The sequence below is a fragment of the Bidens hawaiensis genome, unplaced genomic scaffold (genome assembly GCF_021521415.1).
Source record: "Bidens hawaiensis isolate Kalapana, Puna unplaced genomic scaffold, B.hawaiensis_p1.1 tig00001685_1, whole genome shotgun sequence".
Taxonomy (NCBI): domain Eukaryota; kingdom Viridiplantae; phylum Streptophyta; class Magnoliopsida; order Asterales; family Asteraceae; genus Bidens; species Bidens hawaiensis.
Window position 1 is genome coordinate 717,384 of NW_027491095.1, and position 72,089 is coordinate 789,472.

General features: G+C 37.1%; 7 protein-coding genes across 7 annotated transcripts in view; 4 read left to right on the forward strand and 3 right to left on the reverse strand.

Annotated features, from left to right (window-relative positions):
• LOC143590839 (light-harvesting complex-like protein 3 isotype 1, chloroplastic) overlaps positions 1-674 on the forward strand; it is a 1,302-nt gene extending 628 nt beyond the window's left edge. The window contains exons 2-3 of the mRNA XM_077071199.1: positions 1-109; positions 213-674. The exon at positions 1-109 is cut by the window's left edge and continues 29 nt beyond it. Of these exons, the coding sequence (XP_076927314.1) occupies positions 1-109; positions 213-514 (411 nt within the window). The 3' untranslated portion in view covers positions 515-674. The remainder of the gene's footprint in view (positions 110-212) is intronic.
• A 5,168-nt stretch (positions 675-5,842) lies between these two features.
• Positions 5,843-7,543, forward strand: LOC143591887 (receptor-like protein EIX1). Its single transcript, XM_077071956.1, has one exon. The coding sequence runs from the start codon at positions 5,843-5,845 to the stop codon at positions 7,541-7,543; it is 1,701 nt and encodes a 566-aa protein (XP_076928071.1).
• A 13,874-nt stretch (positions 7,544-21,417) lies between these two features.
• Positions 21,418-23,764, forward strand: LOC143591896 (receptor-like protein EIX2). Its single transcript, XM_077071961.1, has 2 exons — positions 21,418-21,859; positions 21,924-23,764. The coding sequence occupies exons 1-2, from the start codon at positions 21,418-21,420 to the stop codon at positions 23,762-23,764; spliced, it is 2,283 nt and encodes a 760-aa protein (XP_076928076.1).
• A 3,625-nt stretch (positions 23,765-27,389) lies between these two features.
• LOC143590850 (cyclin-U4-1-like) lies at positions 27,390-28,848 on the forward strand. The gene is made up of 2 exons (XM_077071203.1): positions 27,390-28,009; positions 28,490-28,848. Exons 1-2 carry the CDS (start codon positions 27,702-27,704, stop codon positions 28,764-28,766), a joined length of 585 nt encoding a protein of 194 aa, XP_076927318.1. The 5' UTR covers positions 27,390-27,701; the 3' UTR covers positions 28,767-28,848.
• A 1,654-nt stretch (positions 28,849-30,502) lies between these two features.
• Positions 30,503-31,162, reverse strand: LOC143590860 (stellacyanin-like). The gene is made up of 2 exons (XM_077071214.1): positions 30,997-31,162; positions 30,503-30,894 (listed from the first exon to the last, which is right to left on the reverse strand). The coding sequence occupies exons 1-2, from the start codon at positions 31,160-31,162 to the stop codon at positions 30,503-30,505; spliced, it is 558 nt and encodes a 185-aa protein (XP_076927329.1).
• A 1,366-nt stretch (positions 31,163-32,528) lies between these two features.
• Positions 32,529-33,352, reverse strand: LOC143590870 (oleosin Cor a 13-like). Its single transcript, XM_077071221.1, has one exon. The coding sequence runs from the start codon at positions 33,319-33,321 to the stop codon at positions 32,752-32,754; it is 570 nt and encodes a 189-aa protein (XP_076927336.1). The 5' UTR covers positions 33,322-33,352; the 3' UTR covers positions 32,529-32,751.
• Positions 33,353-36,946: 3,594 nt separating this feature from the next.
• Positions 36,947-38,662, reverse strand: LOC143592685 (ethylene-responsive transcription factor 2-like). The gene is made up of 2 exons (XM_077072553.1): positions 38,363-38,662; positions 36,947-37,848 (listed from the first exon to the last, which is right to left on the reverse strand). The coding sequence occupies exons 1-2, from the start codon at positions 38,498-38,500 to the stop codon at positions 37,237-37,239; spliced, it is 750 nt and encodes a 249-aa protein (XP_076928668.1). The 5' UTR covers positions 38,501-38,662; the 3' UTR covers positions 36,947-37,236.
• Between the last annotated feature and the right edge of the window lie 33,427 nt (positions 38,663-72,089).

The following is a 72,089-nucleotide window of genomic DNA, read 5'->3' on the forward strand; positions in this document are numbered from 1 at the left end:
TATCCAGAGGCAGCAACGAATCAAGAACCGGTGCTGTTTAGAAGCTCCATTATACCTTGGTGGGCTTGGATTACACATTCTCACCTACCTGAGGCTGAGTTGCTCAATGGTTAGTCTTCATTCTAATATGCACTTACATATTTGTACTTGGCCTAATCCCAGTTCGGGTTTTCAGATCACTCTAGATTGATAACATATTTGTCATAACGCAGGTCAAGCTGCGATGATTGGGTTCTTTATGGCTTATCTTGTGGATGTTTTGACTGGGTTGGACGTCGTGGGGCAAAGTGGTAATTTCATATGCAAGATTGGTTTGTTCCTGGCGGTCATCGGTGTAGTTGTTTTTAGGCAAACCGAGTCTCTGAAGGATTTAAGGAATCTAGCAGACGAAGCTACGTTTTATGATAAACAGTGGCAAGCATCATGGCAAGATCAAGATTCTGCAGGCAGTGGAGCTTTAGGAGAAAAAATGAAACAAATGTATCAAGAACTATTGAAACTGTTTGATCTCTAAAGAGAAATTTGATTTATAGATTATATGTATGAAACTAGTTAGAATTCCTGGCCAACATATGATCGTACGTATACCACGAAAGTGCTTGTATGTGTAATCGATGAAGTTTTGTCATGAGCATTATTGATGGTCATATAAGTTTCTATAAACAAGAAGCTAGTCTAATTCAAGTATATGTGACACTTCAATATTTTTCTAATTCATATTCAATCATTTTCATATTTGGTGATTATTTAATATTTTCTGCATACAATTCACTAACTTTAATATTTTTCTTCACCCTGGAATTCTTTCCCACGGATAAGGCCACCTTGATAAATAAATAAAAAATATCACGTGACTTTGTTTGTTTGTTTTCTCAGCTTTTGCTTTGCAGTTCACATTGTTATTTTCTTTTGTAACGAAGAATTGAAAATAAACACAATTGGTATTAATATAATGATGTTTGACTAAAATAATTAGCATAAAGGAAATAAGTCATACTTTCTCATAATCCGGATAGGAGATTGAGTTTACACCCAACAAACACTCTCATAAAACATACTTTTTACAAAATATTTTTATTTTTTGTTTTATAATTTGTATCATCTAATAAAAGTAACTATATATAAATCTGAATATTAAAGCAATTGTGCAAGTTGTTGCTCAGTGAAAAGACACAAATACCCTTTATGTCTTGTTTGATGGATCAAGAGCGATTATAACAATTGTATTCTGCCGTCAAGTTATCAATTCATTAATCAAAAGAGGCTTTAAATAGCCAAACAAATTACAACCAACTCAAGACTCAAAACCCTAAAAAGACTGAACAACCTGGACTACGTGGACTACATGACCACGACTTCTAGACTTATTCAAAATACCAACTACCCACTAACTTAACAAACTGAAAATAAACAAACGTGCATTCTAGATAACTTGGACAATACGGCGACCCTTTTCAATAAAGACTGACCCGACCCATGATCCATGACACCAATTTGAATTATAAACTCTAACACCCCCTCTTAATTCAAATTGTTGTTACTCCCAACTTCAACCTCAGCTTACTGAATTGTTCCACCCCCAAAGCTTTGGTCATAATATCTGCCACTTGATCTTCTGTGTAACATGACTTAATTTCCACCTGTTTTTCTTCAACCAAATCTTTGATATAATGATAACGAACATCAATATGCTTACTTCGATTGTGTAGAGCTGAGTTCTTTGTGAGAAACACTGCTGAGATGTTATCACAATGTATCACTGTTGCTTCTGTTTGTTCCTGCCCAATATCCTTCATTAACTTCCTCAACCAAACTGCTTGACAAGCAGCAGCATTGACAGCAATATGTTCTGCCTCGGTTGTGGATAAGGCCACAACCCGTTGCTTCTTCGAACTCCATGAGATTGCCCCCGTTCCTGATGAGAACACACTTGCTGAAATGCTTTTTCGATCATCAAGTGATCCGGCCCAGTCACTATCCGAGTACCCTTCAAGTTTCACATTACTTGTTTTGCCATACCACAAACCATGACCAATAGTTCCTGCTACATACCTTAGAATTTTCTTGGCCGCACCATAATGAAACAAAGATGGATTTTGCATAAACCTTGAAACTGAACTTACTGAAAAAGCTAGATAGGTCTAGTGTGTGTGAGGTAAATTAAACCACCAATTAAGCTTCTGAACTTGTATGTATCAGCTTGAGGACCTTCATCATTGTTACTAAGCTTTGCCCCAAACTTCATAGGTACTGCAGTTGCTGTGCAATTCCACATACCAAACCTTTTTAGAAGATCTGTTGCATACTTCTTTTGGGATATAAAGATGCCATTACTCTTTTGGATTACCTCTAATCCAAGAAAGTAATGAAGAGAGCCAAGGTCAGACATATCAAACTCACTCACCATCTTCTTTTTAAACTCATCTATCAAATCTGCACATGAACTCATGTAGATAATATCATCTACATATAAGCATACAATAATAATATCACCTTTGCTTGTTCTCTTGATATACACGGTAGGCTCACTTATGCTTCTTTTGTATTCATTTTGTTGTAGATAAGTGTCTATTCTTTCATACAGGCTCTTGGAGCCTGTTTCAACACATACAGTGCTTTATGAAGTTTGTAGACTTTATCTTCTTGTTCTGCATTCTCGAACCCAGGAGGTTGTGTAACAAAGACTTCTTCTTTCAATGGCCCGTTAAGAAAGGCCGATTTCACATCGAACTGTTGTACTTCCCACCCCTTTTGTGCAGCAAGTGACAAAACTGTTCTTATTGTTTCGAACCTTGCCACCGGTGAGAAGGTGTCTTCATAATCTATTCCGTATTTTTGTGCGTACCCCTTTGCAACAAGGCGTGCTTTGTACTTGTGAACTTTCCCTTCTGCTGTTGTCTTTACTCTATATACCCATTTGAGCCCAATTGCTTTCTTCCCTTGAGGAAGAGTTGTGAGTGTCCAAGTTTGATGCTTATGTAAAGAAGCCAACTCCTCCTCCATTGCTTTTCTCCATTCTTTAAACTTGGCTGCTTCAACATGAGATTCTGGTTCAACTAATGATAGTGCGAATTGACAAGAACCATAGGCATCATCTTCAATGGCATGTGTATTATCATACACATCATTAAGTGAACGCATCCTCAGAATTCGGTTTTCTGAGTCTGAGCTTGACTCAGCATTGTTACAGTTGGTTGGAGGAATGCATGGAGAACCTTCACGAGAAGTTCTTTGGTTGGATGACCTTTCTTCTTCAGGAGCATTTGAATGACTAACTGGTGAATCATTTTGAGAAGTTCCATTTGATTCACTTTCTTCATTGACAACATCAGCAACATTTTCATCTTCGGCCAACAATTCACCCCCTTCATATCCAACCCCGTTTGAGGTACCACAATCTTCACTTTTCCACTTTGCCCCCTCATCAAAAATGACATCCCTACTTGTTATAATTCTTTTTGTACCAAAATCATAAAGCCTATATGCTTTTGAATTTGAGCAATAACCAACAAATATGCACTTCCTAGATTTGGAATCCAACTTTTTTCTAAGTTGAGCTGGTACCAAACCATAGGCAATGCACCCGAACACTTTTAAATGACTCACCGAGGGTTTTTCACCATACCATGCTTCATACGGTGTCATGTCTTGAACAGCCTTTGTTGGAGACAAACTTAGAATATATGCAGCCGTTGCAATAGCTTCACCCCAGAAACATTTGCTTAAATCTTTCCCTTTTAGCAAGCATGTAGCCATATCGACTACCGTTCGATTTTTACGTTCAGCCACCCCAGTTTGTTGGGGAGTATAAGGAGCTGTAAGTTCCCTATGGATACCATGCTCTTCACAAAAACTTGTGAATGCTCTAGAACAGAATTCTCCTCCACGATCTTTTCTTAAAGTTACAATTTTCTTTCCTGTTTCATTTTCCACACGTACTTTGAAAATTTTAAATTTTCCAAAGCTATCAGACTTCTTAACCATAAAATACACCCATGACATTCTTGTATAATCATCAGTGAACATTATAAAATAATAGTTACCCCCTAGAGACATGGTTTGCATGGGTCCAACTAGATCAGCATGAACTAGTTGTAGTGTTTTGGTTGCTCGCCATGCACCTAGAGGAAACGCCTTTCTTGTCTGTTTGCCAAAAATGCAGCCTTCACATACACCCACTGCATTCAGCCTTGGCAGTCCTTTTACCATTGCCTTGTAGACTAGCACCTTTAACCCTCTTTCATACAAATGCCCATACCTTTGATGCCACAACACATCGTCATTGTTGTTCACAGTTGCTAGTGTCTTTTGCTTTTGCCCTTTCTTAACATGTAGAGGGAATACATTGTTTTCAGCCATTTCTATTCGGCTAACATGTTTGCCACTTCTAGAACGAGTAATAGTACATGCACCATTATCAAAAAGTAAGGCATACCCGGCTCTCATAAGTTGCCCTACACTTATAAGATTATAACCAAGTGCTTGTGCATATTGTCACGTGCCCAAACTTGTTACAGTTGTAGCACTGAACACCCCCTCTTCCTCTTGCAGAGAATCTGCCACGCCCTCTGCCTCTTCCTCTTGGGAAGCATCTTCCCCGTCCTCTATAAACGGGTTGTTCATCTTCTCTAGCCTGGAATGCTTGTTCTTCAACAGCAACATCTGTACCTCGGTTAACTCGACATTCATGAGCCTGCAATGAGCCCATAAGCTGATCAAAAGTCAGCGTTGTGAGATCTTTTGATTCCTCAATTGCAGTCACCACATGATCCCACTTGGGTGGGAGACTTCTTAAAACCTTCTTCACAATTGTTTGATCTGACACATCTTCTCCAAGAGATCTTTTCTGGTTTACATTCTTCATGACCTTTGACAAGAAATCACCCACCGTTTCATTTTCCTTCATCTGAATAGTTTCAAATTCACGTCGTAAAGTTTGCAACTTCACAGTCTTCACCTTTGAATCTCCTTGGTACTCCGTTTTCAGAAGAGCCCAGGCTTGTGCAGCCGTCGTTGCTGCTGCTATTCGTGAAAAAACTTCATCATGCACTGCTTGTTGAATTAAGCTAAGAGCCCTAGCATCTTTCTGCCTGTTGTTACGAAGGCGAGTCCTGTCAGCATCTTCTTCATTGTAGCCCGTAACCACAAAATCCCAGAGATCATGAGAGAGGAGAAGGGTTTTCATTCTGATATTCCAGAATTCATAACCCTCACCTTTGAAGATTGGGAGTGGGGTTGTTGGGTTGGATGAATTAGGGTTTGCCATGAGAAAGAGATGATTGTTGAGATTTGGAGAGATTGATTATGTAGCGGATTCAGAACCTAATGCTCTGATACCATATGATGGATCAAGAGCGATTATAACAATTGTATTCTGCCGTCAAGTTATCAATTCATTAATCAAAAGAGGCTTTAAATAGCCAAACAAATTACAACCAACTCAAGACTCAAAACCCTAAAAAGACTGAACAACCTGGACTACGTGGACTACATGACCACGACTTCTAGACTTATTCAAAATACCAACTACCCACTAACTTAACAAACTGAAAATAAACAAACGTGCATTCTAGATAACTTGGACAATACGGCGACCCTTTTCAATAAGACTGACCCGACCCATGATCTATGACACCAATTTGAATTATAAACTCTAACATTGTTGCGTGACAGAACAGAAGAATGATTTGCTAGCAACTTGCAGTATATTTATCAGCCCATACATTACTCTCTATAATGGGAATGAAAGACAACTTGGTTCTTCCTTTGTTGACTACTGGAATCATTCAGTTGACTTGTTTCAAATGTCAAACCTGGTGTCCTAATATCTACTCTTTAAACTATGACCCCAATAAAAACCCAATCTTTATCAAGATTGCAGATTCTTGGTTATCAAAAAATGACTTCCCACCCATCTTTTTTCTCATACCTTTGGACTCTCACAATCTTTACATTCTTTCATTATTCGTTCTCTAAACAAAACTCCACCACTATTCAATGCATCGGATACGAGAAAACCACACTTTTGGAGTTCAAAAACGACCTCATCGAAGGCGCAAACCGACTCGTTTCCTGGAACAGAAGCAATGCAGATTGCTGCAAGTGGTACGGAATCACCTGCAATAATCGAACCGGCCACGTCACCGAGATCCGCCTTCGTGGGCCTGATGATGTCATGGCAGCTGTCTGGGACACTCAAGAAACATCAATACAAAGATTAGGAGGGAAAGTCAACCCTTCTTTACAAAATTTGACTTCACTCGAGTATCTAGACTTAAGCTGCAACGATTTTGGAGGGAACCCGATCCCAGTCTACATTGGGTCCATTCGAAGCTTGACATATCTGAATCTTTCCGAGTCAAGATTCTCCGGAGAGGTCCCGAGTGAACTCGGGAATCTTTCCAAGTTACAAGTACTCAGTATTCGATATCTTTATAGCGGTGATCAGTACGTGCCACGGGTTAAGAGTTTGCAATGGTTATCGGGTCTTTCTTTCTTGCGCCACCTGGACATGAGCGCGGTTCAACTCGGTGATGCATTTGATTGGCCACAGGTGACTCAAACTCTCCTACCTTCTACTCTTGTAGAGCTGCATTTATCAAATTGTGGGTTACCTCCTATTACACCTAGTTTAACCATGATTAATTTTACTTCACTTTCAGTCCTTGATCTTTCTAATAATAACTTCAGTACTAACTCGATACCGAGTTGGATAGCTGGTTTCCAGAGTCTAGTTTCTTTAAACCTTGCTTTCTGTGATTTCAACGGGCCGGTTCCTGCTGGTATAATGAACATGAATTCCCTTACTTACCTTGATTTGTCACGTAATCAACTCACGGATATTCAGGCAATGCGTAATTCGTCTACAAATGGTATCTGTAATTTAAGAGAAATAGATCTTAGTTGGAATAAATTTGATGGGAAAAGTCTATTAGACGTCCTCACAAGTTTGTTCAAATGTGAATCATCTAAACTCGAGTCTTTAAGGTTTGCAGAAAGCGGGCTTTCTGGTAATTTACCACAACAGCTCGGGAATATAAAGAATCTGGTTCTTATTAATCTATACGACAATGCCATTTCTGGGTTAATACCGGATTCTTTAGGGAACTTATCCTCCTTAGAAACTCTAGAACTCGGGTTTAATTCAATTTTGGGCCCGATTCCTGACTCAATTGGAAGATTGTCATCCTTGCGATCGATAAATTTGCGTTCCAATTACGTTTCCGGCCCGTTACCAGATACCTTAGGGGGCTTGTTAGCTTTGGAGGAGTTAGATCTTTCATACAATGAAATCAATGGAACTCTTCCCCGAAGCGTTGGCCAACTTTCGAAGCTCACGATTCTAAACATCGGGCACAATTTGTTAACAGGTGTTGTGACAGAAGACCACTTTGCTAACCTCACGAGTTTATTCAGTTTATGTGGAGATTCAAACATGTTAAGGCTTGAGCTATCTACTGACAACTGGGAACCGCCTTTCCAACTTGGGATATTGAGCTTGGATTCTTGGAGTTTAGGTCCAAAATTCCCTTCGTGGCTTTGAAATCAGACCGGTTTATCCATCTTGTATCTAGGCAGCACGGGGATTTCAGATAACATTCCAAGTTGGTTCTGGAGTACGTTTTCGGGTTTGCAGTATCTGAATATCTCAGATAATAATCTCTCGTCGGTTTCTTTGAACGATTTCATTTGCTCTGAAACGGATGTGGAGCCGAAACAGGTTATATATATGAATCTTGGGAGAACTAATCTTTCGGGTGTTCTTCCTGATTGCTGGAAAAACTGGGAATTCTTAAATATTTTGAACTTTCAAAATAATAATCTAACCGATGAATTCCCAAGATCATTGGCAAATTTATCCTCGTTAAAGTCGTTACACATGAACAACAACAACCTCTCAGGAGAACCACCTGTAGAGCTACTGAACTCAAAGAGCTTAAAAATCGTTGATCTTTCTGAAAACAATTTCATCGGAGGCATACCGATATCAATCGGTGGAGAAGGTACGACATTGAAGGTTCTCAGCCTTCGTTCAAACAAACTCAACGGCCGAATCCCGGATGAATTACGCAGACTTGATTCTATCCAGATTCTTGATCTTGCTGGCAACAATCTTTCAGGAAGGATACCAAATTGCTTCAACAATTTTAGCGTCATGACTGGGAAAGTTGATCCGGATCAGACTGTCGATTTAGCCCAGAATGAATTTATGGGCAGCGCTTGGTTGTTGATGAGGGGGAGGGTGAATGGGTATGGAAGCATTCTTGGTCTAGTAACGTTTATGGATTTTTCGGGTAATGATTTACACGGGGCGATTCCAAGTGAGATTACGCAACTTGTGGAATTAAGATTCCTGAACTTTTCTCATAATCGGTTAACAGGGAGGATCCCTGAGAAGATCGGTGACATGAAGCTGTTAGAAATATTTGATGTGTCAAGGAATCAGCTTTATGGGATGATTCCTTCAAGCATGTCAAAATTGAGTTTCTTGAATTTGTTAAATGTGTCATATAATAATTTGACAGGAAGAATTCCGTCGAGTACTCGGTTTCAGAGTTTCGAGGGTGGAGCTCCGGTTAGCTTAAGGTGTGAGAGGCAGGGCGGTGGACGGGCGGGCGATGATGGTGAAGGGGGAGGAAGTGACGAGTCTGATGGGCCGGACTGGGGACTTATTACAAGCTTAGTGGTCGGGTTTGTGGTGGGATTTTGGGCTTTAGTTGGTCCTCTGGTGGGTAGCAAGGCATGGAGAACTAAATATTATGAATTTCTGTATGATATTTGGTGCAAGTTTTGTGGGTCATAAATAATAAAAATACCTTTATAATGTATGAGTTCATAAATACCAGAAATGCATCATCAATGAAGTGTAATCGAGTTCCAGTCCATTACCGGTCAGTCTCTTTGGTGAAGCACAGCCCATTCTTACCGATTTAATCAAGTTCCAGTCTATTACCAACAAGCCATTGCCAGGCCCAACTAAAAGCTCTAATTCCATGACTACGTAGAGACCATTTCTAAAATAAGTTGTAGGACTTGTAGGGATACGTCATTTAAGTTTAAAGGTCGTGTTGGTTCATTAAACCAGTTGTCTAGTATATGTACGAAATCAAGGCATCAATCAAAGAGTCAAGATATACGAAACTGTTCATTTAATCTTCAATACAAGATTTCATTCTATATCTCCGATGAGTAATTCGTGATTGATTGGTCTTGGTTACCAACAAAAAGTATTATTATTAATAAAAAAAAAGACTTGTATACAAAATTAGAACGGATACCATTCTATCCAGTTTAACCTGATTTGATTACGAGTTATCTGGACTAGTATCCAGATCATGTGTGTATGGGCTCATCTTAATCTCTTCCAGTAATTTGCGTAGTTTCAATTCACTATGAACAGGCCTCCGCCAGGCCCGACTGTAAGCTAGTCTATAAAAATAGAATTCAGTGACTATTTTAGAGATTTTCTTGGTGACTAATTTAGAAAATTTCCTTTGTTTTCCATAAGTGAGTATAAGATCAGCCAAAATCAATGGGAATATTTTTGTTAAAGATTTAACCGAGATTTCCAATAAAATAGGCCCTAATTAATAATAATAAAAATTAATGATGCGACCGCGCAAGAATAAATATGTTCTATTAATTTAACCATTTTAATAAAAATCTTAAAAGCTCGCAACATACTAGCCGGGAGATATAGACATTCCCAAACACCACCACAACATATTATACAATTTAAAATGTTACAAAATGGTAAACTGCATAGAAGTATATAAATAACGCCTAAAAAGACACACACACACAAAGGCAATAGCGCTTTGAATGAACTTAGTCTCGTTCCATGAATGAATTTTATATTTAGTTTATTTTGTTTTTTGGAAGGCAGTTTATTTTGTTATGAATCTGAATTATTGAAAGGAAATACTAATTTACAAGACAATAATTTTTGGTGGACATGAAGCTTTGACTAGTCACTTGGGTTATCGTGTTCGGGACCGTCCCTACCCCCACCCCCACCCGCCTCTGCGCTCATTATTTCATAGTCATGTAAATTATATTTTCATTTAAATTAAAGAAATCAGCTATCAGAAAATAACATATGATGCACAAATAACTTAATTAGCCTTAATTTGTTCACAGGATAATAGTATAACTTATTTCCACCATATATTGGTATTTCTATCTAGATTCCACACGTCTCCCTAGATTTTTCAGAACAATGAAAGCTACTCATGACAAGTAAACGAATGAGTTTAAACTGAACTCCCGCGTCCTCTTGTAAACTACAAATCGAGAAACTGTTATTCCCTTCTCAATCAACCAGAATGAGTGCTCGATGTTCAATTTATTATTTCTCATCTTGTCACTTGTGTTTTCTCATATTATTGGTCTTGTTACCGTTGTGTTTATCGGATCAAAAGTCTGATGATGTCTTATGCATAGACGGTGAGAGACAGGCACTTATCCGGTTCAAGGACAACCTCGTAGATGAAGCAGGCCGCCTTGCTTCTTGGGTTGGTGAGAAGACAGACTGTTGCAGATGGGCTGGAATTGTTTGTGATAACATCACCGGCCATGTCCATGAGATTAATCTTCGTGGACTTGATGGTCATTGTGATACACTATTTTTGAGATCCAACAAAGAACAAACAGAAGGCTCAAAGCAGATGTTAAGGGGGAATTTAAGTCCTTCCTTGTTGGAGTTGAAGCAACTCACGCATCTTGATTTGAGCTGCAATGATTTTGAAGAGATCCAAATTCCGAGCTTCGTAGGTTCTCTTAGAAACTTGAGGTATCTTAACCTCTCTGAATCATTATTTGGTGGGATTATCCCACCTCAAATTGGGAATCTTTCAGAGTTACATGTCCTTTCTCTTGGAAGTCCGTATAGAAATTATCCTGATACTGAAAGGACATTAACAAGCACGAAAATGACGTGGTTGTCAAGTCTTCGTTGGTTGCAGCATCTAGATATGAGAAGCATAAACCTCAGCAAAGCTACTGACTGGTTTCACGTGATTAACACTCTCCCTTCCTTGTTGCAACTAGAAATGTCTAGATGTGGACTCACAGACGCACACCCCCATGCCCCAATTCTTAATGTAACATCCCTTTCCATGCTTGATCTTTCCTCTAACTATTTTGATAAAGCTTCTGTTCCCGGGTGGATTTTTAGCCTAACAAATCTAGTTTCATTGGATTTAAGTTTCTGTGATTTTGATGACCCTCTTCCTAGTATTTATAGCTTCGGTAATTTGACTTTCCTCAAGTCGCTTCATGTCAGTGGGAATGATTTCATGAATTCTCCTTTAGTAATAAAAGGGATTTCTAGCAATCTGATTTCATTACATATGAATTCATGTGGTCTTTCAAGTTCAATACTCGATTCGCTGGGTAACCTTTTTAATCTCAGAGAGATTGATTTGTCTTTCAATGATTTTAGTAACATTAGTTTAACTTACCTTCATCAAAGTCTTTTCAAGTGCAAATCACCAAGTTTGGAATCATTATCCATAAGTGGCTCTGAGCTTTCTGGTCCAATCCCTTACTCAATTGGACAATTATCATCATTGAAAAGCTTACAACTTTATGATAATAAACTGAATGGTAGTATTCCTGACTCGATCGGACGATTATCATCTTTAGAGGAGTTCTATATTTTTGAGAACCAGCTCAGTGGCAACATTCCTAATAGCATTGGTCAACTTTCAAAGTTGGAAAGCTTTTGGTTTTCTAACAATTTGCTAACGGGTGTTGTGACAGAAGCTCACTTTGCCAATCTAAAGAGATTGACATATCTAGATGGAGCAGGCAACAACTTAACCATAAGACCTCAAGTTGCAGATTGGATTCCCCCTTTCCAGTTACATTACTTGTGTTTGAACTCTTGGAATTTGGGACCTCAATTTCCAATATGGCTTCAATCGCAGAGGGATTTAATACAGCTAGACATAAGAAACACTAGCATTTCTTCACTCATGCCTCCTGAGTCCTTTTGGAGATCATTCCCAAATCAAACAGATTTAGATATGTCACGAAATCATATCAAAGGCACATTAATTTTGGGTATCCCTGCATCACTTGCAGTACTTGACTTAAGCTCAAATGAGTTCAGTGGGGAATTGCCTTCTGTTTCTAATGGTTCATTATTTCCTGGGTTTTTAGATTTGTCGAATAACTATTTTGTGGGATCACATCATTTTTTGTGTTCCAATGGGGTAGAAAAGGTGAAAATACTTAATTTGGGAAACAATAGTTTGTCAGGTGTCATTCCTGAGTGTTGGGAGTAATGGAGAAGTTTGATGGTCTTAAACATGGAGAATAATAATTTGTCTGGTGAGATTCCAAGAACAATGGGTTCTATACCTAATCTTGTATTATTGAACATGCATGGAAACAAGATATCTGGAATATTACCAGCTTCTCTAATGAACTTGACAAGATTACAGATTCTTCAACTTTGCAGAAATAAACTTGTTGGAAGCATTCCATCATGGGTTGGAACTAAACTCACTTTGTTGATAATTATCAACCTTAGGTCCAACAATTTGAGCGGAAATATTCCTCACGAGTTATGTCATCTTTCAAGTACCCAAATTTTGGATCTTGCTGAGAATTACCTATCTGGAAATATTCCAAGATGCTTTTACAACTTTAGTGTGCTTTCAGAAAAAGAAACTAACTCATTCTATGAGATTTTTTCTGATCTGGGAAGGTGGGGATATACTGAACCAAGTGAAAATTTGGTAATGAAGGGACGAGTGTACACCTACGAAGCCACTCTTAACCTAGTAATGTTGATGGACCTCTCGAGCAACAATTTATCTGGGCACATTCCCAATGAGCTTACAACCCTCCGAGGGTTAAAATCACTGGATTTATCAAGAAATCAGTTAACAGGAAGGATTCCTGAACAAATTGGTGACATGAAAGCACTTGAATCTTTTGATTTATCATTTAATAAGCTTTCCGGTGAACTTCCCATGAGCTTGTCATTGTTGACTTTCTTGAGTAGCTTCAATGTGTCCTACAACAAATATTTGACAGGAATAATTCCAATTGGTACTCAGCTCCAAAGCTTTGACAAGTCAAGCTTTTTTGGCAACAAACTTTGTGGAGCACCACTAGGTGATTGCCGTGTACCTGTTGATGCGCCCACTAATACAAAAGGAGACAAAAAGAAAGACGATGGATCGGCCTGGGGGTTGATTATTAGCATTGTGCTTGGATTTGTTACAGGATTTTGGATCATTGTGGCTCCATTGACAGTGAGCACATCATGGAGGATTGCATATTTTAGTCTCATGAGTAAATTGATCAAGGTATAAGGTTTATATTGTTATGCCTGTACATATTGTCGCAATTAAGTGATGTTGTAATAATTTTTATATTTTACTTTGAATGTGATGTTGTAGTATGATTTTAAATGTGTAACTGCCATATTAAAGATGAACAAATAAACTTCTCGATGTGATGGATTGGTGCAATGGTGCAGCAACCATACAACATATTAGTTTATTGTATTATATACACTCATGCAACTGTCAAATATGAACCAAATCCCACGTGCATGCATGAAGTTCAAGTATGTTGATTGGATCAAAGGATGAGAATAAGTCTAAGCCACACGTTTCTTTTGTTAGTTACTTTATTATGTGTTTTGTGAGAAAATAAAGGGTGTACCGGTTTCCCCAGTCACCCACGTACTTTGTTAGGTAGTTGAGCTTTTCAAGGCTCCCTTTGCTATTTATTTTCATGTACTCTCGTTCCTCTGTATCACTTTAAAAAAATCAACTAAAAGTTCTTGAGTTCTTTGATCATTCTTGTGTTATTGTTATCAAAATACCAACAATCTTGGTATCAGAGCCAAGGTTCTCCATTGTCATTCACGTTTTTTTTAACCCATCTTCATGGCAGATGATCGTAATTCCACTACCATTTTTGCAACAGTTACTATTCCAGTATTCAATGGTGAAGGGTATGAACACTGGAACATAAGAATGAAAACCATCTTGAAGTCAAAGGAGCTATGGGACGTGGTTTTCCTTAGTGTTACTGCTACCGAGGATGATCAGCTCCGTGAAGCAAAGAGGAAAGATGCCCTAGCCATGGCCTTCATCCAACAAGGGGTTCACGACCTATTGTTCTCACGTTTTGCTGCGTGTGATTCTGCAAAGGAGACATGGGAAACTTTACAAGGTGAATTTCAAGGTGATACACAAGTTCTTTCGGTGAAGCTTCACGGTTTGAGACGAGATTTTGAAAATCTTGTTATGAAAGGTGATGAAACAATTGGAAACTACTTCTCCAGAGTCATGGATAATGTAGGAAGACAGAGGTCTTATGGGGAGGAATTACCTGATCAGAAAGTGGTTGAGAAGGTCCTTCGTAGCCTTACACCAAAATATGATCACGTGATCCCTTCCATTGAACTAGCCCATGATTCTGCGTCGGTGACTCCAGTAAAACTTATGGGCCTTGCAGTCTCAAGAAGCGAGAATTAACAGTCGGATTCATCCCGACCATGCATGAAGAAAACTGACCATCCGGATGAACATGCACTTCAAGTGTTCCAAGATCACACCAAAACCTTCCGCGGTAGAGGTCGTGGTCGAGGATCATCAAGAGGTCGAACTCCTGGTAGAGGTCGAGGGACCACTCTAGACAAAAGCAAGGTCCCACAGTGTGACATATGCAAGAAATATGGTCACATGAAAAAAGATTGCTTGTATAATGAGGAACACCAAGTCAATGTCGCTGAGAATGAAGAACTTAATGAAGGTGCAGAAGACGAGCCTCAACAAAAACAAAAGCTTCTACTTGCATTTCAAGATCAGTTTGCCTTAATGGCTTACAACAATGAATCTGCAAACTCTCACTAATGGTTTGTCGATTCTGGGTGCTCAAACCATATGACTGGATCAAGATCAAGTTTCACTAGCTTGGATGACAACTACAAGCTAGGAGTTAAACTTGGTGACAAAAAGACAATTGATGTAGAAGGAAAGGACACTGTTAAGATACAAACTAGTCACAATGACTACAAATTTCTGGATGATGTCTACTATGCTCCAAGGTTGGAGTATAATCTCCTAAGTGTTGCGCAACTCATGCAAAATGGCTACTCCTTGTTATTTGATGAAGGGAAGTGCATAGTGACAAATAAAGCCACAAATCATATTGTTATGGAGATCTTTGTAGCATCAAACAACATGTTTGTTCTCAACACCAAGTGCCTTATCACTGCTGATGAATCATCAGCACAAAAAAAAATGAAGAAGAAGCTCGTGTCTGGCACAACAGGTGTGGTCACCTTCACTTTGAAAGCTTAAAAAAACTTTATGGAAAAGATATGGTTAAAGGGCTTCCCAAATTTATATCCCTAGATCACTGTGAAGCATGTATTCATGGCAAGCAATCCAGAAAGCCCTTCAAATCATCCTCTTGGCGAGCTAGGACTCGGTTGGGCCTGGTACACACTGATTTGTGTGGACCGATGCAAACCCCCAGTCTTGGAAACAGCCTGTACTACTTGCTATTTGTGGATGATTACACACGTATGTGCTGGGTTTATTTTCTAACCCACAAGAATGAAGCATTCTCAAAGTTCAAACACTTTAAAACTATGATTAAAAATGAATGCAGTTGCTCCATCAAGGTTCTTCGTTCAGATCGTGGTGGAGAATTTTGCTCCAACGAATTCAATGCCTATTGCGCTCATTACGGAATTAAAAGAGAAGTTACGGTTCCATACACCCCTCAACATAATGGGGTGGTGGAACGCAAAAACCGAACTGTGATGAACTTTGCTCGAAGTATGCTATGCGAGAAAGAATTGCCAAACTCATTTCGGGCCGAAGCAGTCTCAACTGCGGTTTATAGATATAAACCGCTCACCTACAAAGGCTCTTGTAGATCAAACGCCTCTTCATGCTTGGTTTGGATTAAAGCCACGAGTGGATAACTTGAGAACTTTTGGGTGTATCGCTCATGGAATTATACCCTCACAACACAGGCGCAAATTTGATAACAGGTCTGAACGTGCCATTCTCATTGGTCATGCAGAACCTAATGGTGTTTATAAACTCTACAATCCAGAAACAAAAAAGTTTTGTATTAAAAGGGATGTTAACTTCTTCGAAGAAGGGAAATGGGATTGGTCTGCATGTGAACCAAACCATAAAGTAGATCATTTCCCAACTCTTGACAATGATGTAGACAACACATGTGTACCTTTGTCTTCCACCAATGAGCCAAACCAATCACAATTAAACAACACACCTACCACTACTCCTAATTTATCAACTCCTACAACCTCTCACGTAAATGAGGGTGATGTGACCTCAACTCATCAACCAATACCTTGTCCTTTTCCTTCAATACCCACTAACACCTCAAACTCCACACAAACATCATCAAATTCGGGCCCCACAAAAAGAAATCCAAAGGCTCCTTTATGGATGCAAGATTATTATACAGGTGAGGGTTTGTCTGAGAGTGACCAGGAGGCTTTCACATGTCACTTTGCTTTAAGTGTTGAAGACCCTCTCACCTTTTCAGAAGCTGTCAAGTCACCTGAGTGGATAAAAGCCATGGAACAAGAAATAAAAGCCATTGAAAAAAATAATACATGGCAACTTGTTCCACCACCAGAAGATAAGCAAACTGTTGGTGTAAAATGGTTGTTTAAAAAGAAAATTGGTGCTGATGGAGTCTCCATTAAACACAAAGCAAGGTTGGTAGCAAGGGGGTACACACAACAACCAGGAGTTGATTTTCACGAAACATTTGCACCAGTAGCGCGTTTTGAAACCATACGCTTACTGATTTCTGTAGCAGCTCAAAAGGGATGGAGAGTTCATCAGTTAGATGTAAAATCTGCATTCTTGAATGGTGAACTCTCTGAAGAAATTTACATTAACCAACCTGAAGGCTTTCTGTCAAAGAAGCATCCTGAGATGGTTTACAAACTAAACAAGGCTTTATACGGGCTCAAACATGCACCCAGAGCCTGGTATTCGAAGATTGACACATACTTTGGTGATAATGGTTACAAAAGGAGTCCAAGTGAACCCACCTTATATGTGAAGCACTCATCTTCAGGTAATGTCATTTATGTTTGTATTTATGTAGATGACATTATCTATGCTTCCTCTAGTGATGTTTTGTTACAAGAATTCAAAGATGGGATGATGAAAACCTTTGAGATGATAGACCTTGGATTATTGAAATTGTTTCTTGGTCGTGAAGTCATTCAAGCCGATGGTGGGATTTTCATGTATCAAAGTAAGCTCAAAGTCTTGTTAAAAAGTTTGGTGTTGCAACAGGAAAACCTGAGCTTACTCCTATGAATTGTAATGAAAAATTCTCAAATCAAGATGAAGCTGAGAAGGCCGACGGTGAACTATTTCGAAGTCTGGTGGGTGGGTTAATTTATCTGACCCACACCAGACCTGATTTGGCATATGCCGTTAGTGTGATTTCCAGATTTATGCAGAATCCTTCAAAAACACACATGGGTGCTGCTAAACGAATTCTCAAATATGTTGCTGGGAGTATTGACGAAGGAATCTGGTATGAACAAGGAGCAGAAGTTAAGTTGGTTGGATATACTGATAGTGATTGGGCCAGTTGTGTAGATGATCGAAAAAGTGTCTCAGCTTATCTTTTCACCGTGGGTAGTGGTGCAGTTTCTTGGTGCTCTAAGAAACAACCAACGGTTGCATTGTCAAGTACGGAAGCAGAGTATATAGCAGCAACAAGTGCAACATGTCAGGCGATTTGGTTAAGAAGGGTACTTGCTGATATGGGTCTAACACAGGATAGTCCTACAACTGTGTATTGTGATAGTAAGTCTGCTATCAGTTTGTCCAAAAACCCAATTCATCATAGCAGATCAAAGCATATAGAACTGAGGTATCACTTCTTGAGAGAAATGGTTTCAAAACCGGTTGTGATTCTTAAGTTTTGTCCTACTTATGAAGAGGTGGCAGATGTGTTCACAAAATCGTTAAGTCAAGAGAAGTTTTCCTACTTTAAGTGGAAGTTGGGCATGTGTGAGTTTGGTTCAAGAGGGGGTGTCAAAATACGAACCAAATCCCACGTGCATGCATGAAGTTCAAGTATGTTGATTGGATCAGAGGATGAGAATAAGTCTAAGCCACACGTTTCTTTTGTTAGTTACTTTATTATGTGTTTTGTGAGAAAATAAAGGGTGTACCGGTTTCCCCAGTCACCCACGTACTTTGTTAGGTAGTTGGGCTTTTCAAGGCTCCCTTTGCTATTTATTTTCATGTACTCTCATTCCTCTGTATCACTTTAAAAAAATCAACTAAAAGTTCTTGAGTTCTTTGATCTTTCTTGTGTTATTGCTATCAAAATACCAACAGCAACATTATATTAAGAATTGTGAGCAGGTTTGTTGTGCAGTCCAAACTGACCAGATGTAGCATATGGCACAAGGTAAAATTGAGGAAGAAAGATTTGTCGTACCTCTATGTTAATTAATCAAAGGGGCTGAAGCGCGGATCATGCTCGCTTGCCATAGGCGTTCCAATACCAAGACAAGTTGGGCACATAAACTACAAAAGAAAAAAAATGCATACCAGTTAGACCTGGCCAAACGTGTGGTTGGGTCGGGCAGTATAACAGGTCAGGTCGGGTGCAATCTGTGCATTTCTTGTATATGACACTCATTTGCTACATAAATATATAAATTATAAAGACAAGATATAATATGTGAATTCAGAGGTTTCTATAATATTCAAGCCCAGACCCATTATTATTCTCTAAAACCTTTCTGAACACATAACTAAAACTTGATGGATGCATCGAAGAATCAACTGACATACAATAAAGCTTTTCAGTTAAAAAGTACTGAAATACAATATTCGAATGTGCATAACCCCAAAACCTTTTTCTTGAATGTTTGCTGAGAGCGCAGCCATAGCAGATTTGTTCTGCTTTATGAATTCTGGGTAGAACTTTCACTGCTTCCCAAATATATTAGTCTCATAATTTAGGTATCCATATGTGTGATGCCATAATGTGGATGTATCTTTGGTTATAGACTTACAGTGTACGTTAAGAGGCAAAAGATAAGTCTCTATTCGATTTTAGATGAAACATTTTATTTCTTGTCATTTCTACTATATATTGCCATTGATCTTTGATGGCGCAAGATTTAGTTTGAAAGTACACATCATATCGTATTCTTTAGTAGGTTGTGCTTTAAGCCTTGCACATATACGACATTAGGGATTCTCTTATTTTGGTTTTTAAGTTTAACTAATGTTCATCATTACTTTTGGATAACTACTATCCAAAAGAATAAATAAACATATTTCTTGTTAGGTTATCTCAAAACAATGCCATATTGCCATGTATATCTTATAAGCGTGTTTCTAGTGCACACGTGTTTCTAATCTAAAATTTATTTATTTATTTATATATAGAATGACCAATTTCTTGTATAATTAGTATCTCGCACTCTCAAATTTGAAGGGTGCGATAGTCTATTTAAAATTCATTTAAGAGTTAACAATTTACATTTTCAATTTTTATAATTTGAAAACAATGTCTTTAATTACTAGATAAAATAATTTAATTATAATAAAAAGACATATAAAGTATTATAAACGAGCAAGAGGATACGTCGTCATAATAATAAAATATGTTAGTACTTAGTACTTTAGAGTCAATTTTATAGTTAGAAAAAAATTATATAATAATATATCTTATAACAATAAAGCATGTTAGTACTTTGTACTTTAGAGTCATTTTAATAGTTAGAAATAAAACTAATTAAAGTAATGTAATTAAATAAAACTTCACTGTGTATCCAGTGTTACTTAATTGTTCGTTTAAGAAAATAAAAAAAATAAACAATAAATTGAAATACTTACTGTATATACTATCACGTACTGTCAACTAACTAAACAAGACACAAATTAATTAGTTATATTTTTAACCTTTTACCAGGGCTGGCCCTTGGAGATGACGGGGTGGTCGACGGCCACAGACCCGACACCCCGTTAGGCTCAAAAAAAAATTAAAAAAAGTTATATTTATTTATATTAAAAACAATATGTATATTTAATGTTTAAATTCAATTACATAACCACTAGTTTGGTCTAGTGACAAATGAGTATTACTCCCAAACAAAAGGTTATGGGTTCTAGTCTCATTTGAGACATTTCTAACTACTTTTATACAAAAAATATTTACATAACCCAAATTATAATTAACCAAGTTACCCGTATAAAAATTTAATTGTTTAAACCAACAAAATACTCCTTTTAGTTAAGGCCAAAAAAAAATTATCGGCTTCGGCCTAAAATTTTTTATACTTTCTTGGAGCTGGCCCTGCCTTCTATCTAACCGTATACATTTTCCATTATAACTATTTATATATTCTAAAACACTCTTTTTTGAAGAGTGACAAACGGCGTGATTTTTGGAGCAAATTAACTATGATATCTTTTGTTTTCATATTCCAAACTTCAAAAATACAAAATTTTAAAACTAAAAAAGAAATATATTAAAAAAAACAAGAGAAATCAAGCTAAGGCTTACCTGTAGATCGAGGACCTCATGAATTCTTCCAAAAAAAGTGTCACCAGCTCACTCCAACGCGTTCTCTATTCTCTCATCTTATTTGTATATAACCAACCACACACACTTCCACGCTGTTCTGTGTGTTTCTCAACCTTCTTCACCAATGGCCAACCTCATAAACTTATTAGCATCTCTTCTTCAGAGAGTAGCGGAATCCAACGATCTCAACCATTCATTGCACACTCAGAAGTTGTCAATCTTTAATGGGTTGATTAGTCCCGGTATTAGCGTCCAACAATATCTAGAGCGTATCTTTACGTATGCTAATTGCAGCCAGTCTTGTTATGTCATCGCGTATGTTTATCTTGATCGGTTTGTGAAGAAACAACCATTGTTACCGATTGATTTGATTAATGTATCGGGTTGGAGAACCCCCCCCCCCCCCCCACACACACACACACCCGCCTCTATGCTCATTATTTCATAATCATGTTGTTTTTATTAATTTAAAGAAATCAGCTGTCAAAAAATAACATATGACGGTTGATATGGAAAATGCACAAATAACTTAAAACTGATATCATTTTCTTGTAATAACGTGTTATTATTAAACGGAAATACTAAGCAATATAAATTATAAACCTTGACTATTGACTTGGCCTTTATTTGTTCACAGGATAATAGTATAACTTATTTCCACCATATATTGGTATTTCTATCTAGATTCCACACGTCTCCCTAGATTTTTCAGAACAATGAAAGCTACTCATGACAAGTAAACGAATGAGTTTAAATTGAACTACCTCGTCCTCTTGTAAACTACAAGTCGACCAACTGTTATTCCCTTCCCAATCAACCAAAATGAGTGCTCGATGTTCAATTTCTTATTTCTCATCTTGTCACTTGTGTTTGCTTATATTATTGGTCCTGTTACCCTTGTGTTTATCGGATCAAAAGTCTGATGATGTCTTATGCATTGATGGTGAGAGACAAGCACTTATCCGGTTCAAGGACAACCTCGTAGATGAAGCAGGTCGCCTTGCTTCTTGGGTTGGTGAGAAGAGCGACTGTTGCAGATGGGCTGGAATTGTTTGTGATAACATCACTGGCCATGTCCATGAGATTAATCTTCGTGGACTTGATGGTCATTGTGATAAAGTACGTTTTAGCTTCTACAAAGTACGCATGGAAGGCTTCAAGCAGTTGATAAGGGGGGATTTAAGTCCATCCTTGTTGGAGTTGAAACAACTTGAGCATCTTGATTTGAGCTGCAATGATTTTGAAGAGATCCAAATTCCATTTGGTGAGATTATCCCTCCTCGTAGGGTGTTTTGATTTGAGCTGCAATGATTTGAGCTGCATCGTAGGTTCTCTTAGAAACCTGAGGTATCTTAACCTCTCTGAATCATCATTTGGTGGGATTATCCCTCCTCAAATTGGGAATCTTTCAGAGTTACGTGTCCTTTCTCTTGGAAGTCTGTTTGATTATAATCCTATTACTAAAAGGACATTAACAAGCACGAATATGCAGTGGTTGTCAAGCCTTCGTTGGTTGCAGCATCTAGATATGAGTGGCACAAACCTCAGCAAAGCTACTGACTGGTTTCACGTGATTAACGCTCTCCCTTCCTTGTTGCAACTAGAAATGTCTGGATGTAGACTCACAGACGCACACCTCAATGTTCCTATTCTTAATGTAACATCGCTTTCCATGCTTGATCTTTCCTATAACGTTTTTGATAAACCTTCCATTCCCGGGTGGATTTTTAGCCTAACAAATCTAGTTTCATTGGATTTAAGTGGCTGTGATTTTGGTGACCCTCTTCCTAGTATTTATAGCTTCGGTAATTTGACTTTCCTCAAGTCGCTTCATGTCAGTTGGAATCATTTCATGAATTCTCCTTTACTAATAAAAGGGATTTCTAGTAATCTGATTTCATTAGATATGAGTTCATGTGGTCTTTCAACTCCAATACTCGATTCACTGGGTAACCTTTGTAATCTGAGAGAGATTGATTTGTCTTCAAATGATTTTAGTAACATTAGTTTAACTTACCTTCTTCAAAGTCTTTTCAAGTGCAAATCACCAAGTTTGGAATCACTATCCATAATTGACTCTGAGCTTTCTGGTCCAATCCCTTACTCAATTGGACAATTATCATCATTGAAAAGCCTATTTCTTTACAGTAATAAACTGAATGGTAGTATTCCTGACTCGATCGGACGATTATCATCTTTGGAGATTTTGGATATTCCGTATAACCAACTCAGTGGAAACATTCCTAGTAGCATTGGTCAACTTTCAAAGTTGGAAAGCTTTTGGTTTTCTGACAATTTGCTAGCGGGTGTTGTGACAGAAGCTCACTTTGCCAATCTAACGAGCTTGACATCTCTAGATGGAAGATGCAACAACTTAACCATAAGACCACAAGCCGCAGATTGGATTCCCCCTTTCAAGTTACAATACTTGTATTTGAACTCTTTGAATTTGGGACCACAATTTCCATTATGGCTTCAATCGCAGAGGGATTTAATACAGCTAGACATAAGCAACACTAGCATTTCTTCACTCATGCCTCCTGAGTCCTTTTGGAGATCATTCCCAAATCTAATAGTTTTAGATATGTCACAAAATCATATCAAAGGCACATTAACTTTGGGTATCCCTGCATCACTTGCAGCACTTGACTTAAGTTCAAATGAGTTCAGTGGGGAATTACCTTCTGTTTCAAATGGTTCATTAGTTCCTGGGGTTGTAAATCTGTCAAATAATTATTTTGTTGGATCACATCAGCTTTTGTGTTCCAATGGTGTGGAAGAGGCGACAATGCTTAATTTGGGAAACAATAGTTTGTCAGGTGTCATTCCTGAGTGTTGGGAGAAATGGAGAAGTTTGATGGTCTTAAACATGGAGAATAATAATTTGTCTGGTGAAATTCCAAGAACAATGGGTTCTATACCAAACCTTGTAATATTGAGCATGCGTGAAAACAAGATCTCTGGAAGATTACCCGCTTCTCTACTGAACTTGACAAGATTACAGATTCTTCAACTTGGCAGAAATAAACTTGTTGGATGCATTCCATCATGGGTTGGAACAAAACTCAATTTGTTGAGAATTCTCAACCTTAGATCAAACAATTTGAACGAAAATATTCCTCACGAGTTATGTCATCTTTCAAGAATCCAAATTTTTGGATCTTGCTGAAAATTACCTATCTGGAAATATTCCAAGATGCTTTTACAACTTTAGTGTGCTTTCAGAAAAAGAAACTAACTCATTCTATGAGATTTTTTCTGATCTGGGAAGGTGGGGATATACTGAACCAAGTGAAAATTTGGTAATGAAGGGACGAGTGTACACCTACGAAGCCACTCTTAACCTAGTAATGTTGATGGACCTCTCAAGCAACAATTTATCTGGACACGTTCCCAATGAGCTTACAACCCTCCGAGGGTTAAAATCACTGAATTTATCAAGAAATCAGTTAATAGGAAGGATTCCAGAACAAATTGGTGACATGAAAGCACTTGAATCTTTTGATTTTTCATTTAATAAGCTTTCCGGTGAACTTCCCATGAGCTTGGCATTGTTGAATTTCTTGAGTAGCTTCAATGTGTCCTACAACAAATATCTGACAGGTAGAATTCCAACCAGTACTCAGCTCCAAAGCTTTGACAAGTCAAGCTTTATTGGCAACAAACATTGTGGAGCACCACTAGATGATTGCCGTGTACCTGTCGATGCGCCCACTAATTCAAAAGGAGACAAAAAGAAAGACGATGGATCGGACTGGGGGTTGATTATTAGCATTGTGCTAGGACTTCTTACTGGATTTTGGATCATTGTGGCTCCATTGACAGTGAGCACATCATGGAGGATTGCATATTTTAGTCTCATGCGTAAATTGATCAAGGTATCTGGTTTATGATGCTATGCCTATACGTATTGTCGCAATATAAGTGATGATGTAATAAGTTTTGTATTTTACTTTGAAATTGATGTTGTAATACGATTTTAAACTGTAACTTCCAATCTTCCGTATTAAAGATGAACAAAAGAACCTGTCAATGTGATGGCAATGTTCATCAGCATATAACAGACTAGATTATTGTATTAAAAACTCATGCAACATGGTATTAAGAAAATTGTGAACAAGTTAGACGTAGCATTTGGCAGAAGGTAAATTAAGTTGAGGAAGAAGGATTGGACATACTTCTATGTTAATTAATCATGAGGACTGATGTGTGGATCATCCTCATTTGGCATAGCCGTTCGAGTACCGTGACAAATTGGGCACGCAACCTGCAAGAGCGTGCATACCATTTAGGGCGGGCCAAACGGGGGGTCGGGTCGGGCAGTATAAAAGCTCAGGACTCGGGACCGGTTCTGGGTCATTTTCTATAACAAAAAACAGACACAAGTTGTATAATTTGTGCATTAATTTTGTAATGGACTCTCATTTGCTATTTGCTATTTGCTAAACCAAAAAATAGACAAGATTGTATAATATGTTCATTAATAATTACAGTTTGTATAAAATTCAAGCCCAGACCCATTTTAATTCTCTAAAAACCTTTCTGGTCACCTAACAAGTAAAACTCGATGGGTGCATTAAAGAATCAATTAACATACAATTTCTCAGTAATTGGATAAAATCAAATGAGGCAGTCAGGATACAATTTTCTTCAAGTACCTTGAATTGATCCCATCTTCTTCAACCTCTTCTCCATATTCTCTAAATCCTAAATCAAGAAAGCTAGATAAAAAAAGGGGCAATTTCATATAATAGTAACCAAGTTTTAAAAGTGTTTCAATTAGATCACTCAACTTTAAAAAGTGTTCCAATTAGGTCACTCATTTTCATATTTTATTAAATTAAAGGTTTTAACATGTTTTTAAACGCTTTTAATTTTTGTTTCACACAGAAAATCTTTTTATCTTCTTTTTTATGTTGACGTTGAGTGGTGGCGTGAATTTTATTTTTTATTTTTAAATTTTAATATAATTAACGTTTTTTAATTTTTTTAAAAATATAACTACCTATATTGCAAATTCCGACTCCCACATCTTATCCTCCATTTTTTTCTTAACAACCAAAAAAATCGGTGAGACTCGATTTGAAGATTTAGTAACCCGATTTGAGAAAAATATGCATAAGTGACCTAATTGAAACACTTTTAAAAGTTAGTTACTATTCTATCAGATATTCTCTAAAACCTTAAAGTTAAACATCACCTAAATGTGTATGCATTTAGACATTAACTAAGAGTTGTTATTTGCATGTGTGTTATATGAATCAACTATGATTGGGCTTAAAGCCCAAAAATACTTCAAACTTATAAACACTTATAATACAAACTAAAAGCAACCTTAAAGAAAACCAGTGACCCATAATAGAATCACAAAAACAAATTGTCGATTTAAAAAAAAAAACTTTTTGTAGTTGTGTATTCGAGTGCACATAATCCCAAATTGTTAATTGTGTTTTTTAACGGTCAACGAATCTTTTAAATGGGCTACTGGCAAAATCGTCACATCCGAATACACTCGTCTTTCGATCCGGGGAAAATTCTCACCTAAGACCAACGCCCGAAGGCAAGATTGTCGTACGGTGAATTAAAACCTCGTTTAGTTCAAGAAAATCCAACTATTGAATGTCACTTACCGGCATAGTCTCCCATCATCACTAGTTGTCGTCAAAACTAAATGATGTGTAGAAAATTAGTTTGAAAGTGCACATTGTATCCTTTTTTGTGTTAATTGCAAAACACTACGTAGGTTGTGCTTTAGGCTTTGCACATGTAAGAGCATTCTCATCCCATCCATCAACTTCACCTCAATCTTTAAATTTTAAAAAATTATGCTAAAAACTAACTCCATCCTATACACCATTTGTTTACCCCAACCCTAAATTATGAAAATTGATACACCAACTCTTTATATATAAAGAGTTACTATTCATCATTCTTTAAATTTTTGTGAGGGTGTGAAAACGAGAAATATAATAAAATAATTGTTTGTGAGTAAGATAAAGATGGTGGATGGGATGAGAATGCTCTAAGAGATTAGGAATTCTCTTATTTTGGTTTTTTAAGTTTAAATAATATTTATTTCTTTTGTATAACAACTATCCAAAAGAATAAATAAACACATTTCTTGTTACGTTATCTCATAAAATGCCATGTGTATCTTCAAAGCGTGTCTAATGCAACACTTCACCAGTTTCCTATTTAAAATTTATTTAATAAACAATTTTCATTTTTAAATTATTTTTTATCATTTTAAAAGAAATCGATAATATTTATATCTATATCTATCTATGCTCTCTAATAAAAAGATGCATGTATTGCCACACCCACGTAATCATGCCAAAATTTTAGAAAATAAATATTATTATTCATTTATTGAAGATACATGGGTTTGTATTAACTGTATATGATAAATGTATTGTTAAATTGTATTTTGATTATTTATTAAATATTTTATTTTAATTGATAATATATCCGTGTAGTATGTTGGTCTCAAACGAGAACATGTATAAAATCCTTAATAAGTAACATATTTATTTCATTTATGTTATATAATTTAGTATCTATAATATATCTATAACGTTAAAACTTGTGTAGTCATTTTTATAGATAGAACAAAAATTAAGTAACGTAATTAAATAGAACTTGATTAATTGTTATAAAATGAAATACTTCCTATATATACAATATACTGCCACTTTCAACTAACTTAACAAGAAACAGATTAATTAGTTATATTATTAACCTTTTACCCTTCTCATTTACCCGTATTCAGAATCCATTATAACTATTTATTTATAATACCCGAAGACACTCTTTTCTGAAGAGTGACAAACGGCATGATTTTTGGAGCAAAATAACTATGATTATATTTGTTTTTATATTCCAAACTTCAAAAATACAAATTTATTTAAAACTAAAAAAGAAATATATTAAAAAAACAAGAGAAATCAAGCTAAGGCTTACCTGTAGATTGAGGACATGCATGTCATGAATTCTTCCAAAAAAGTGTCACCAGCTCACTCCAACGCGTTCTCTATTCTCTCATCTTATTTGTATATAACCACACACACTTCCACGGTGTTCTGTGTGTTTCTCAACAATCTTTATCAATGGCCAACCTCATAAACATATTATCATCTCTTCTTCAAAGAGTAGCGGAATCAAACGATCTCAACCGTTCGTTGCACACTCAGAAGTTGTCAATCTTTAATGGGTTGATCCGTCCCGGTATTAGCATCCAACAATATCTAGAGCGTATCTTTAGGTACGCTAATTGCAGCCCGTCTTGTTATGTCATCGCGTATGTTTATCTTGATCGGTTCGTGAAGAAACAACCGTTGATACCGATTGATTCATTCAATGTTCATCGGTTGCTTATTACTAGTGTCCTTGTTTCCATCAAATTCATGGACGACATGTAAGTGTTAATTAATTTGATAATTTCTTTTCTTTTTCAGAAAATTGCACAAATAGTCCTTGTTGTTTAACCATATTGCAAGTTTAGTACACGGATTTTAAAAATTGCAAACGTAGCTCATACACTTGTGAGTGAATGTTAGCGTTCGCCGTCAATCGAGGTTACTTTCTAACGAATAAGTGATGCAATGTACATTCTTGTGATTGTAATTGCGTGTTTTCAATTTGAAAAGACGCAATTACACTAAAAAATGGCACCCTACATCACTTTTTGTTAGAAATAAACCATGGATTAATGATGAGGACTAAACGTATAACCTTCTCGCAATTGTTTGAATTAAGTTTGCAAATTTTTAAAATCTAGAGACTAAACTTGTAATATGGTTAAACTGCAAGGATTATTTATGCAATTTTCTCCTCTTCTTTTTTTCAATTCTTTACCTTTTCTATGGTTATAATTAAATGAGTTTTGGTATTTCAGATGTTATAATAATGCTTACTATGCTAAAGTTGGAGGGATATCAACTATTGAGATGAACTTGCTTGAAGTTGATTTCTTATTCGGATTGGGGTTTCAGTTAAACGTGACACCAAACACATTTTGTGATTATTGTATCTATCTCCAAACAGAGATGGTGATGGAGTTTCCTCCTGTGTTCTCGTCTCCATCGGTCCCTACCATAGGCGCGGATCATTGTTCCGTCAAGGAAGATGATTGTCAATCTCAACATCATCATCATCCACAACTAGCTGTTTAATGAGCAATGGTGATTGTTAATCAATCAGTGATTTTTGAAGATCAAAATGTGGATTGACTTTACAACAGAAAATCAAATTTCTCATTGTTTGACTTGTCTTGCTGTGGAAAACAAGTCTTTCACATTGTATGGTTACATGTTTAGATATACAATGTGTTTTGGAATCTAATAGAATGTCTTTGTATATGTAATCTTTGATTACAAAGATTATAAACATGCAAGCACAATATTTCCGACTTTGGAATATTTTCAACCCATTTGACTCATTTAGTTTTTAGCTCGTTCATTTAACTAATAGACAACATAAAAACATTACCAAAACTGTTCTATTAGTTTATAAAAAAGATGTCAAAAGGCTACAACCTCTAGCAAGGGAACGACCACCCACATTATTTTTTTAGTGTTATTCGTATGTCAAAATTCCAATTGCCTCCTTAAATTAGTTTTAAGCCTTCTTATAAAAATAAATTCTGAGTCCGTCACCAGGTATGTTTTTCATTTCCACACCTTGTGCCTTATGTAACGTTTTTTCACTTTTTCTGTTGGAAAGTAGGGGAAGGGAGATTGCATGTGAAAGGGTGAAGGTTGCTTTCATGACTTTTCATGGTCTCTTGTGAGTACATCACATTATGGCCATGTTAGTGGAATCATTTCACATTCTTATTCTTAGTACAATATAATGATGGAAGAATTCTTAACATCACATGAAAACTATAAGAAATTGGGTTCATATCTAACCAGTTAATTTGTTAAACATGTTGTGTTCAAATTAACTTGTTTAATCAGTTTAATTAAACGTTTCGTGTTTGTGTCGATTTGTTTAACCTATTAAGTCTAAACATATGGCGATCTATAAACCCGTTCAATTAAAAATTTACAAAGCGCTAACTTGTTTACGGCCCATTTAACCATTTTATTACTACCTAACGACCCATGCATTTAACATGTGTACACCCATTTCTAAGTGGGTTGACATGTTAATTTAAATAAAATTTACGGGACTTGTTTGGAGTTCATGATTTTGAAATAGTCGTGTTAGGTTTAATGTTTTTGGCATAACCAAATTTATGAGTCATTTTGGGGTGAATGATTTAGCCCGCCAGCCCTATTGTAACTACAAAGCAATATGTAACATACACATATGAGAAGTGTATAAAAATCATGACAAAATTTGCTACAACTAGAATCGAATAGTGGAGATTGACGCGAATGAACGTGGACAGATGTGACATGGGACTCAATGAGATCCGTATCCCAGACATTAACCTAACAAGGAGATGCTTCAATTGGTGTAACCCGTTCTTGTAGTCACAAGTAGGCCACTAGCCTAGTTTCATCTACTAAACCGCCCATGAATGGGCTGGCCAGTTATGCTTAAACCGGGTTGAATCGGAAGTCTTTTGATCCATGTATAACAAGTAGACATGCATCAACCAGTCGGAAAATGATATATAACTCAAAAAAAAAATACATCAACTCAGAATGCACTTTTAAATTATACCATTAAGCAACCTAACAACATAAAGTTTCAAAAAGCAGTACTTAATATAAGACCTACTAAAGAGTAAACCAATAAGAACCGGTCTGATTTTCAAAACATACATCATAAGTTGTTTGATATGAATTTTTTAACTTTTTTGATGTTTGGAGAAGATTAAGATGATATACCGAAAACATAAGCCTTTACTCAACGGACAAAACGTACCAACAGAAAATTTCTAGACTACGCAAAGTTCTTAAATAATCCAAGATAGGAGACATGTAAAACACACAAAAAGTAATGACTTGAATCTGATAGTAGGCATGACAGAATTAGGGATAATTGACGGAGGCTTTTTATTCTTTGGAGGAGTATTAGTGGTGGTGGTAGTAGAATCACCACCAGCCTCTGCCTCGGGGGCTGCTGAAGGTCCATCTGCCCCCGCCTTGTCGTCAACAACCACGTGAAGCTTCATTCCAGCATAGCAATGTAGTCTGTTACCACATACGAAGTACCTATCACCGGGCGTGGTTAAAGCAAATGTTGTGTTCCCATTACTACTAGCTTGTAGTACATTGGTCGTGTTACACCCCTCGTAACTGTCACGACTCACTTCACCAACACTATGACTTGATGAATATTGAAATACTACAAAAGGTACAAAGATATTAATTCAAAATACAAACAAAAGTTGATACAATTGTATCAACGTGGTAAAGTGTTTTTGAGATATAATAATAAGATACTAACAAAGAACATCACTGACGACAAAATGTTTGTTTTGAGCCCATGAATCGACATCAGTGCTTATGTCCCAACCAGACGAGTCGCCAACCGTGTAAGTTGTGGCTAGACATCTTGATGCAAAGCCAGTGATGGCTAGAAGAGAGAATAATAAAGACACCAGCCTTGCCATAGAAGATGATATATGATTTTGGTGTTATATTAATATATCAACTATGAAGTGATGGCTCGATAATTAGATTACCTAATTTCTTGGAAAATGATATATTTTAAGTTAACTTTAGTCTTGGGTTGATGATCCATTGGGAAAACAATGTGTGAGTGTGTAGGTAAGAATAAGATGGTCCAAATTCACTTAGTAATTGTTTATGTTGCTTCTTTTAGACCGAACTTCTACATCTTCGTGTTTGTCATTTCAGGTCGATCGGCTGGCTTTTGGTTTTGGGCCTTTGGCTAACAAAAGTTGACACAAACATCTAATCCATTGGATTTGCAGCCCAGTTCTGTTAGAATTCATCACATTTACTTGCTATTTACTTGCTGCCAGGTACGGTCAAAGATGGTCAAAATCGGTTCCCGAAATTAATTAAAGTAGTAGATCTTTTAGCCACTTATCGCCGTTAAGGAAATATCAGACTATTCAGGGAAGCTGGCTTGGATAAAACAGTACTCATTATGGAATTGATTAACAATATTGCCAAAGCTCAAGAAGGCGTATATATAGTTAGCGAAGTTGGTGAACGGACTCGTGAAGGGGAGAGCCCAAACCAATAGAACCACGTTTAGTTGAATTCATTGAACCGATTTTGGTAAAAGAAAAAATGATTTTATATATATTTACAAATTATAAACTAAAATAATTTTTTTGTTACAAATTAAAAAGAAAAACATAAAAATGCAATACGTTTTTTTTTTTTTGGTTTTTGATTATCACGTCGTTATTGGTGTTTAATCGTTATCGTTGAAAATGAAATATAAGCCCTTGATCGCAACTTAAGATTCATCTTCGTATATCAAATAAGCCCTTGGTCAGAACTTAAGATTCCATTTTATATATCGTAGGCAAACCATGTTCATAAATACCACCATATATAAACACCTGTCATAAAGGAGACGTCTCAACAAAAAGCATCTTACTTAGTTACCATAATACCATCTCCTTTAGCCACTCTAAAGTTATACGTTAAAACGGTTAGCGCCTGCTAATTTATACACTTTAGGCATGCATTTGACTTTAAATTTTAAGTACTACGTCTACATTCGGGTGAGTTATGTGTGCACTGTTGACACTGGTGGGTTATGTTACTTATGTGTGCACTGTTATCAAGTGATACTTGATGGTACCGGCACTGATTATGTGGTGATACTTGATGGTATCGACACTGATTATGTGGTTAATGTCAGCCCACTCCACCACCACTCCGCCACGCCACTCGGGCACCCAATTAGTTTTACTAATATATAAAAAGGTCTACTCTACATAACATATAAATATATAAACTATTTTGGTTGTTTGAACAAGCCCTTTTGGAAAAAAAAATGCAATTACAGGTTAGAACATAACACATGATGCTCTTTATTCATCACTAGAAAACACCTTAACATGAAATCACAACATGAAGATTCATTATTACATGATTCACATGATAATTAAACTTACCATAATTTAAAACAAACAAATTTAACCTCTAATACACATTACTAAGCCTCAAGGCAGAGACATCATGCAAGATCATACACACCACAAACTCGATTTCTCGATTAAGTGTCGATACCGCCTCCCACACGGATTCCGGCTCCACCGGTATGATGACCGGTTCCGGTTCCATAGCTCATACCCCCTCCGGTTCCATAACTCATACCCCCACGGACCGCATGCTCTCCCCGGTCCTTAAAATCACGCGCTTTCGACCCGAACTTGTGCGAAGCCTCGTCTAAGGTGTCCGCACCAGTCGGACGCTCACCCGACACGTACCTATACATCCACGCGAAGACGGTAGCGGCCGCGACACCGAACCCTCCGGTTGTTAAAAACCCGGTTACCAAAAGGAACACGGTGATCAAAGCCGGCACTAGGACCGGGCTAAATATGACCAGAACCGGTGTAGCGACGGTCAGTGCGATCACCGTGCCTGCGAGAACCAAACCGGATAAGACGAGAAGGGAGCCGCCGACTGCGGCTGCGGGTAGGGCTTTGACCACTTGGTGTGCCTTCTGTCCACTCCATTGCTGGTTTTGGGTTTGGTGTTGGTGTTGTTGGTTCCAGTATTGAGGCTGGTTGTGGTGTTGCATTCCGAAGCCTGATGATTCTTTGTTGTAGAGGTCTGTCATTGTGATGATGTGTTGTGTTGAGGTGATGAGTAGTGTGGTGTGTGGGTTTATAAAGAGAGAGGGAGTGACACGTGTGTGAAGGGTGATGTCACGTGTACAAGAGTCGATTGTTATTTGACGGTTGAATGCGTTATCTTGAAGCCACCTGGCTTTTGTCGTTTAACTAGTTGTTGTATGACTGTATCTAGTGGTGTTCATCAAATATCGCACGGTACCACTCGCGGCTTCGATCCCTCAAACCTAGTTTAGTAAGAACTTTTTTGAAATTGACTCGATAGTAATGTATGAGTCGAGCCGGATTGGCCTGGTTTGTAAATGAGTGAGTGTCAGATCAAGATAAAATTGCTTGGGAGTTGGCTCGCTTGTGGTGCCGAAGCTTGGATGGAAACACAGACAATAAAATTAAAACCGGATTTAAAAATCTGGTTACAAAATGGTAAAACCCGATCCTCTCCCTTTTAACTACTGGGTTGAAACCCGCACTGATATCAAAAACGAACAACCAAACATATTTGACAAGGTTTAATCCAAAGTTTTAAACAGACCCACTTTTCAATTAGAACTGGTTTTTGTTCACTAAAAAAGAAACAATTTGTGCCATTGTTTATTTTTATTAATAACAACAATCATACCCGGTAATAATATCACCAATAGCAATGATATTGTTTTTATTGAATAATTTGTTTTATTAGTTGAACCGTGGAACTTTTTTATGTACTTTACCTTTAAAAAATTTAATATTAATAGCATAAAAGACATGACTCAAAGATAAAAACTTGTTTTTTTATAATTAAAAAATAACTCAGAATCAATTAAAATAACTCTTAATTTATACACCCCCTACATCTACCTTTAAATCTAAGCATTCATCCACAATAATATTGAACCATAAACTACTTGTAGAGAACACACTGATACCGTTAGATTACAAGTCATTTGGTTATTAATACTTAAATTATATATATTTACATAATTATTTCCACCCTAAATGAATTTTCATTCTCCGAATGGATGTATTATAGTTTTAGAGTAGTTAAACACTTAAACAAATACGAAAACAAATTCGGTATACGTGTGCTCTCATCGAAAACAATTGAAAACAATCGGTGACACGACAAGGAAATAATGAACATTATAAACGTACATTAATTATAACATGTGATTATAAACATTATACATCAGGAATCCTACGACAATATGTATGAAGTTATAACTTGAACTTGAACCTAGTCGTGTATGAGGGACATATGATGGAATGAGAATATAAAGACTCCTCAAATACATGGTCCTCACCATGACTTCTTACTTTTAAGAATATGTACCCAACTATTAGAGACACAATGTTAACCAAGTTCAAGCTAATAATGCATCTAGGTCTATCGATCCAACAGCTCCGCAAATTTTCTTTCTATATATACCTATAACTCGAGTGTGCTTATTCACCAAACATATTGAACAAGGTCAAGTGTCTCTTAGAGGTTCTCCAAACACTTCATTGGGATGCAATGCTTTAGAATTCCTACTAAAGTGTTCGGAGGAACTCCAAACGCCACTTTGACATCTACAAATCACTAGTATTTCCATATTGCTTGTCATACTTCGTAAGTAATCATGTTATATAGCACATCTTACAATACTAATAAAAGAAAATGTTGAATCTTAGATGTCAAGCCTACATTTCTTTTAATTTCTAATCTCTCATCTCATTCATTCTAGATATTCATGGGTCATGGGTCAAAAATCATTTTGTCAATTGGGTTATAACATAGTGTGGATTTTATTCAACATTGAGTTAAGTGCATTTCATACCCGGGGTTTGACCAACTATGCAACTTTGGTATCTTTTTTAAATTTCATGCAAATAAACACCTAACGTTTCCAAAATCATGATATTTTAGTGCTTTTCGTAAACTTTTTTTGTTTTTTTTCCATTAGGGATAAAATAGTTTTTTTTTCCCTCTCATTTACTTAACCCTTTAGGTTGGTGGTTGTTTCTCAACATTGTAGAAAATATATATTTTTATGTATGCATTTATATTGTTTAATACATTATGATTTAGATTATTGTCTATACACATCAATTATTATCTTTTAATATTATTACACAAGAAATTAATTAATTTATATTTTTTCTATCAGGTGTACTACACGGGGTGAAATATGAAAAAGATACATTTTATAAGTCATGATTCGAAAAAAATATATATAATTCATAAGTTTTACTTTATACATTAAATTAATTTATAAGTGTTTCAACTGAAATAAGGACCTTATTTATTTTTATCATTTGATAAATCCCGTGTAATACACAGGTTTAAAAGCTAGTATATAATTATATAATATATAAAATTCGTTTGTGTTTATCCATTAGCCATTAATACTTGAAAAAAAAACAATTATGAAAGAGATTTCATAGCCCGAAAGTTAATACATGTTCGTCATTAGAAAAAGCTCGTTTAATGATTTTTGTTTCTGTTTCTCATATGTGATTCAATTACTATAAATAAAATTCTAAAAATGTTTTGTCACATGGATACATTTGTACATATTTAAGATCAAATACATGACCCTATATAGTATAAAACTCGACTTATTATAGCCGTTTGGGGACCAGGTGTGTCGGCGGTTCACTCCAATGCTGATGATGATGGAGCTGTTGCGGTGGTGATCTTCTTTTTGTTGAGGGAAAGAGAGCCATGCATGGTGGTTTATAAAGAGAAAGGGAGGTGATGGTTGAATGCCAGTTGCTTTATTCCTGGCTTTTTTTTGTCTGATTATGTTATCGGATATTGACTTATTGGATCTTAATTTATATTTGGGCTCAGATGCATTAATGGGCTTCCGTAATTACTAATTACTTTATTTTATTTGCTTCACAACTTCAATTGAAATATGTTTGTATACACTGATAATTGACTCAGTAAGGTTGATTTTATATATTAAACTAAACTGTTGTTGTCGCTTTCCATGTCGATCTGGCTACATCGCAAAAGGAGAAGCGTGCTGAAGCAAGCTTTTGGCTCTCGTTCGACTGGATTGCAAAGGCCAGAACTGACTTCTAGGTTTTTGCCTTGTGTGGTGTTTTTGTGTTCCGGAACTAGCAATTGAGTTGTTACCTCAAAGTAATTCAGTTTGGTACAATTTTGTACAACCCAAAAGGGCCCGACATGCATCTAATTAATGGGCATCGCCCTTTGAAATGGGAATCAATTCATCGAACAAACCTCCTCATCATAGTCCCATAGATGAGCGTGTACACCTCACCTCAACCACGTGACAGGGTACATACATCGCAATGTCGGTAGCCTAAACTTCATTCGTGAATGAATTATTATTTAGTAAAGGTGTATAACATATTATTATAATTGACTTTTAAAAAATCGTGATTGAAACCTCTTAAAGAAAAACTACCTCACGCCGTTTAAAAATAAATAAAACATGAAAGAAAAACAAAACTGATATTTAACATCGTACATATTTGAAAATGCGTCCAAAAAAATATATCATTATTGATAACTAATTAGTTTGTCTTTAACTATGAATAATAACCGTATTCGTCTAGTGGTATTATTAAAATTATAAACAATAGTACATAAACTGTGCTTTAATATTAACGTCATGATCAAACTTTAAATCATCTTTTGTTTAAAATAAAATTGAAAATATTATAATAAAAAAAAACTTTCACCCATCCAAAGATCACACATTGTACTTAAATATACCCCAAAAGGCCTCAGGCAGTATGGCTGCAAATGTCCATTTATGCCCTCAAATCTTTTTACATGACCCAATATGAAAGCAGGGTAGTTTTGACTTTTGGCATTTGATCAACCCAAATCCGCTAGCAACCGGGTCGGCCCATGGCCAATGGGCCTCATGAAGAGGCAGTTTGGCACAAATATCTACGTAACAGTTTTAACTAGTAACGGCTTCAATCACATTTGATGATCGGCTTTGCACTTCCGGCTCAATTAGCTCAGCCGTCAACACTTTAATATTTCTCCTTTTAGGCGAGCCACTAACCGAAGCCGACGAGCCCGAAGTTGAGGGCTCGGGTGATCTCCTTTTGGACGTCACTCTAACCGGCTTGGGCTCATTCAAGCCAATCCTATGTGGAAAGTTCAACAAAGCCTTTGAGCCACGCATCCTAAACGCAGCTATATCATAAGCCGTTGCGGCTTCCACAGCCGTCTCATACGTCCCAAGCCACACTCTGACGCCATTTTTAGCCGGGTCTCTTATCTCGGCCGCGAACTTGCCCCATGGCCGCTGCCTCACTCCTCGGTAGTGTTTTCCCTTTGCCGGCAACGATGACGAGATGGATGTTGATACTACTTGTTCTACTTTCGCCGAAGCTACAGGAAAATTAGTCGGCTCGGCTTTAACTTGTATTAGTCGGCTCGGCTCCGTCGCTAGTTCACTCGGCTCGGCTTTTATTTCTTTTCCACTAATATTAAACGGATTCCATCCAACGCTAACGGCGTCACTTAAAATGCCATAAATCACCATATCCTCCGAATCATCAACCTTTATTAGAAAAAATGTAACTTAATAAAAGTTAGAGGTAGTTGTATGTAATACAGACCAAATTAACGTGTTAACTCTGAAAATCAAAGTAATGTAATTATATGTGGTGTAATTATGTCATAGTTAATTACATTATCATATAATTACATAATTACACCACTTGTAAATATACTTACACTACTAGATTTTCACAGTTAATTAACTGATCAATAATTATTACTCCATTCGTCCCATTATAAGTGTCCTAGTTTGATTTTTCAAGTCTTTCTTTTGCAACCTTGACCGTAAATATTTTTGTTCGTGTCATATAATACTTGATGAAAGTTATATCAATGTAAAATACATTTAAAACCCAATCCAATCATATATTTTACGTCAAGTATTATTATATAAAACAAACAAAAATATTGTCGGTCAAAGTTAAACAAGAAAGACCGAAAATGTCAAACTAAGACAATTAAATTGGGACAGAGGGAGTATACAACTATTTACATATGCTAAAGAGTTTAACTACCTTTAACGGCAAGTCACCCCAATTTTCGGTCAAGCATGGCATGAGACTGCTGAAGCTCGTGCTTCGGCAAAAGACCGGAACATCGCCCGTATTGGTCGTAGTAAAAGGCTCCAAGCCGTAGGACGGAATTTGCATCATTTTGTAGTTTGGATGAAAATGAAATGGAAAGAATTGATCAAAAAGATTTTGGAAAGAAGGATGAGGATGGTGGATATATATATGCAATGGATTGTGAGGGGTGATTTATATATTTAGAAAAGTGGGAGGGTGAAATGGAAGTTCATGATGAGTGTGGTGGACAAGTGGGCAAGTTGTAACGACAATTGCAAAAGAAAAATATTAATATGAATTCACGTGGTTAATGTATTGGACCATTAGGGTGATAACGTCATGGCTTGACGCATCAATCCATCATTGAGGTTTTGGTAACCACATAAGTTAATGTATTTGTTTAGTATAAAGTATAAACAATTATGAAGTATTATTTAGGCGTGATATATTATAAAATGAAATGAGTGTTTTATTCAGGTAGTATGATGATCGCCTGGCAAATGTCACTTATTGTATATTTAAAGATCAAATTGCTTGTGGTGTTTGAATTGCTTGGGTTTATTGATTAGTCTTAAACTTCAACGTTATGGCTTCAGCGTGATAATTGACGCGTACATGCCTAATTATGTACTTGTGATTGTACGACAAACGCATTGTTGGTCACGAGTTGTTGATGCTCGTCTGATGAGTCCAAGGCAGAGTGTAACCATCAGACCCTTAAGCGGGACAGATTGGTTGGTTTTCGGGTGTCACTCGAAGTTAGGAAGTTTGACCCGTGACATAAAGCTCAAAAAAAAGTACGCAAAGGGCATCAACACATCGATGTAGAGATTTGAAGCGTATATTTTGACTAGTCAATTTCAAAAATGTGATATAAATTTAAACTAGTAAAAATGTAGTGAACTAGTAAGTAGTAAATCATGAGATTGGTTTAAGTAACCTAGTGATTTAACCTAAAGTGATTAAATTGCCACATGTGATATCTGATGTTAAAGGGATTAATAATGTGATATATGTGACTTAAGATTGGATGGGAATTAGATGTGATATAAATCTATAAAGAAAGGTTTGTAAAAGAAGGGTGGCATTAAACAAGATATATAGCTCATAACATGACATTTGCATGTGTTTTGGACAATGTTGTAAAACTCGTTAGGCGTTCCCTAGACGGCCGACCCCCTTGTAAGGAGTACTCGGGGAGTACTCGGATATAATATATATAATATAAATTAATTATTGGATATTATATATATGTTAAGATAAGCATAATTCACATCAAAATAAGCATAATTCATATCAAAATAAACATAATTCAAAAAATTCATGTTTTGTTGTTATTTTTAATTTTTTACTAAAAAATAACCAAAAAAAATTAAAAATAAAATAAAAAATGGTGGCCGAGTTGACCTTGGAGACCGAGTAATTCCGAGTATTCCGACTTTTGACCGAGTTGAACCTTGGCGAGTAATGGTGGCCGAGTTGGAAAAAGGCGGCTAGGTTGATGCCCGAGGACCTTGGAATCGCCGATTCCAAGGCTTTGGAATCCGACTTCTACAACACTGGTTTTGGACTACCTAGCTACATTTATATTCTGACAGTACGTAATGAACATGTTTGGGACAATGATTTAGTGTGTGACTTGGAATAATAAAATTCCTAGACTTAATTAAGCTAAAAATGAGATTAAAGGTTCGAAATCTAATGAGCATAGGGGTTAATTATCATTTGGAATCATGGAGACCATCCACTTGAGTTGGAGTTTTCCGCCAATAGTACAAAGGATGGAAACTTTCTTGTGTTGCATAGTCGAGATAAAGGATGAAGAAAGACAGAGGGAGTGAAGTTACATTAGGTGAAGAAAAAAAGGGACAAAGGGGGGCTCGACCGAGGAAAGGAAAAAGGGTCGACAAGAAGGCTGGTTGATTGGGTTAAGGGGTTGTGATGAACGTTTAGACCATCCTCATTCACAAACTAACCCAAACCAATCTTTTATTATAATACCAATTTTTCTCTCTTCCACATACCCAACCAAACCAAACCAAACTTCCATCACTCATTAGCAACCCAACCACACTATTTTTTATTTAATAAATATAATTTATAATTGTTGTCTTTTATATAAAGTGACTAGAAATAAAAAATAATAACTTTATTTAAAAGTTAAAGATATATATTATTTTTTAAAATATTTAAAAAAAGTTAAAAATATATGTGTACTCATCAAACATACTTAATATTTATTTTATATTGAAAAATATTTTTTTGACGAGCTTTGTTTTTAATAAAATTTATACCGCCGTGTTCACAAAAAAAAACACATAACAAGGCTATGTTTTCAAGTTTTTTAAAAAACTTAATTATCAAAAGTTATTAGAAGAAAACAATATTATAGTTAAAACTAATTAGTGTGAAATAAAAAGGGAAAATAAATGAAAAAAAAAAGATCTATAGAAAAGTTGACATGTGGCCATGTAAGGGTTTGCAAACCAGTTTGTTGACACAAACTAGTTTGCTTCGATCTTTTGATTATTTTTTTTTTCAAATAGTGTAACAAACCATAGATGGTTCGCTAATGGGAGTGGTCTTAGAGGTTGTTGAAGTGTCGGGCAAGGGCATATAAAGGTTGAGACGCGGTTGAGATGCAAGTGGCTAACCATAAATTGAAGCAAAGCCGACTTGGTGGTTAGCAACGAATAATAGGAAGATCTATGTGGGTATGCACGTTAATTTGAGAGTTTCTAGGCCCATTTATACGTGTATTTTATGGGGTTGATTACGCTTTTTTACTTTAAAGCACTGAAAATAGATATAAAATTGTATTTTAAACAACTATGTATGATCTTGTTATCACGAATAAAGTGTTGGGTAGATGATGTGCTAAGGTGGAAACATACACACACAGGTGTACGTGTGTGTGTGTGACTCGGCTATTTGATTTCCAAGAATTTTAGATAAGGTGGTCCTATAACTTATTATATATTGTCCTGGGTCGACTAGATGAGTACTCACGAAAATTTAACGATGCAAAAAAATAAACAATAGGATCTTTTGTGATGTGTAAGCATATGGCAATAGCCGCAATATGCATGGGGTTGTGTACAAGTTGGACATGCTTCATAATAATGAATATTAGTTATAAAATACGAGTTAGTTGTACGTCCAAATGTTATACTATAAGAACATGTACGGAATAGTTACATAAAGGAGCTTATAAGAATGACGCTGAAATAGATGACTGATCTATTTGTTGAGGCTATCGGGCAAAGTTGGTACTGAAAAGTTCAATTGTACATTTGGACAAGAAAGTCAGACCTAATTTGCGTGCCTGAAAGTTTAACAAAGCACATATGGACCTTTAGACATGAAAGTTGGATTTGATATGTGTGCCTGAAGGTTTGTCAAAGCACTCATGTTATGTTTATGTTTTCAAAACTTTCTATTCTATGAAAATTTACATAATGCTATATAGAAATTGTATTTCATTGATTTTTCTTTAAGTAACTTCAACTATTCAACTGAATTTGACCTAAAACAAGAGTAATGCCTTATATTCATTGAACTTTTTTTTTATTTCTTTTAATTCGTCGCTATAACTAATTAATAATTATCAACTATTGGTTGATCAATTCTTTTAATTATTTTAACCAACTAAAATATCCTAGATTCCCTGCTAACTTTTGCAGCCTTTTGATAAAGATATCGTGTGGCTGATTAAATTATGACTAAATCCTCATTAATTTCAAGATAAAGATTTGAGGATATTAATTAATCAGATATTAACAGTTGTTTGGCGCAATTATTAGTTAATCCTTTGTCGTTTTCAACTTAATAAACAAACAATCAAGGACGTTAACTTGAGTTTTTTACCAAAATGAGGGAGATGGGAAAAATATTAATCAATATGGGTGATTTGTAAACTATTTACCAAAATAAGTTTTTCCTTAATAAATTTATCTTTTCTCCCACTCATTCTTATTAAATAAATTAATTTCTATTGAAAACTTATATATAAAATCATAGATAAAAAAATGATATAAATAAAATACAACTTTTTTTTCCATTTCGTTTAAAACTAAACTATTCAAAAAAAATGTTTCTGGAATTTTCCAACATTTACGTTTTGTTGTATCAAAATCGATTTAAAAGAAAAACTATTTTTTTATTCTGTTTGCTTTTAATTTCTTTATTATTGTTATTTTTATGGTTTTCTTTAAGTTATTTTATATAGGAGTCTTTAATAACTAATTTGAACATAATATCGATATTGGTAATGATGTTTATTCGGAATCGGTTTGGTTCGATTTGTCATCGTACAAATAGATTACTAACACTCGTGTAGCTTATGATACAAAAAATGCTCTGGTTTGAATACATTTTTTCATTCAACAAAATTTAAATAGAGATGTAAGTTATTTTTTCATGTATGTTATTTATAGAAAAAGATGAAAATGAAATTTCAAAAGCAAAAAATAAAACATAAAAAACTGAAACATCGGTCTAGGCCATAAAACAACTCCAAACTCATTTTTTTTAAAACTCATTTGATAATAAATATATATATATATGAATATAAGAAACAATTTGCAAGAACATTTTTTCAACAAAATGAAAAAAAAAACTCATTTGATAAGAAATAAATAAATAAAATATGAATATATGAAACATTTTACAAGAATATTTCTTAATCGAAATGAAAAACAAAAAAATACAAGTTTAATTTTATTTTAACCCATGTTTTTTAACACTTTCCAAAGTCATTCATATATATTCTTTTTATATAGAAATTTTTAATAGAAATTAATTATTCAATAAGAATGGAAGTGAGAAAACATAAATTTACAAAGGAAAACCTATTTTAGTAAATAGTTTTCAAATTACCCATATTAATAAATACTGAAGAAACACTAAATGACCCCGACAGATTAAAGATAATCCTAGGGTTAAGTAGATGTTTCCCACGAGGGTTAGGTCCGACAAAGATGGCTATTCTTCTCAACCTGCAAAACAGACACCGTAAGCTCGTCACTGAGAAGGGGGGGTTCCTCCTTGTGACCACCCTCTGGCGTGAGAATCAGACTAGGTTGCTCTAAATATAAGTGTATATAGAGAGAAATAGCTAGAGAGAAGATGATGATACCGTTCCAGGGTGTTGGAGTATTTATAGCCGAAGGTAGGTTTCCAAGCAGGTACGGCCAGCTGTATATAATATTCCTTTTCCACCAACTATGGGCTACGTTCGTGCCATGATGGGAGTTGGTGGGTAGGCAGCGGCTGATAGTGACATTTTGTACTGGAGCGTGCTCCTCCTCGTACTATTGTCAGTGAGCTGTCACCCTGTGATTGGTTCATGGGTTGCTTTTGTCAGATCTTGTCTATTTGTCCATACCTTGGTAGGTATAGTACAAAAGATCTTCTAGAAACGTACGGACTGGCTCTTTTGGGCGGGAATATTCCCGCCCTGCTCATTCCTTCTTCAGGTGACATTACTGAAGTATAAGAGTTAGTGCCTTATACGTGTAGCCTTACTGTTAGTGCGGGTAGCATTCCTTCTTGGCTTGTACCCACAGCTGCGGGGACAGGCAGGGTACTGTACCAAGGGAGGCTTTCCTGCGGGGACAGCTGGCTTACTGCGTGTAAGGTCTTCATCTCTCTGAGCATGGTGGGTCCTGCGGATCCAATTGGTCTTTGCGTAGACGTACCTCTTCAAGGTGAGTCTTGTGGGTCCAACTGGGCTTTGCGGGAACCTACCTCTTCAAATACTTTTCCCATTTCCCCCATTTTGGTAAAAAAAACTCAACCCCTCCGTTAACTTCAGGGAACCTAGCTGGAAACACCGCAACATATTTGTCAAGAAAAAAAATATATAAGCATGCGTGACCAATTTGTATTTGTCATTGTCGTTATCCTAATTAATTTGTTTGTCAACAAAAGTCATTATTTCATTTCACTGTATATGCTTTGTAAAGATCACGTACGTCACCAAAAAACTTAGCAAAAGCCAAAAGGTACCCAACTTGCAATCTCTAAGTGATCACAGGAACTTTGAGATATCATTTGAGCATTGCGGCAACCACGTACAAGCTGAAACACCTGCTACCACGTACAAGTGCCATCGCGGCAACCACTATGGTCGGTCCCAGACTATGGCCATCTCATCCACCGTTGACAATACCACCCTCTCTATGACAAAATTACCGACACCATCATTGGGATCACCACTGCCGTTTTCGTTGTCCCTATCTGTCAAATCCGTCACTGGCCAGGCATAAATATAAATAAAACGTATGAAAGTTCTATTTTAATTTAATGCTTATTTCTAAAACGATTCATTTCAACCAAACTACCAAACTAAATTTAGTCCAAAAAATTTTCGACTCAAAACAAATTGCAACTTTCTAAAACTAATTTGTTTTTTACCCGGGCTCAACCTCCCTCAAACCCATTTTTGTCAGGCTTAATTATGCTCTTTACATACTTGTGCCTTAGAATGACGACTACGCTTTCTTTCCAGCTCGAACCAATCATAAACAACAACCAAAATGAAAAAGAAAAAAAGACATGCAACCATGATAGGTGAGTTAACTATATTAAAATGTGATTAACTTAGTTAACAAACTTACTATATATGTATACGCTATAAATTAATGTTCTATGTTTTATTCTACTAATTTTGGCAGCCAAATCTGTTGGCACATCATATATATAATACGGCATCTCTAGGACCACGAAAGAAATTGCGGCTTTGTAGAGTCGATTGAGCTCAAGCTTTGGATTTGTTGGTATGTATAGGGGTTTTCAAGTTTGATTAATTAGAAGTATTCAAGAATATTGGTTCAATTTGCAGGCTTGACTTGCTGTTGTGGAAGGTGACTTGAGTAATTTCTAAAACTTATATTAGTTAATGAAAATTTGAGAATTTACTTGCTATAATCAATAACTAAAATTATGATTATCAACCATAATCAATAATTAAGAGTAATATTAATATCATATAATTCCAACATACTTCTGCATATATTTAAAAAAAGTCTTAACCCAATGTTGACGTATAAAACACACTCATAAAAAAAACCCGATAAAGTCATTCAACCAGATTTTATGCTAACACTTGTATATAGTACCTGTTACCTTTTAAATTCTTCAAAAATAAAACCATACAACTTTTTTTTTCAAAATATAGAATTTCAGTTCAACGAATTTTTATAAATGTTAAAAGGTAACATATCATTTCTTAGATATTTTTCAAAAGTAGATTTTTTTTAGACAAGTGTAAAATTTTAATTTAATATAGCAAATTTTTGGTTAACAGATTTCGTACGTAACTTTTTTTTCACACACGCGGGAATTTTTATATCAAAATTATGTTAACGAATTTTTTGAGAAAAATGAGAAAGTTAATTATTATTTTTTTATTATAGTATTAGTCCTAACATTAAATCTATAAGTCTAGTCATATGGTGTTCCCTCTATGCAACATATTTAGAAGGGTGAGTTTACGTACAATAATTGTTTAACATATATTTAGGTACGCGAATCACGTTCAAGGTTAAAAAACAAATACGCTCAAATCCAATTCCAAACCCCTAAAACATTCAAGGTTGAAACCTAAAACGTTCAAGCTTAAAACCTAATACTTTCATGGTTAAAATTTTTTACATTCGATGTTAAAACCTAAAACGTTCAAACTTAAACCATGATATACTAAAGTCAAAATTTGATTCGATTGAAGATCCATATGTGTTTACTTAGATATATTGATGATTAACTGGATATAGATTGATTATTTCAAGATCATATGATGTGATTTCATGTATCAGTTTCAAAAAGGTTAACACATTCTGATGATTGAGGCACGAATCAATCATTGTAGAAACATGAATTGATATGGAAAGATATCGATTATCCGGAGAATTAGTTCAAAGATTGAATGACGATGATGAATTTCAACCCTAGGTGAGGAGACAACGAAGTATTCTCGCGTTCAGGGCTCACGTGTTTTTTTGAAATCAAAGGATGTATAAAGTTGTGTACCTAATGTATGATAAGGAATTGTTGTATTGGATCATCACCTATATTTAAATTCTTACAAGTAGAAGGTTAAAAAGATTTTAAGTAATTAAAAAATTTGTTAAAAGAAATAGAGATTTTAAGTAATTAAAAAATTTGTTAAAAGAAATAGGTTATAATGATAATAAGATTCGACGGGCACTAGTGGACGAAAAGCTGATCCTAAACTTCCACATTTTGGAATGCTTTTGAACTTAGAAATTTCATAGTTGAATACTAGGTTTTCACTTTTGAGCGTCATAATCACATGTTATACCTCTGAAGAAACACTAGGTGATCCCGAGTAGATTATGGATAATCTGGGGGTTAAGTAATGTTTCCCACGAGGGTTAGGTCCGGCAAAGAAGGATGTTCTTCAGATGACCTGCAAAACAGACACCGTGAGCTCGTCACTGAGAAGGGGGGGTTCCTCCTTGTGACCACCCTCCGGCGTGAGAATCAGACTAGATTGCTCTGAATATAAGTGTATATTGAGAGAAATAGCTAGTGAAGGTAAGATACAAGATGATGATACCGTTCCAAGGTGTTGGAGTATTTATAGCCGAAGGTAGGTTTCCAAGCAGGTACAGCCAGCTGTATAATATTCTTGTTCTACCAACTATGGGCTACGCACGTGCCATGCTGGTTGGTGGGTAGGCAGCGGCTGATAGTGACAAGGCCGGCTGTGTATTGTTCCCTTTCCACCAACTGCAGGCTATGTGCGTGCCACGACAGGGGTTGGTGAGTAGGCAGCGGCTAATAGTGAAACAGTACTAGAGCATGCTCCTCCTCGTACTGTTGTCGGTGAGCTGTCACCCTGTGATTGGTTCATGGGCTGCTTTGGTCATATCTTGTCTATTTTGTCCATACCTTGGCAGGTATAGTACAAAAGATCTTCCAGAAGCATACGGACTGGCTCATTTGGGCGGGAGTATTCCCGCATTGCTCATTCCTTCAGGTGACACTGAATTATTGAGAGTTAGTGCCTTGTGCGTGTAGCCTTGCTATTCGTGCGGGTAGCCTTCCCTGATGGCTTGTATCCGCAGCTGCGGGAACAGGCGGGGTACTTCACCATTGGGAGGCTTTTCCTGCGGGAACAGCTGGCGTACTGCGCGTAAGGTCTTCATCTCTGAGCATGGTGGGTCCTGCGGAACCAGCTGGTCCTTGCGCAGACGTCCCTCTTCAAGGTGAGTCTTGCGGGTCCAACTGGGCTCTGCTGGGGCCTACCTCTTCAAGTCCCCCCAGTCCAATGTTCTTCTCATGAATTGTTAATAAGTGAGGTGAACTTTGGACTTAAGCAAGGGGTTTTGAAAAGGATTTAGTTTTAAGGTTGTCCGTGGGGATTCTTCCCGCGGTTTCCCTAATGTCACGTGCAGAAATTCTCGACTTTTCTGCTTGATCTTTGGGTATGATGCGGGTAGGTGTGTAACCTCCTCGCAAGTCAGGAACGTTGAGTTTCACGTGTGTAGATTCTCCACGAGGTTTTGGTAGTTTTAAACATAGTGATAATTATGTTAAAGAACCAATTCCATCCAGGAGCTTCAAACAATCTAGTTCTCAACGTTCCCGCTATGCGCGGATGTTATTTCCCTTTCCGCAAGCATGGCCCAGAAGATCCTTCTTGGTTTCAATTCCCTGCGAGTGCTAAGTATGTGAAGGGTTTCGCCTTGACACTGTACCCGCACTCGTCTTATAGTTATCTTACTTCCAAGGTATTCTTGGCGTCCATTCCCTGCGGGTGCTAAGTATGTGAAGGGTTTTGCCTTGACACTGTACTCGCACCTGTCTTATAGTTACTTGGTTGCCAAGGTAAGGGGTATAGTCCCGCTTACTTTTGAATCTTTTTGAAATTCAAAGAGTTGGTGAAAGGATAAGAACAGTCCAAACTGTTGAAACGTCGTCCGACTGTTTCTTCTGACTGTCAGGACGTGCAGGAAGTTATGGCGACGTGACAGTATACGGTCATTCCAGACGCTTTTTCAGGCGCGTGGGCGCGATTTTTCGGGCGCGTGAGTGCGGATTTTACGGCGCGCGTCCCGTCAACAGCTGTTGCCAGCTTGCTTTTTCCACGTGTCATAGTTTCATTGCACCAGCTCTTTTCTCTCTCCTCCGCATTAAATTCATCGCATTCATTGCGATATGTATATAAAGGGGGAGAGGGTTCCTGGTAATCCACACTTTCACTTCTTTCTTCTTCTTCTAAGCGATTTCCGGCGAATACTCTAACTTTCTGTCGAGCATTCTCCTGAAATCGTTCTTTACCTCCAAAACATGTCGTCTACTCATGATCCAGAAGCTACCGTCGAGGAGTCTGACTTGTATGTCGAGAACCCGACGTCTACGTCCGATAAGGACGATAAGAGCACTGCTGGCGAATGCCAGTGTGCTCTTCCCATCGAGCTTTACCGGTACATCGTCCGGAAGTTCATGCTCGAGCCGTTCGAGCCTGAGTTTCCGGAGCCACACCAGACGGTGTACGATGCCCCCAAGGGCAAAATAAGGGTATATGCGGCCTTCTTCGTCTATGGGAATCTTAGGTTCCCATTGACGAAGTTTGTATACCGTGTTCTGGATAGACACGGTGTGCACCTGACGGAGGTACACCCAATGGCGATCGCCAAGATCCGCCATTTTGAGTGGGTGTGCCTCATTCTTGGCGTGGATCCCCACGTCGACCGCCTGATGACCTTCTACTCCTGGAGGTGCATCCAAGGCTGGTACACCCTGGTCACCCGGATCAAGGGTTTGAAGATCTGCGCTACCGAGCGCAGTCTTCGGTCTTGGAAGCGGGAGTTCTTTTACATCTCTGCCTGTGTCGTCCCTATAGCGATGACATTTAAGAACGGGAGAGCTCTCCCCAGCCATCACGCCTCCAACTACCAGGAGGCGGAATGGTTCTCCAAGATTTCCCGGATCCAGACTCCGGTTTACCGCTTTCCGTAGTCCGGGATGGTGATGCTCGGTAAGAGCAGGGTGTGGAAGGATGCTGGGGCGGATGTACAACAGATTCCCATCGTACTTGAATACGGTTTGAACTTTATCCCTTACGGTATGCTCCGTCTTCTTTGTTGATTTAAGGTTTTTTCTAACTATTTTTCTTTTTATTTCAGAGGGAAATGACTTGCAGTCCCTCCTGCATCCGCGGAAAGCTGATGGTCCCGCTCGGTTGGGTACTCGTGCTCTTGACGAGAACGAGTTGCCCATCCTTGCGCAGACTGCGGATCGGTTTGTGGAGGCCTACCCGCCAGGCCACGAAATCTTGAGCGCCACGCGGCCAGGTAAAAGACTATTTAACCCTCGCCCTCTGAATGCTGAAACCTCTGCTGGAATTCCTCTAATCTTGTCATCTTCTGATGAGGAATCCGCAGATGGTCCTTTTCTTGCGCGGAAGAAGAAGGCTGCTGGCGGGAAGGGCAAGGCGAAGGTAGCCTCCACTGCCGACCAGGTGAACCGGTCTGAGTCGGAGACCGAGAGTGAAGAGGCGGCGGGGAACCCGGGTGGTGTTGAGACCACTGCTCTGGAGGTTGAAACGGCTGTCACCTCCGAGCAGCCCAGGACAACGACGGTGACCGGTACGAAGAGGCCGGCTCCATCGGGTTCGTCCCCGCCCGTTCGCACCTTCAAGCTCAAAAGGACCCGTAAGTATACTTCCTTTATCTTAACTGCATAACTTTCCGCCATTATACTTATATATCTTCTTTGTGCAGGCGTGGATGCTACCGCATTCCAGGGTGGAGCGGGGAGGAGCACCTCCGGACCCATGACGGTAGGTTTGGTCAACCTACCTGAGGTGATGACCCAGACGATTGCTCCTGCTTCAGTTGTTGGTTCAGTTGCTCACCCGGTTGAGCCAACTGTTCCAACTGTGACGACTTCTCCGCCGGCTGTCAGTGCCATATTCACTGATTCCTTCACTGAGCCGGCGGTGAGTGTTTCTGTGGATTCTTCCACAGCCGCGGCCGCGGTTGTGAGTTCACCTCCGGTGAGTTCACCTCCGTTGGTTTCTACCACGGCGGCCTCCGCTATGCCTCCTCCGGCGCCGGCGACTACGGCCGGTCCTTCAGGTATGTCCGAGGTTGGGGCGTCAAGCCAATCTCTGCCTCCTTCCCATCTGCCTGACCTCTTGGATGGATATCCGTTAGGTTCGGGTGATGGGTTTGGCGGCTACAGGCCTGTCGTCGACCCTACAGGTGCGTAGGGTTATTTTGGCCTTTTATTATTTTATTTTATATTTTTTTTTATCATCTTTTCCTAACTGCTTTTTGCTTTTGCAGTGTCGGATTCCAATGAAGTGTATGTTCCACGATGGAACATCCGCCGAGGAACAACCCTTCGGACGCCTGTGGAATGCGTCGAGTGGGCGCGCCACGCCGCCCCAAGTGGGGCGCTGGGGGAAGCAATGTCAAGCTACCAGGAGGGTAGGTTGACAAATGAGCTCCGCATTCTCGTAGCCCGGATGCAGCCGCGCGTCGAGCTGCTTTGTCGTGAAAACGACAAGTTAAAGGCAGCTCGTATCCAAGAAGTAGCTCAGGCGCGGGCTGTCCGGGAGGAGAACAGGAGGCTCTCCGCCGTTGCTGCGGAGAAGGAGAAGGCCTTCAAGGCCCTTGAGGTTGAAGTTCAGGCTCGTCTCGAGGCCCGTTCCAAGGCCGCCCAAGCTGTTAATGAACAGCTTCGGTTGGCTAAGGAAACTGCACGGAACGCAACCGAGAGGGCCACCAAGGCTGAAGCTGCTGCTGAGCCTCTACGCATCGAGAATGAGGAACTTAAAGCCAAATTAGAGAGGCTCCAGCAGGCTCATGATGCCTTGGCCATGGAAGATGCCAAGAAGCTCCAAGAGATCTTGGACCAGAGGGGGGTGCTTGACCACACTGAGCGTAAGCTAAAGGGCGTCGAAGAGGCTGCAGCCAAAGATGTGTTGCTTGCCAACCTTACAAAGAACAAAGCCGAACGCGCCCGTAATGAAGCTCAAGCTGCCCTCCAGGAGGCTCTGGTTACCAAGGAATGGCTTCTCCGATAAGCGTTGTCTCAGGTATGTGTAGTTTCACAATTTCTTTACGCTTTTACTTAGAAGAGTTTTTGATATACTTCTGTTTTTTAGGTTGTGCATCGGGTGTTCACGAACACATCATATGACGATGCGATGAGCGCAGCCCTCAAAGCTTCTCATGAGGATGGGGAAAAGGCTGGCTTCTTGCTTGGTCTAGGGTTTGTTGAACAAGGCATTCCGCCTTCCAACTTCCCTCTTTACAATGTGGATACTGAAGCTGCGTATGACCAAGCAGTGAATCAGTATGCCGCCTTCCCGCATCCGGTGGTGGAGAAGGTAAACGAGATTGCTGCTGCTGATGATGGGCTAGCTATCCTCAAAGCTTTCCTTGAACCGCCACACTCTACTGATGGTGCGGGTCCAAGTGGGAGTGGTCTTGAAGCTTGATACTTTAGATCCCTTTCCACCATTAGAGTAGATTTTTATGTTTGTATAGACTTCTAATCTTGTATGCGGGTATGTACCCAGCAATTCTTGTAATGTTTGAATGTTGATGGAATAAAGATTATTTGTTAATGTCTTGCCTTGTTTATTTCGCGCATATTTTGTTTTACTTAGCAATTTCTTGAGTACTTAGATAAGTTAACTTTTCAACGTGGCGGATAATAAGTTAAAGTTTTGCTTCCTCTTTCGTGATTGTGCGGATAAGACCGTCACTTTCACTTAGTAGGATGGCTAAACTTTACCTATATCTGACCTGCGTGGAAGTTTTCCTCATCTTTTCCTTTGAAATTTCCTAAGTGTTTTGAATAAGTTAACCTTTCGACGCGCGGTTACCAATAGGTTAATGTTCAGTTCCTCTATCATGATTGTGCGGGTAGGACCGTCACTTTAATTTATTGGGATAATCAAACTTCACCTATAGCTGACATGCGTGAAGGTTTTCCTTATCTTTTCCTTAGAAATTTTTACCGTTTTATGTGTTTATGCGGGTTTTGCCGCCTTCCACACGCAACGACTTACTTCTTTCCATATTTATGCGGTGAATACCGGCATCAGTGTGGGAAGTTCATAAGTATAAAGGTAAGGCTATCAACACAATGTGATAAAGGAGAATCATTTCCATTAGAAGTGGCTCTAGGCCTTTTCTTTACAAGTTTGGAATTGATCTACATGTAACATTTGCGTAATTGAGCTCCGTTCCATGTTCTTGGGATAGGAGTGCCATCGAGCCTTTCGAGCCGGTATGCGCCTTTTCCCAAAACTTCTTTGATAATGTACGTTCCTTCTCAGACCGGTGCCAGTTTTCCTGGGCGCTCTTGGTTTGAAGCCTCGTTGTTACGCAATATGTAGTCTCCTACATTGAAGTTGCAGAGTTTTACCCGCGTGTTGTAGTACTTTTGCATTTGTCGCTTGTAGTTTTCTTCACGCGCTGCGGCTAAGTCTCTGCGTTCCTCGGTTAGCATAAGGTCTAACCGTCTTTCCGCATCATTGTCTTCTGGCTGAATCAAGACCCTTGGTGAGGGTAAACCAATTTCGACTGGGACCATGGCTTCAGTGCCATAAGTGAGGCTGAACGGGGTTTCTCCCGTACTGGCCTTTTTCAGCGTTCTGTTTGCCCAAAGGACGTGTGGAACTTCGTCTACCCAGCCGGATCTGTGTTCCAGGAGTCTTTTCTTTATGCCTTCGACGATGCTTTTATTTGCTCTTTCCACCTCACCATTACCTTGCTGGTGTGCCACTGAGGTAAAGGTGTGGGTGATTTGAAGTTCTTCCAGCCACTTTTGTAGCTTCTTGTCAGCAAAGTTGGTGCCGTTATCACTCACCAAAGTCTGTGGAAGTCCAAAACGACAAATAATAAATTCCCAAATAAATTTTTTAATATGTTTTGCGGTTGTTTGGGCTAAGGGTTTTGCTTCTATCCACTTGGTGAAGTAGTCGATGGCTACCACTAGGAACTGAACGTTTCCTGCTGCTGTAGGAAATGGGCCTGTCACATCGATGGCCCACTTCTGAAATGGCCATGAAGAGGTGACTGGAACAAGTTCATTCTTCGGGCGATGCGTGTTGGGTGCGTAGAGCTGGCAAGACCTACACTTTCTGATGTATGCCAGCGCATCCGTATGCATCCCCGGCCAAAAGTATCCCGCGTTGTTTAGCTTAGCTACAACAGCGCGTGGACCTGCGTGTACTCCACAGATGCCTTCGTGTACTTCCCTTAGGAGGTAGTTAGCATCTTAGTTGTCCACGCATCTTAAGAGTGGGCCAAGAAAGTTACGTCTGTAAAGGATGTCATCGATGAGTTGATAGTTTAATGCTTTACAACGTATTTTTCTTGCCTGTGTTTTTGACTCTGGTAGTATACCCGCTGCAAGGTAATTTATTATCGGTGTCATCCACGTTTCTGTGCCGGTTTGGATGACACAAATTTCCTTGTGCGGGACTGATGGTGCTTCAAGGAGTTCAATGCGGATGTCCTTTCCCAAATGGGTGAAGGCTAATGATGCAAGCTTGCTTAACGCATCCGCAGATTTGTTTTCGCTACGCTTGACGTGTATGACTTTACAATCATTAAAATCGCGCATAAGGGTTTTTGCTTGTGCGAGGTACAGGGCCATTGTGTCGTTCACGGCCGTGTACGTTCCGTTTATTTGGTTGGCTACGAACATGGAATCCACGTGGGCTTCCAAGTTTTTCACTCCCATTTTACGCGCAATTCTCAGCCCAGCCAAGAATGCTTCATACTCGGCTTCGTTATTCGTACTTGGAAAATCCAGTCGAATAGCGTAAGTGTATTCTTGGCCTGCTGGGTTGGTTAGTTTCAACCCTGCGCATGAACCCTCGTTGCTGACTGCTCCATCAGTGTAGAGTCGCCAGACATCATCGATGTCCTGTGCTGGGGAGGGTTGAGCCTCCTCCTGGCACTCTTTCTCCCGCAAAGCGGGGACTTCTGCAATAAAGTCGGCCAGGACCTGGCCTTTTATGGCTGGTCTTGGCTTGTACTTTATCGCATATTCCCCCAACTCAATTGCCCATTTAGCTAGACGTCCCGATAACTCGGGTTTGCCTAGAACGTTTGCAAGTTTGAAGTTGGTGAGAATGGTGATTGGGTGACCTTGGAAATATCGTCTTAGCCTGCGTGAAGCCTGTACAAGTGCTAAGACTAGTTTTTCCAGGGTGGAGTACCGGGTTTCTACGTCTGTTAGGACACGGCTAACATAGTAAATAGACATCTGGATACCTTTTCGCTCTACTAGCAGGGCTGCCCCGGTTGCTCTATCTGTGGCAGAAAGATATATGATTAATTCCTCCCCCGCTTCTGGTGCTGTGAGCGTTGGGAGTTCGATCAAGCGTGACCGAATTTCCTGAAAAGCTGCTTCCGCTTCTGGTGTCCAGCGGAAGTGCGTTTTCTTTAAACAATTTCTCAATGTTGACACGAATGGGAACGACCTATCCGCATGGTTTGACAAAAAGCGGTTAAGTGCGACTAGGCGTCCATTCAGTGTCTGGGCTTGCTTGATGGTAGTAGGTGATTCCATTTTGATAATGGCTTCGACCTTTTCAGGGTTCGCTCTGAAGCCATCTTTAGTAACAATGACTCCCAAGAACTTCCCTTCTTCCATCCCAAATGAACACTTGCTCGAGTTGAGCTTCATGTTTATCTTTCTGAGCGTGTTGAAAGTTTCTTCGATGTCTTTCAACATCGCTTCTGGCTCAGGGCTTTTGATGACCAAATCATCCATGTAGACTTCCAAGTTTCTCCCAATTTGGGCATGAAACTCTTTGTCCATCAGGCGTTGGTATGTGGACCCTGCATTCTTAAGTCCGAATGGCATCATTTGATAACAAAATGTGCCATCGGACGTCCGAAATGCGGTTTTGTCCTGATCATCTACAGCCATGTGGATTTGATGGTACCCCTTATATGCGTCAAGGAAGCATTTAAGGCGAAACGGTGCTAATGAATCCACTTTGAGGTCAATTTCGGGTAACGGGTAACAATCTTTGGGGCATGCTTTGTTTAAATCTTTGAAATCTATGCACATGCGCCATTGTTTGTTAGCCTTCGGTATCATAACGGGATTTGCAACCCATGTTTGATATCTACTAACGCGTACGATGCCCGCGTCAAGGAGTTCCTTGACTTGGGTTCTACACGCGTTAGCCTGTTCCGCCCCCATTACTCTGCGCTTTTGTATGACTGGCGTAAAAGCCGGGTCACACTTGAGCTTATGCTCTGCTTTACTTCGAGGTACACCAGTCATGTCAGCTGGTGTCCATGCGAAGATGTCAGCGTTTCTCTGTAGTAAGCGTTTGAGTAAGGTGCGCGTAGGATCAGTGATTGTTGGGCCAATGGTAACAGCCTGGTCAGGGTATTTGCCATTGAGGGCCCATTTTAATGGTTCGGTGATGGTTGGTTTAGCCATCTTTGGTTGGGTTTAGATGAGACAGATGCGATGCATACCTGGGGGATACCGGTGATCATCGCTACACCCTCAGCAGTTGGCCATCACATCATGCCGTGGACTGAAGATACCACGGCGTTGAATCTTGCCATCCCGTCTCTCCCGAAAAGAATGTCGTATGTGTGGTGTGGCTTCCTCATCACGACGAAGTCCACGTCTTCTGTGCGGGAGTATTTCCCGTCCGTGAGAATGACGGGGAAAGATAGGATACCCAGGGGGTGTTTGTGCTGCCGTCGAACCATTCCATTGAGGCGTAAACCGTTTCCAGGCGTTCTTTGTCTTCGTCGTCTAGCTTGTCGAAGAACTGCCTGTACATAACCGTTGACGAGGCGCCGTTGTCAGCAAGAGTGCGGGAAGTTATGTAATGCCCCAGCTGGCTTTTGATGACGATAGGGCCTTCCTTGCTGGGTCCTCCTGGCACTCGCGGGAAGCGCACCTCAGCTTCCTTCCATTCGCATGGTTCTGTCGTTCGTCTTTTTCTTCCTCTGATGTTGCCATGAACCATGTGGATGCTGATGTCAACGGGCTTTCGTCCGTTGCCTTTATACCGGTTATCATTCCTTCCTCCATTCTTGATTGATGCCACAAGGTGTGCAAGTCTTCCATCCTTGACGAATGTTTCAACAATATCCTTCAAGGATGTACACTCCTCTGTATTGTTACCCTTTGTCCCGTGGAAGTCACAGGATTTGCTCTGATCCGCATTAGGTCGCTGCCGGATCATTGGAGCTTTTGGCCATGGGTGTTTTTCGGTGGCAAATATCTCCGTGACGCTTTTGGTGAGTGGCGTCCACCGGTGTTTTCGGCTTGAAGGGTGCGTGTTATCCCTTCCGCCAACAAGAGGGCGAGAGCTGGATAAGGTGTCAAAGTTTACCCTTGACTGCCAAATACCTAGCTTCCTCTTTTTGTTCTGCCGGGCGATCCGAACATTGTTTTCTCTGGTCCTCTTCGTGTAGAGGTGTGTACTCTGGGGAAGATCCCTACCCAGTTGCTTCTCCGTCTCGGCAAAGCGCTTGGCCGTCGTCATGATGGCATCCCATGTGGATGGCATGCCGTCCTTACCCGTTAACGTGCGGATAAGCTCTGGGTATTCGACGCTCTGGATGAAAGCGGCGCGAACAAGATCTTCACTTATGTTGCCCAAACTCAGCTTTTTGGAGTTGAAGCGAGTAATGAAGTCTAGTAAAGATTCATCTTCCTCTCTCACGCAGTTGAGGATCGTCCACTGCTCTTCAGTATATTTCCTCTGTTGACTGAAGTGTTGGCTGAACTTGTGTTGAAAGTCCGCCCAATCATAGATGTGGTGGACCGGTAAACGATCAAACCACGCCCTGGCCGCTCCAACCAGCGTCATCTGGAACATATAACACCACGTGGGTTCCGTCCAGTTACTGACGGTTGCCCCCGCTATGAATCTGTTCAAGTGATCATCTGGGTCGGATAGACCATCATAAGTGCCGATGTTGGACATCTGTTTGGCACTTCTCGGAGCGATTGCTTCCGCAATGTCCCTTGCAAACTTGGATGTTCCCGCATTTGCAGCAGTTGGTCTAAAGGTTTTGGAGAAGTCGCGTGGGTTTCCCCCCGCGTTCCTTGGTTTGAAGGTTTCTCCGAAATTCCTTCTTGGTTGGAAGTCCGTTTCCTTACGCTTCCCTTTCGCCCTATGGCGAGGGTTCGCGTCGGTGTCGGATTCCTCCCGATCATCATCCGAGTATTCGCACTCACTGTTCATGTTGAGCTGTTGTCGAGTGCTTCTGAATTCGTCAGCCTGCTGGAGTGAACGCAAGCGTTCATCCAACTCAGCTTGGAATTCCTTTTGACGTGCTTCGGCCCACGCTTTAACTTGATCGAGTGTTTGACGGGGGAGCCTCGTCTGTTTCTCCAACTGGGCATCGGTGAATCCCAGTGAAAGATTGTTTACTGCACTTGCCCCGGCTTGGGTAACCGGGGTAGTGTTCGTAAAATTTGTGTGACCGCCGGTGTTCCCCCCAGTAGCTGGGGTTGTGATTACCGGGGTTTCTTGGTCACTCACTGGCCTTGGGACCGGAGTAACGTTAACCATCTTTTCAGAGGTTTTGAAAAAACTGAAAAAGTAGTTCTAGCTTTTATGCACGGATGGCGCCAATGAAGAAACACTAGGTGACCCCGAGTAGATTATGGATAATCTGGGGGTTAAGTAATGTTTCCCACGAGGGTTAGGTCCGGCAAAGAAAGATGTTCTTCAGATGACCTGCAAAACAGACACCGTGAGCTCGTCACTGAGAAGGGGGGGTTCCTCCTTGTGACCACCCTCCGGCGTGAGAATCAGACTAGATTGCTCTGAATATAAGTGTATATTGAGAGAAATAGCTAGTGAAGGTAAGATACAAGATGATGATACCGTTCCAAGGTGTTGGAGTATTTATAGCCGAAGGTAGGTTTCCAAGCAGGTACAGCCAGCTGTATAATATTCCTGTTCTACCAACTATGGGCTACGCACGTGCCATGCTGGTTGGTGGGTAGGCAGCGGCTGATAGTGACAAGGCCGGCTGTGTACTGTTCCCTTTCCACCAACTGCAGGCTATGTGCGTGCCACGACAGGGGTTGGTGAGTAGGCAGCGGCTAATAGTGAAACAGTACTAGAGCATGCTCCTCCTCGTACTGTTGTCGGTGAGCTGTCACCCTGTGATTGGTTCATGGGCTGCTTTGGTCAGATCTTGTCTATTTTGTCCATACCTTGGCAGGTATAGTACAAAAGATCTTCCATAAGCATACGGACTGGCTCATTTGGGCGGGAGTATTCCCGCCTTGCTCATTCCTTCAGGTGACACTGAATTATTGAGAGTTAGTGCCTTGTGCGTGTAGCCTTGCTATTAGTGCGGGTAGCCTTCCCAGATGGTTTGTATCCGCAGCTGCGGGAACAGGCGGGGTACTTCATTGGGAGGCTTTTCCTGCGGGAACAGCTGGCGTACTGCGCGTAAGGTCTTCATCTCTGAGCATGGTGGGTCCTGCGGAACCAGCTGGTCCTTGCGCAGACGTCCCTCTTCAAGGTGAGTCTTGCGAGTCCAACTAGACTCTGCTGGGACCTACCTCTTCAACCTCCAAGATTTTTCAATGCTAAAAGCACACAATCATAATTATCACCATGACTACAAATTGGTCCTAGATAACAAGGTAACAAGGCAAAAAGATTTAAATCAAATCAACTAGCTTTTACATACGGGTTAGAATTAGGTAATAAGATTTTTGAGTTTAAAGTTAGAAGCAAATTAAGACTTTTTGAAGAAGAAAAAAATTAGTAAAAAATATTTTCTTAAAACAAGAAATTCTATTAAAAAAACGAGAGAACATTACCACAAACATGCATCAAACACCATTACGTAGAGAGGGAGATCAGGGGCGCTAAAGAAGAGCAGCCATTGCATTCACGCAGAGAGAGAGAAAGGGAGAGAGGGGGGGGGGGATGAATAGGACCACAACTTTTTTCAATCATATTTATTCATATGTTAACTTGAAAAAAATATATAAAATTACTTGGCTAAACCATTATACATAATTATTGGCTTAGCTGGCAAATGCATTACGTGGTAGTGATGTGACAACACTTTTTGTTAGTTAAAGCTGCTCCATTGTTGATAAAAAAACAAATAAAAAAATTACTCCGCTACAAATGGTTTAAGAGAATACCCTTGACATACACTGGACTACTTTAAAGTTTAAACACCATAGCACCCTAACATACTTAACAGAATGTTGTAATAAATCTTCTTCAGGAAACATGGAGATCATGAAATTGAAGGTTATGAAGAACGGAACCAACTAATATTATATATATATTAGCTTTAATTCAAAAGGTTGATTATGATTTTAATATTTTATATAACACAAAGCGAGCTACATCTGGATAATGGGTAAGCGAGCAACAAGCTGCGCCGCTATCCCTTTTGAATCGCAAAGCCTATCCTACTAAATATAAATCCTTGGTTCATCGGGCTCTGCGAGTCACCGTGCACTTGCTCCAAGAAGCGAACAGCCTCGGGCTCCAAGAAGATTTTATCCTCGTATTATGGGGTTGTTTTACATTATTTATTTATAGTATTTATATATATTAGTTTTTATCCTCGTATTATGTGGTTGTTTTACATTATTCATTTATAGTATCTATATATTTTTGTTGGTTTTTAATTTTATTTATTATAAAAAAGTTAATAATATACTTAAGATTTGATGATGAAAAGATTTCACAAATAAATAAGATGTTATAACTCGGTTAAAAGCTATCTGGGTTTGGTGAGACCCATGATCCACTTATTTTTTTATTATAAATTTGTTTCTTAATTATAAAAATATTTTTATTAAAAAACGGATATTAATTCGTAATATATCCTATTTTATAGGATTTTCATATCAAATATATATGGTGAGATTCATTTTTAATTTAATGAGATGTTATAACACGTTTAATGACTATCTAAGTTTGGTGAGATTCATACCCGTGAATCCAGATCAAATGTATGAGAAACCTCCATTTTCGAATAAAGCAATCTGGTGGCTTGAGAAAATGTAAAGAGCAACCAGAAAGCTTTTAAATGTTTCGTTTATATATATTTAAAATTTAAGATATATAGGCATGTAGCTCGGTAACTATATTAACTCGTTTTCATTCTCTTTAAAAATACGCATTTAACCTACTAATGTTAGAATGTAACCGAATTTAACTAACTTATAAAATAGTTTATTAAAAAATACGTTTATAAAATACGATCGTCAAATGATAATCATCTCATACGTGCAAAAGATCATGATATTTTTCCTAAAGAACTAGAAGAATGCTAGTTTTTCTTCTAATAAGAAAAATATCTATACATACTATTAAAGCAAGATACATTTTCCACTTGTCAAGCTTCTAGGGCCTCCACATCAATGTCACCTCAAGGTCATGTCACCAATGCCTTTTATATCAATGCCTTGTCATCTACTTAACTATATTTAAACCATAATATTTCAAATTTTTTCCCCTAATCATTTTTTTCTCTATTTCTCAAAGACCCGGCTCTTCTTTCATTCATCTTCTTTATTCCGGCCAATCCTAATGTATATTGTTAATAATTAATTTTCGGTAAGTTAATTTTCCGGCAATATTTCATAAGTTTTTTCTCTAATCATGTTTTTCTCTAATTCCCAAATACCCGGATCTTATTTGCCCGTCTTCTATATTCCGACCAATCCAAACGTGTATTGTTATATCATCATCCAGCAATATAATATTATTTTCCGATAAGTTTCTATTATATATATTTTTTCCGGCAATATATTATCATCCGGCTATTGTTTCATCCAATTTTGTTATGTTTCTTTTAAATCAGATTCGTTTTTTTAATACAAATCGGCGTTGTTTATTATTTTTGGACCTTTTTACCTTTTTCCGGTAAGTGTTTCCGGTTATGTTTATAACAATGATTAAAAGTCGTTTTTTTAATTTTTGTGTGCTTTTGTTTGACATCCTGTTAATCTATGTTGTAGATGAAAATTTTAATAATTGGTCGACTATTTCTGTTTATATGTTTATATATGTTTGAATAATTCATTTAACTTTGTTAATCAAAACTGAGATTTCATGGTTAACAATCATATTTGTTATTTACCGGTAAGACATTCCACATTAATATTGTACTTTATAATTTCAGGTTAATGGCAAGACTAATAGATGCTCATTTCGCTTTTCCGGTATACCATGGTAAGTCCGACAATATAGTTTTTCCGGTAACACCTTTTAAATTTTTCGTGTTTTAATTATGTTCAAAAGTCCATAATATCAATATTAATTCTCGAATTTATTATTTCAGGTTATTGTCCGACTCATCTATACTAATATCACCATTGATCAAGACTTTAGTATATGTATTTTTAATATATATTCATGTATAGATTGAATTTTTTTTAATATTCATGTATTTCAATATTTGAATTTCATATATTTTAGTTAAAAGTTAATAGTATTTGTTTTCCTTTTTTTTAATAAATTACACTATTGACTATTCCATTAATTATAATTATTTAGTTTAAGTTTCCTCAATTAATTGTTAGTTTTTATACATTGACTTTCCTCAATTAAATATTTCCTAATTTTTGTGGTGTTAATACAATTAATTACATTTATATTTATACACCATGACTTTCCTTAATTTACAAATAATTATAAAATATCAATTCTAAATATAAAATAACATTTAGACATATAAAATAATTTTATTACTAAATAAAATAATTTTATTACATTTAGAATGTTAACAAAATATAATGTAAATTAAAATTAATTAAAAATTATTTGACCAAACTCAAAGTTAATCTTAGTTTACCGTAATTGTATATAGTTTTAATATATAATAAAAACACGGAAAATTTATTTAATTATCCGTAATATACATAATAATAATTTATCTAAAATTACATGTCCATAATCTATAAATATTAATACATAATACGGAGTAACAACTTTACTAATTTACATAAATAAGTAAATCAAGTTATATAATTTATCTATGGTATCTCTATACATTTTTGGTATATGATTTAAATTTTAATTTAAATTTTTAATAAATGTTCATATTAATTGTGTGACTAACAACTTTCCTTTGTATTCATTTAACAGGTTTCCTATTTAACAGGTTTCCTTTAATTGTACAACTAACATTTGAATTTGTAATTAAATAATTATTAAATAATTTTTATATATTGTTTGACTAAATAATTATTATATTTACTATAACTAATAACTAATAGTTAAATAATTATTATATTTACTATAATAATAATTACTCCGTATAATTCATAATATCTTAAGTTTAGACATTATTAAAATTATACTTTATAAGTACGTTATTAGTTGTATTTTTGTTATAAATTTTAAACTTATAGTTCATAGCATTACAAACTAAAAATAAAACAGACCATTATGGTATTTAACTCTACCAAATTGCTTTAAAAAAACATCTAAAGTTTTAAGATTGTGGTTATAAAGTTATGTTAAATTTTATGACTTTCTAAAATGTTTTCTTATGAAATTTTATGATCGTCTATATTTATATGGTAACTGTTACATTCACACATTTTGCTTTTAGTTTTACGTAATCCTCTAGATATTAATGTTAACATAAACTCATTATGACATACATTAAGATTTTAGTTTCATACTTAATCAGGTTGCATGGTTTGCTTTGTTTTTCAGGTTCTAAAGCAAAATACTTTTGTTTTAGGACGGAAATATTTGAAAGTTCATGTTGGGTGTCACACCCCCATCTTAGGCCTAGGAGTGCGACCCTTAAGTTGGTATCGTAATTATAAATAAATCAGAGTTGCGTTAATTTGCGGAAGACTTATAAAACTTTAAGGATCAAAAGTGTAATTTATATATATTCAAAAGACGGGAATTATAAAATACCCATTTAAGTTGTTAACAAAAGATTACTTGTTTATGTTTACAAAACCACTATATTAAACTTATACAAAATGAATCCGAGCCATCGGATATTAGTAGCACTTCGTCATTCCAAGCGCTATCATTGTTCACCTGCAAAATGTAAGAAAATACGTCAGCAACGAATGCTGGTGAACACGCTGACGCAAAAATAACTCTTTTACTTTATTACCCCTCGAGACTACGCCTGCCTCGGCCCAACGTGGCTTAGGAATAACAAAGTCAAATAACACATTATAAATATGAGCCTCTACTCTAGGTCACCTCAGCAAACACCGCAGCGTTCGACTTAGTTAAGTACCCGTAAATATACACAACGGTCGTACTTCCTGCAGGAGAGCATCCTACGACCAAGGGTGGTGCGATCATGCCCATACATCGCATAGTACCATCTATGTAACGATCCAGACATACGCATACCACAGCCTGAGGGCTAGGTTCATACCCTTATTCATAACGGTTTTTAGGAACACGTAGTTCCTTGTAAACAAATTTCATATAACAAGTTTGACTCATTTTTAAAACAAGTTTAAAAGTTTGGGGGCGTATTCACCTTATCTCTTTAGGATCGGCTTCACTCACCGTCCAAGAGTCTTTACCTTCTTTATCTCGCACCTATAGTACGAGTATAAATATTTGTTAGTCGGATACACGATCCGGCTTAAGACCTTTAGTCTTATCTCAATCCTCGATGAACCTTTAGTTCATTTTCTTTTACTTAAAAACCTTTAGTTTAAAAGTAAATTATAAACCTTTAGTTTATATTCAAAACCCGACGTTTCTTCTAGGACGTAATCATTTTATTATTTAAGAATACTCTTTATTCGTTAAATAATATTTTCATAACAAAGAACATATACATATATACTTACACACAAATATACGTATTCATCATATTCAATAATCATTCTTTCATTCATTTCTTTGTTATGTTTCCTTTTCTTTTATCGAGGTATTGAGTATAACCTCGACTTAAGGCTTAAGTCTTTAATATAATATTGAATTATATTGAATTTGTTATTACGCCTAACCTTTGTGGCGTATAGAAACCCTACGAAATCGAGCAACACTCCAACGCCCCTTCACTTTCTCGATCAATCTTGGACACACCTTTTTTGGCACGCCTTTCGAGAACAAACACCTTACTTGGTTGAATGTAGGTGGAGGGTGGCACACACTTCGAGGAAACGTTGTACACAAACGAGGGATCGGGGCACGCTTAACGATATATTATGGCACGCTTATCGAGGTATGGCTAGAGAGAGAGAGAGAGTAGTGAGATGTGATAGCAGATTTGGATGCATAAATGAGCCGCCCTTGGCCGCTAATTATAGGCCTCAAATTGGGTCACATCGTGTACCGCGCTCGGGTCCCTGGGCACCCCGTCGTGTACCGCGACGTAGCCCAGGTGAGTCACAGAGTAGCCTTGCCATGTGGCGACACGTGGCAGTCGCCACGTGGCACACGTGTCACAACCTGTCAGACATCCCATCGCGTACCGCGATGGGTGGCCCTTCTAATCCGGTCGCGTACCGCTATGAGTCAAGAAAACAGAATTTTCATTTTTAACCCTCAACTTTGGAATTTGGCATTTTTAGTCCTTAGACTTTGGATAGTTTTATATTTTGAACTCGGAATTTTCACGCTGTTACATTGGGATAATACGATTTAAACATTTTCATGAATTTGCTAATATAGACAAGTTTGTGTAACTATTAACTTTTTATGTAGACAATCTTACTCTTTAATATTTTGGTTAGGCCAACCTAATGTTAAATATTTGTTTTCTCGATTATGTTATTTATTATTATATGTATTCAATAATTATTTAACATAATTTAACCATAAAAGTGTTATAAAAAATGGATGAGAAAGCTTTGGCAAATTCCTAAATGATATATATTAGAATCAATTATAATTTCAAACACACTTGAATGAAAATTAACATGTTATTGAATATTGATTAAAACTTTATTGTAAATATTGATTGTCATAATAGTTTGTTTTGTAACATAATTTTATAATATACTTATAAAAAGAAATGTCGTATATATTGTTTATCTTTTAACATTGATGTGTAATAAATGTTTAAAATTGATGTGTAAATAAACACGGGTACTATTTAGGAGTAATAAATATTACAGTTATTAATGTGTAATAAATGTCTTAGATAGTCTTTGTTAGTCTTTGTATGTTTTTGTATTTGATTCATATAAGTTATAATGTCTTATAATTCATGTAAACGTATCATTTATTTATAAGTACAACATTTGCATTTCAATACATTTATATTGTGTTACAAATATAATATGTTTTTAAATATGTTCCACCGTGTGTAACACGGGTACTATCCTAAATTAATATTGAAATCCAATGATTTGTTTCTTTTAAGATATTTGGATCACTTGAAGCTTGCTAATTTTATAAAAGAAATGGTACATTTGGATTTGGAAAATGAAGTTAGAGATAAATATTTTTCAGGATGGTAATATTTAATTCAAACATGTTTGGTAATAAATGTTTTAAATTGATGCGCAAATAAAAACGGGTACTATCTTAGAGTAATAAATATTACAGTTATTGATGTGTAATAAACGTCTTATATAGAGTTCATCTTTTGAATCAACATTGAGATAAAAGTTTTGTTGAATCAACATTGTAGAATTGTTTTATTGATTTGAAGACTAATTTCCTTTGTTTGCTTATTATTGTAATAATGATACAAGTTATAAAATGTTTTAACTTTTCATTTATCTTTGTTAGTCTTTGTATTTGATTCAAATAATTTATAATGTCTTATAATTCATGTAAAAGTATCATTTATTTATAAGTACAACATTTGCATTTCATTAAATTTATATGATGTTACATATATATTATGTTTTTAAATATGTTCCACCGTGTTTAACACGAGTACTATCATAAATCAATATTGGAATCCAATTATCTGTTTTTTTAAGAAATTTGGATCACTTGAATTTTGCTAATGTTATAAAAGAAAGGGAACATTTGGATTTGAAAAATGAAGTTAGTGATAAATGTTTTTCAAAATGGTAATATTTAATTCAAACATGGTTTGTAATAAATGTTTTTAAATTGATGTGCAAATAAACATGGGTACTATCTTAGAGTAATAAACATTATAGTTATTGATGTGCAATAAATGTCTTAGATAGAGTTCATCTTTTGAATCAACATTGAGATAAAAGTTTTGTTGAATCGACATTGTAGAATTGTTTTATTGATTTGGAGACTAATTTCCTTTGTTTGCTTATTATTGTACTAATGATATAAGTTATAAATATTTTAACTTTTATCTTTGTTAGTCTTTGAATGTTTTTGTATTTGATTAAATAAGTTATGATTTCTTATAATGCATGTAAAAGTATCATTATTTATAAATACAACATTTGCATTTCATTAAATTTATATGATGTTACATATATATTATGTTTTTAAATATGTTCCACCGTGTGTAACACGATTACTATCCTAAATCAATATCAGAATCCAAAGATCTTTTTCTTTTAAGAGATTTGGATCACTTGAAGCTTACTCATTTTATAAAATAAAGGGCACATTTGGATTTGAAAAATGAAGTTAGCGAGAAGGTAAAATGGTTGCAAGAGTCTGAGAACTATGAGTCAAATTTTGATGATCTTCCAAACTCTTTGGAATCTGAAGGTAAAATTTAAGGTAACACCAATAACTTAGTTATGTAGTTAATTACTAATTTTTTACTTTCATTGTTTACTTTGTGTTTTCTATTTAAGTTGTTAGTTTAGTTCATAACTAGAAACTTCAAAAAACATACAATAAACTTTTATAATCCTTTATTTTGTTTGTCAAGTTGTAAAGGTAATTTGTTTTTTTTTATTAAATTTTGAAGAAGTTGATGATTGGTAAATTTATCTATATTAATTTTGTTATTTATCTTTTCAACCCGTGTATAACACGGGTACTATCCTAGTCAGTCAATATAGAAAAATATCCCTAAAAGCAAATGTAGTCTTAAAAAGGCATATTCCATTGAATTACCTAGGGTGATAGATTATGTTTCTCATGTGACATGCGTTTTTCTTAAAAAAATATATCACTCTGCCACAAAAGTTAACCCTTTTATTTATATTCTCTTTCAATTTTTAACGGCGAGCGGCATCGCTGACCCACCCGATTATCTCCATTCCCGAGCATTGGAGATTTGGAGAGGCGGAGACCACCTTCAGGATCGAGAACACCCATTATAGTTGAGAAAACCTCATGGCACAACCTGAAACCTATGTTTTATTCTATTTAGGATTTGAATCTAAGGCTCTCATTTTTAAATGAAGTTTAGATGACTCGCCTTAACCACTTAGGCCGTTCAACTAGGGATTATTACCTATATTATCTTAAATGATACGAACAAAATAATAATAATAATAATAATAATAATAATAATAATAATAATAATAATAAAGCCAAGACTTTTCATCTAGTTTTTAAAGGAAAAAACAAATCTAATTAAAAGTGACACCAAATATATCTCTATTATTACGACACTTTTTCTATAGAAAATATATATCATTTAACTCTTCATGCCAACAAGTATTGTTGTTATAAATCTTTGCTAGAGGCTCACGTCTCTTTTTTTGTTACTTGGGAAGAGATTTCCGGTAACACACTTAAATGTGGAGTTATTTTGTAATTCATTCCTGATACGTTCAAAAAAACGTTGATGATAAATGAGGTTGCATTACTTATGATACTCATCTTGTTATATTCATCTACTAATGTATGATTTGCTTAAAAATGTTACAAGACATGATACCGTCAGGGATGAAGCTTCATGGTGGCACCGGATGGCCCAGCCACCCTGTTTTTTTGTTTAGTCATGTAAATTTAGTGTTTTTTCAAAAAATTTGAGCCCCTTTGCGTTTTCATCCAAGTTTCGTGATTGCGTACTGTGAATACAATTGTTGAACCTTATAGTATCCAGAAGTCACGAATACTTTATTGCATACAACAAATGCTAATGCATGCATTAATTGGAAAGATATATAGCCATGTATGTTCCTATGGTTTCATGACCGAACACGTTGGTTGTACGGAACATTAAAGGCACCAATGTTCATTGAAACACACTTGTGCAAAGAAAACACACAAATATTAATTATGTGTAAAACAACCGTTTTATTAAATCAATGATGCTGACTTTGTTTATAAAAGAAGGTTTGACAACGGTTTTCCTTGTTTTTGAAAAGAAAATGTCCATGTTGACAAACTCGAAGAAAATGTATCACACCATTTTATTCCTTCTATCTTATTTTCACATTTTCAGTCTCTTAAGAATATAATATTCAAGTTCTTGAATATGTCTACTTTCACGGCCCTAAACACAATGTCTTGAAAACAAATCAAATTAAAACTAATTTCACTACCGGATTGATGGTTTAAATGGTTGGTCCTGTTGAATTTATACAATATAGCAAATCAAGAAACCGAACACAATATTACATAACTTTATGCTACTCTTTCATTAGTCATAAACGAGAATGGTAGAAAACAATTAATTACATATATAAATACTAAACAATTTTTATCTAAGATATATATAACGCAAACTTATACTCTTAAGAAAATTTTATTGCCTCTTTAACTTTAGATCTCCTGCAAACCGTCATTCATTGAGATCTTCCGTTACACTATTATACTTCTCGTATTAATCATTCGGGTCCTTCAAGTTAGTATTGAATCAAGTTTTACAAGAACGTTCCTAAAATATGAACCACATAGAGGGTTGTATAAGAACCACTAAAGTTTTTATGAACTAAACAAAGAATTTTTAACTCATTAATCACGGAACGGACAAGTGGACGAAACAACCATGAATCCATCATCCATGTTCTGAAAATGACAGAGAGAAAGATTTCAACCATTAACTAAAATATGATGGAAAGAACCCAAAGCGTTTTGTTTAGTTAATTATTATTTAATGACACTCATGTACAAAGTGGAAAGTATGTCCAACGTGTATGAAGGATCTGGGACTCAACACATGTATTTTTGGGTGAAAGCGTGCTCGTTCTCTCATGTATAAAATATGGCTAAAGTGTTTTTAAAATTTGAAGCATCGTTGTCGTGATTATTATTATAAGTTTATAAACCCTATAGTTCGCTCATCGGCTCATGTATAAAATATATATGGGTAACTTTTCTTAGACACATGTAATTTTAGACGCACCATTACAATTATATACACCGCCTGCTTAGGCTAGACACTCCATTATAACTGCGGAGCGTAATGCTTTGAAAAGACATGCATCACTATTTACATATATTTAAATGAAAAAAAATCAATATATCTTTGCTAACTTTTTAACCATTTTTATTTTATTATAATACGTTTGGACGTTGTGTTTTAAAAATAAAAAAAGGTTTTAGCAAGGACACATACAACCTTCTTATGGAAGGCTTGCTTTTAATATTTTTCTTCTCACAATTTCTTAGAAATCAAGAAAACAGATGTACGGGCATATTGAACAGATCATTTCAACTACTATTTTTCTTCTCAAAACTAGTTAGGTATTCAACGACACTCTAATATATATGTTATATTAGTTTTTATTCCCCGTAATACGGTAGTTGTTTTATATTATTTGTTTTTAATATTTATTTATTTTTTAAATTTTTAAATTTTTTATTATATGAAAGTTAATAATATACTTATAGTTTAATGATAAATTGTTTTACAAATAAATGAGATTATATAACCCGATTTAAAAGCTATATGAGTTTGATGACCCAAGACCCGTTTATTTTTTTACTATAAAGTTGGTTTTTTAATTATAAAATAATATATATCCTTTTTTTTTAATAAATCAGATATTAATTTTTAGTATATTCCTACTTTATAGGATTTATATATCAAATATTTGGTGAGATTAGTTTTTAATTTAATAAGATGTTATAACCCGTTTAGAAATATCTGGGTTTGATGAGACGCATACCCGTGAATTCGGGTCAAATGTATGAGAATACTCCATTTAAAAATCAAACAAATCTGGTGACTCAAAAAAAGAGAGCAATCACATCATAACACGTAGAATTTTTATGGTTTCGTGTATATATATTATAGATTAATACATACATAAATTCAATAGCATGTAAACCTTCAACAAACCACTTTTAACTTTTAAGCAAAACAGAAAGGGAACAACATAGTAAATAAACGATAGTTTCGGGACATGTGAAATATATAAAAAAAAATCTACATTTTATAGTGATTGTCAAATAGTTTTCAAATATTTTAATCCTATACGAACAGAACAATTAATCTTAAAGCTGGTCAGTGCGGTTGGTTAGCGTCAACGTTTTAGCTGTCACATCTTCCCCTTAATGCAGATCATCCCCTCAACGCCGGCCACAATGCCAAGGCATTAAGGGGAAAGTGTTATTGGAGGTTTGTTGAAGTGATAATGAGCTCTTTAATGGATGGAAATGGGATTAACCAATAATAACTAAATACTAATCAAACTTCTTTGTTTTTGTATTCTACTAGCAAATAGACCCGCGCCCGTTGCGGCGCATCAATACGTGAAAATATGAACGTTAAGTTGACCCGTAACAACAGTGATCTGTACTTGATCGAATCGATATATATATATATATATATATATATATCTTCAAAAAGTTGTTGAAGACTTATGGTAGCTGCAAAACCATTAACACTTTGAAATGTAGAGCGTTGTGGCGCACCAACCCCCAAAAGAAAATCGTATAACAATATGTATAAAACTACAGTGGCAGATGGTGTCCATTATATATCAAAAGTTATCATTACATAGAAAAGTTACAAAAACTAAACCTATATTCAATTTATTAAAAACTGAAAATACAATTTATGAATTTTAAGACAAACAAAGCTGAAATAGACGTGTTCTCCCAACCTTTGAAAGCTTTGATAGTTGATCTTAACATCCAACCTAAAAACGGTAAAAGTAGTTCCTTCAAAAACTTCTCGTTTTGGTTATCAAGATGATTCCAGAAAGAAAGAAAGGAAGAAAGAAATGTACTTAATGCAATGCAAAACGATCATAAGCTAATCATCATACCTCCTGAAGATATCGAGACTTAATGCAATGCAAAAAGATCATGACCTAATCATCATACCTCCCGAGGATATCGAGAGCCACTGGAATAACCTCTAAACCCCCTCGGTTAACATCGATCTAAGTGAATAAAAAGTATGTAGATGAAGTTTTGGCTGGCTAGGACATCATTGCAACTAACCATACTCGTCGTCTCAACCCGCCATGTTCGTTAGTCGCTGATGCCTGATGGCACTTTCGATAGAACCCTAACATTAATTGTCAAAAAAACACAAAAAAGATAAATTAGTTGCAAAACATGATGCATATAAACATACAAATGAGATCGAGATTAATAAAAATCTTTACCCTCAGTAGAACTGTAAAAGTAGCGGCCCACCTCCGCACTGTCTTCTCAATTCTAGCCAATTCACATTCAATGCAGGCCCTACCAAGTATCATAAGTGGTAACTTGCTACATCGTTTCTCGGACACACAACTCATCAGTATTAGTTACAAAGTTAAAGCATCGATGATTTCTAAACTTTTTTGTAGTATGCTGATATATTCTAATATCATTCATTAATACGCTAAATTTTTAATAAAACATCATAGGCGTTTAATATAGAAAAAAAAATAGATAACATTGCGT

What these genes read in the sequence shown, in the direction of transcription:
- LOC143591887 (XM_077071956.1), top strand. Translation starts at nt 5,843, where the DNA reads ATGACCCCAATAAAAACCCAATCTTTATCAAGATTGCAGATTCTTGGT.
- LOC143591896 (XM_077071961.1), top strand. Translation starts at nt 21,418, where the DNA reads ATGAGTGCTCGATGTTCAATTTCTTATTTCTCATCTTGTCACTTGTGT. An exon ending in AGAGATCCAAATTCCATTTG is followed by an intron (nt 21,860 to 21,923) that starts GTGAGATTATCC and finishes GCTGCATCGTAG; the next exon opens with GTTCTCTTAGAAACCTGAGG.
- LOC143590850 (XM_077071203.1), top strand. Translation starts at nt 27,702, where the DNA reads ATGGCCAACCTCATAAACATATTATCATCTCTTCTTCAAAGAGTAGCG. An exon ending in ATCAAATTCATGGACGACAT is followed by an intron (nt 28,010 to 28,489) that starts GTAAGTGTTAAT and finishes TTGGTATTTCAG; the next exon opens with ATGTTATAATAATGCTTACT.
- LOC143590860 (XM_077071214.1), bottom strand. Translation starts at nt 31,162, where the DNA reads ATGGCAAGGCTGGTGTCTTTATTATTCTCTCTTCTAGCCATCACTGGC. An exon ending in TGTCGTCAGTGATGTTCTTT is followed by an intron (nt 30,895 to 30,996) that starts GTTAGTATCTTA and finishes TACCTTTTGTAG; the next exon opens with TATTTCAATATTCATCAAGT.
- LOC143590870 (XM_077071221.1), bottom strand. Translation starts at nt 33,321, where the DNA reads ATGACAGACCTCTACAACAAAGAATCATCAGGCTTCGGAATGCAACAC.
- LOC143592685 (XM_077072553.1), bottom strand. Translation starts at nt 38,500, where the DNA reads ATGATGCAAATTCCGTCCTACGGCTTGGAGCCTTTTACTACGACCAAT. An exon ending in GGGGTGACTTGCCGTTAAAG is followed by an intron (nt 37,849 to 38,362) that starts GTAGTTAAACTC and finishes TTTCTAATAAAG; the next exon opens with GTTGATGATTCGGAGGATAT.